Source organism: Heloderma suspectum, chromosome 11 (assembly GCF_057233095.1).
Source record: "Heloderma suspectum isolate Gila_16-S chromosome 11, 16-S_ref, whole genome shotgun sequence".
In the NCBI taxonomy this organism is placed as follows: domain Eukaryota; kingdom Metazoa; phylum Chordata; class Lepidosauria; order Squamata; family Helodermatidae; genus Heloderma; species Heloderma suspectum.
In genome coordinates this window covers 8,904,898-8,965,845 of record NC_139468.1, presented here as the reverse complement: position 1 = coordinate 8,965,845, position 60,948 = coordinate 8,904,898, and the positions used below count along the sequence as shown (strand labels likewise).

Below are 60,948 nucleotides of genomic sequence, written 5' to 3'. Positions count from 1 at the left end.
TGCCATAGACTTTAAGAGACAGGTTGGTTGTGTTGCTATCCTGAAAACATGGAAAATGGGGCTTAGGCTTCAACACTAAAGTATGAGAGTACATGCATGTAACCAGATGTTTAGGGTCAGGGTCTTGATTCTGGGTGAAAAGCAAAGCTGATGTAAGAGCTAAGATGTTCTCTAGGACTGACATTTCCCAGTCTAGATTTATAGGGTATGTAATCCCTGCACCACCACCCCCCAAATAAACAGGTGATGTGCAGGTATTAAAAGATCACACACACACATTTAAAAGCAAAAAGCATGTACATCACTTAAAGTAAATTTAAGGTTCTGCTTGAAGGGCTGAGCTGTACTGTACTTCAGAATGTTTTATTAGAAAATGAGACTCCCCGGCATGCTTATTAAGACTTGGTCAGAGAAATAGAGCAGTTATTTATTGCCTACATGTATAGTGTTTCTTCGACAGGACTGAATTTCTACATGATCCTGAAATTGACAGGCCCCAAGTCTCATGCGTAATTGATATAATTCATAGTTTGGCCCAATAGCTTGGGTACTGGATCTCATAATGCTGCCAGCGGGCCCTGAAAATTTAAATGTTCAATATTGTTCAGTTGGGAGATCCAAACTGGAAGGAAGAGTATTCTCAGGGTAACAAAGAGTGAGATTACATTGAAATAGAATTACTATCGTTCTGTGAACTTTCGTGACTTAAATAGGCAGCATAACCCTGTGCAGGAAGTAAGCAGAACACAGTAGGACCTACGCCTAGGCAAGCGTGCACAGGATTGCAGCCTGACTCGAGTGGACACGTTTTTCTTTGTGAGAGGCCGGAAAACGCGTAAGGTTCCAAGCCTACGCAGTTACCTGGGAGTAAGCCCCACCGTACACAGTGGGACTTGTTTCTTAAGAGCTGTACACAGCGGACCACTCCGGACTAGCCGCTCTCGTTCTGAACCTTCGCAATTTGACCTTATGTACAGCAATACTGAGGCATTTGCAGACATTCCAGCTGGGGAGCTTTCCTTGTAGGCAGCATACTGTTGCGGGAATTTCTCCTGTAACTCTTGAAACCTGTTGCACGCCCATCCTCGTGCATTTTTTTTAAAAACATCACGCTGCCGCTTTATGGTTCACTTTACCGAACTTCCGGGAACGAAGGAGAGATTGGGAGAGGGGGTGTCCCGTAAGCGAGGCAGCTGCGGCGTCAGTTGCTTTTTTAATTTATTTGTTTATAGCGTGAGCCCCAAATGCTGCTGCTGATGCAGCGCGTTTGCACGGGCTCCTTGCATGCGGGCAGGATCGGTGCGCGGTGCAACGCGCGGTTTAGCGCCGCCCGGGGCTCAGCGCCTCTCCGCTCCTCGCCAGGGCAGCGCTGCTGGGCCGGCGCGAGCCTCGATGTAAACATTCCACAAAAGGGCTCCCCAGAGGAGGGGCGGGGCCTCAGCCGCCGAGGTGGGCGGAGAGCTTTGCAGCAGGCGGGACGTTTTTCCCTCCCCGTCGGGCGACGGACGGCCGTTCCTGCCAAAGGCTAGCCGGTTCCTGTGCGTCTCCGACCAATGAGCGAGGCGCGGAGGCGGGCCTTGACTTCCCATACGGACGTTTTTACCCTTTTAGGCTTCTCTCTTCCCTCCTCCCTCCGCCTCCTTCCTAACCCTCCTTTCGCATCCCCTTCCTGGGAGCAGGCGCCCAATCGGGACGGCGGCAGCGGGCCAGCGCCGCGCGGCGATTGGCGGCGCGGGCGAGCGGCGGCGGCGCGGCCCAATCGCCGCGCGGGAGGTCTCCCCGGGGCAGGGGAGGGGCGGGATTTCCCAGGGAACAGAGAAGCGGGCAGTGCTCGGCGGCGGCGGCGGCCGTCCTGAGGCGGTTGGTCTGTGGACGTTACTCTCCTACCCCCTCAACCCCCTCCCCCCTCGAGCGGGGCCACGAGCTCCCTCACGCTCGGCGGCTCGGCTGGCCTTCCACTCCTTCCTTGCCTGCCGAGGTGCCCCACCGACCCCCCGCCGCCCTGAGGAGGAGGAGGAGAGGGCTGGCTCGCAACCGTCGGTCGCCGCCGCGACCAACGCTTCGTCTCTACGGCCCTGAGGGGAGGCGAACGCTTGAGGTGGAAGACGGAGAGGCGGCGGCGGCGGCACTGAGGTGAGGAGAGGCGGCGGCGCGCGCGCGCTGACACAACCCGTGGCGGGCGGCGGCGCGCGAGGGGGCGGGGCCTGGGCGTGTGTGTCGCGCGCGCTCGGGCGTTATGCGCGTGTGAGGAGAAAGGGGGGGGTGGATCGCTCGCCGCCAGCGCCGCCGCCGCCGAGGCGAAGGCGGCTTCTTCCCGCGCTGCCAATCCCGGCCGCTCTGGCTTCCAGGCCCCGCCCCTTCCCCCCCGTCGCCTCAGCCGGCTCTCCATGAAGGTCCCCTCTTCTGCCGCCTTCCCTCTCCTCCGCCCCCCCCTTTCTCCTCACGGTGTACTCTGGCCCCGCCCCTTTTTTCTTTCCCGGCTGGCCTGGGGGAGGAGGGGCGGGCGAGAAGAGGACCGTTCGGTGGGCGGGGCGTCTCCGGGCTCCGCCCCCTTCGGTAATGCTCGTGCGGCTGCTGCTGCCTCGCTCCTCCCTCCGGTTGTTTCCGCCAGGATGATGCGGTGCCGCCTCCTCCTCCTCCTCCTGTTTTTAGGGAGGGGGCGGGTCTTGTTTGCAGAGTATTGGGGGTCTTTCTCTCCCCCCCCCGCCACCTCTCCCGGTCTCGCACTACGACGATGATAGCAGCGAGCAACTTAGCTGCGCTCCTGCATAGCTGCAGTCCCGGCAGTCCCGATCCCGTGCGTGTTCCTCGCCGAAAAGGAAGCCCCCGCCCCCACCCCCACCCCCGGCTGAGTTCAGTGGGTCTTTAGCACTGATGGTTAAAGCGTGCATTAGTGAACGGGCGGCTTTGATGGGAGAGTTGGGCCCCCTTGTACTTGCGCGCGACTTGGGCAAGGCTGAGCCTGTGTGGGGTGGGCTCGGAAGGCCTGCGGAATGCGACGAGGGCTCACTCCAGCCCCAGTCGGCGTGCGTTTTAGGATCGTGGCCTTCGGCTTCCCGGGGAAATGCGCACAATTCTTATGCACGGTTAATTAAAACTTGGGAGTCGAGCCCCATTCAATTTCATGAGGCCCCTGAGGAAATAAGTGGGGTCAGGCTGGAAGTCTGCATTGTCCTCCATTGCCACAGCAATGCATACAGCAGAGGGAAGAATCTGTGCTGTACTCACCCCAGCTGCTTCAAGTCTGCTGTGATAGTCTCCTGTAGTCTCACTGGTAGGCAGCTTGTTTTCCCCCATCCCCTTCGTGTATTCTACTTGAGATTTCATTTTTTTCCTAAGCACTGGAGTCTCCTCCCCGCCCCCCCCCCCGCTACTGTGACCTGCTTTGGCTGCATCGTGGTCTCGTTGGAAGCATTTGTATGTCAGTGGTTCTTTTTTTCTTCAGCTTAAATGTCCCTGGGATGGAAGGGAGGAGAAAGCTTGAATGACTGAGTGAGGGTGGACAGATGGGTGGACGTCTCTGCTTGCTTCTTGCCAATGTGGACATAGAGCTCTGAGCATCTGGTTGGTGGGAGACTTGGCTAGCAGCAAGTCAGCCAGCCCAGGGAGGTCTCCCTTCCCTTTCACATGCCTGGGGGAAGTCGTGGCTGCCTGGGCACCACCTCTAGGCTAGCCAGGAGTTTGCTGAGAGCTACGGCAGTGGTAAAAGCCCCATGTGATATTATATGAGGTCATCAAGTTGAAGCTGGGTGATTACCAGGGGATGGTGACAAGAAACCTTGGTGGCCCCTTACAGTATCCTTGCTTGCACTGCAACCAATCACTTTGAATCCTGCCATAATCGCTGGCGCTTGCACTGATGCTTTCTGTCCTCAGATGCTCTGTGTGTGAACAGAGGCAGCAAGCGATGCTTGGCCAGACACTGGGGTACACTGAAATGGGCTTTACTGCTATTAAATCTGCTCTTGAGTGTGCTTTAAGTGGAATGATTCAGTGTGCAATTCTTGAGAGTGGCTGTTTAAATATAATGCTGTTTGTGGTGTGAAATTTGGAGGGCAGGCAGCTGGCAGGTGTTTTCCTCTGTTTATTTCCTATTTTAGGAATGCAAGGCTTGATTAGTCCCAATAGTCAGAAATAGACTAAGAAGTTTAGTTTGGATGATCATGCTAAAATGCTTATGCTGTATGCGACACTAGGTACTTTTAGAAGAATAGCAAAATATAAATACTAAAGTATTATTATTAATAAAAGGTGTTTTTACTGACTTCTTTGAGAAATCTGCTGAGCAGTTTTCATCAGGCCTTGTTCTCCATTGCTAGTTAAATGTCCTGTGCAACGTTGTGAATTTTTATTTAGGTATTCAGTTTGCTGTCATGGATACAAACATATCTTACTGTCTAAGATACAATTATATAAGAAGATCATACTTAGCCCCTTTAAAGTTTTGTTTTATTATTCCATGCTGCTTGGATACAAAACTGAAATGGCTTTGTGCTGCTGTCATATTGTGTTGGGATGCTTCCCACATCCTAAGACAAGAGCATCTAATCATTAGTAATTCTTAGTACAGTGTGTGTGTGTGTGTGTGAGTGAGAGAGAGAGGGGGGGGCGGGGCAATCTGCATAGGGCAGGGAAGGCTGATTTCAATTTCAGAGGAGCTCATGGGGGCTGCATTCCAGTGGTGGACCAGGCTGAAGGCAAAAGGGGTGGGGACAAAAATACAAAAAATGCCAGCATGTTGTAGCTTAAAGCTTAGGGGAGGCATTTCATCCTTTTAGAGTAGGGAAACAACTGCACAAAAGCTGGGAAACCACCAAATGATTGGTGGCTGGGGGAAAGGGTGTATGGCTGGGGGAAAGGGGGTGTGACCATCTGGGTACCATCTGAGGTTCCCTGCTGCTGGCAAACGGTCTGGCTATTAGATTTTCAGTCCAAACCTAAGGCAGTGTACTTAGAATTAATTCTCATTGAGTTTAGTGAGACTTGCTCCCTAGTAATTGGGTCTAGTATTGTAACCTTTGAGAAGTTGGGCAGAAGCTTCTCATGTTATATCTTGAGGTAGGTTCTGCATAGCCATTTGCTACAAAGAAGTTTCAAATCCCCAGTTCTGTAACACTCTTGAGTGTATGTGTGTATGTATTTACTCTGTGGTCTTACAAACTAATACAGCAACAGTAAAATCCAGTCTTAGAACTGCAAAAAATATTTTTAATAGGGGAGTGTTTTTATAGATAGTGTAAAATAGGGCCAATTGTAAAATTACCAGTGACATCTTATTATCAGTTAAAGGTGATTCATTAACATACTATGTTAATACTTCAAAAGAACCACAGGAAACAGGAAATGAAATTCTTACTGTATGTTGATGCTTCTGAATTCAGGTAAAACAAAACTGGAGAACATCCAAAATGATCCAGTTGAATAAAGTGATGAAGTTGGGCTGCATTCATAGAAGCATCGCTTCCAAATCCCGGGAAGTACTAGTTCCCCTCTACTCAGCACTGGTTAGGCCTCATCTGGAGTACTGTGTCCAGTTCTGGGCACCACACTTTAAGAAGGATGCAGACAAACTGGAGAGGGTTCAGAGGAGGGCAAAAAGATGATCAGGGGACTGGAAACAGAGCCCTATGAAGAGAGACTGAAAGAACTGGGCATGTTTAGCCTTGAGAAGAGAAGACTGAGGGGAGATATGATAGCACTCTTCAAGTACTTGAAAGGTTGTTACAGAGAAGAAGGCCAGGATCTCTTCTTGATCATCCCAGAGTGCAGGACACGGAAGAATGGGCTCAAGTTACAGGAAGCCAGATTCTGGCTGAACATCAGGAAAAACTTCCTGACTGTAAGAGCAATACGACAATGGAACCAATTACCTGGGGAGGTGGTGGGCTCTCCCACACTGGAGGCGTTCTAGACGAGGCTGGACAGCCATTTGTCAGGGATGCTCTGACTTGGATTCCTGCATTGAGCCGGGGGTTGGACTCGATGGCCTTGTAGGCCCCTTCCAACCCTACTATTCTATGATTCTATGATTCTGTGATTCTAAGTCTCAGGATGTCAGGACTTCTTTTGAGTAGAGTTGAATGTAAAAATGTTCATACAAGTGAATCAATATAAATGGATATCTGCCTCAGATACGAAGTTACTGATTCTTCATATAAGTTGCTTACATTCAGTCTTCTGAATATCTACAATTACAAATAGAGCTTAATGATAATTTATTCTTAAATCAGTATTGTCTGTACAATTAAAGTGCTTAGGTTTAAAATGAATGGGTTTTATTTCAGAAAAGCAGTATAGTATTCTATAGTTATAAATGCTTGAAACTTTACTTCATAAAATATTTGTATGGTGTCTCTTGCCCTTTGGGGGGTGCTTTTACTTTATCACAGGGAATCCGTTCCCACTGAGTTCAGTGGGACTTGCTCCCTAGTAGGTGTGTTTAGGATTGCAGCCTTTGAGATAAAGTAACTGCTGATTAATGCTCAGTCCGCAGGTGCTCTTTTGCTGAGAAGACCTGTGTCAAGAGCAAATATTCGTTGTGGGAACTCTGTTCCATAACAGCCGGTATCCTCTGTAAGAGTGTACAACTCCTTTTATATAAGGTTGCCCCCTCTATTTAAGACATGGTTCTTATTTTATTTATCTGTTAAATTTATATCTAACCTTTTCCTCCAAAGAGGCCAAGGCAGCATATATGATTCTCCTCCTCTCCATTTCATCCTCACAACAACCCTGTGAGGTAGGTTAAGCTGAGAGTCAGTGACTGGCCCAAAGTGACCTAATAAGCTTTATGGCCAAGTGTGGATTTGAACCCGGGTCTCCCCAGTCCAACACTGTCACCACTACACCATACTGGCTTTTACAGATCCCTGTCAGCCATGCAACACCCCAATCCTATCCATATTTTCTCAGAAATAAATCCCATGGACTTCAATGGGACTTAATCCTAGTTGAGTACACATAGGATTGCATCCTTAACTGGGATACTAATAACTGCAATTTTGGAGGAAAACTGCATTCAGGATTCAGTGGTAGTAGGTGTCATATAGGCTGGGGAAAAAAGTGAACAATGGTTTATCACTACTTACATGGATATCCTGCTTCCTGCCCTTCAAACAGGGATTCCAAAGTGGCATTTTATCCTTTGACTTGGTGTTGCCTTAAGCTTCCCCAGTGAGCTTCACAGCTGAACCTAAAATAACAAATGTGAGGCTACTACCAAAACCAACAATGTTTTTTCAAATTCTCTTCTATTCCCCCCCGGCCCTATGTAGTACAACTGGCTCTCTGTCCTGTTACCATATTGTAAGCTTCTTTCTTTCTCACCCCATGTTACAAAGTAATGTTAGAACATATAATATACTGTACTGAATATTATTGCTGTGGGGGGCTGGGGGGCTGCATTAATCTGTTAGCAGTGCAGCTTTGTTTTTCTTACGTAGTGTAGCTCTACTCTGACTTTTTTACATACAGCCCAACATTGTAGCTGCTACACTATACTAATGCCCCAGTGAGTTAATAAACTCCCCTAGTGAAAGGTTTGATACTTGTGCCTGTCAGCTTTTTAAGCAAGACAGCAGTGCCTCTTTAAAGTCATGGCATGTGCAGAGAACATGGGGGGTTCTGTTTGTCCTGGATTTAGGGGATGGTCAAAAGCAGCAGGGGTGTCTCACTGCTGTTGAAGACCCACTGCAAAAATGAGTAAGAGGTCTTTCACCTCCATGCAATCCTTTGCAGCTCTGGGAAATGATGCACTCTTTCACTTGCTTGGCACTTTGTTTTGGTACTACTTAGAAGCAGCAAGTATCTCTTGAGTGCTTCCCAGCAAAACAAGAGGCTGACCCCTTTCCTGCATCCTATGCATGTGCTGAGAGTACTCAAGGGAGAATATATATATATATATATAGCGCTGCTCCCTTCCTTCAGGGAGGTCAGGGCAGTGTATGCGATTCTTCCCTTGCTACTATTTTATCTTTGCAACAATGCTTTGACATAGATTGGGCTGAGGGATGGTGCCTGGTCCAAGGTCACCCAGTGTGTGGTTTGAACCCAGGTCTCTTGAGTCCTAGTCCAACATATGTTGCTATGAATGCTCTTGAAGAACAATCTTTCAGGCATGGCATGAAGCGCATTCTCTGGCAGATGAGAGTGGTCTCTCACTTCATGTTCATCTGCAAATACAGTCACCAAGAATAGAGTCCTGGTTGCCAATCTGTGAACCCTGATTATGTATCTCTTGAATGCAGGAAGGTCCCTTGATTACTCTGGGTCCTTATTTTTGGGTTAGTCTGGAGGGGGACATTACTCTTAGGGTAATGACATTTTAAAAATGGTTTGATGGGCCCCATAGAACATGCGGAGTCCTGGAATAAAGAACGTCATCTTGAATCTGGCAGTTGAACCAGCTTGCCGTTCAGGATTTATGAATAGTTTTCTGTCTTGATTACTGTTCCGATTTAATCCAGCACTGGAAAGCAGCAATGCACAGCTTTGGACTATGCATTAGTTTCCTCCAACAGACTGGAGTGTTTTCTTAGGCCCTCCTTTTCTTTCCAATCCATCCATGCTGTTCTTCCTAAGTTGCAGTTTGAAATCTAATGGAAAAAGTGTCTCCCCACCCCCTGGGCGGGTGAATCAGCTGCTGTGGGGGAATGGAAAGGTCTGCTTTTTGGTTGATGAAAAGATATGATTTGTGTTACTACCTGACATAGCGACATTGTTGAATGCTAATTACAGTTCCAGCTGCTGATATTACACCTCTCTCTAAGGTTGATGTGAATTGTGTTTTCTAAGGTTGATGTGATTTGTATTGAAAACAACGTTGGCTGTTCCTTTCTTTTTTTGTATCTTTGTGTCTTATCTTGGTGTTTAGATCTAACAAGTGGTGGAAGCTTGTGTATCCCTCCCTTCAAACACAGTTCTGTTTTTATTTTATTTTGCTTTAGCTATTCCAGTAATTCTGTAAATCTGTTCCATGTTTGGAATGTACTGTTTTTGGTGCATGTGTGGTGGAGGGAGATTTCTAGTCCTGGGATTCTGTTTGTGTATCCTTAGTGGTGAATCTCCCTGTGTCATCTTCTTCAGGAAAACTGATGAATTTTCAGAAAACAGAATTCATATGTTCATTTAGCATAGTGGAAGTTTAGCGTTTCACATATGTGGGCTAAAGTATCCTTTCTATTCTACAAATAGAAGTTTACAACCCAAAGCAGGTTGTGATATGTGATTTCATAGAGTTGATTTGAGGGTGTGATAGATTTAGAAAAAATACCTTACAGGGAATAGTGTAGTGGGCAATGCAGAGCATCCCAGCACTGGATAGTCCAGTCCTCACCAAGTTTTAGTCTGTATTTAGCTACTGGTCTTCATCTGCTGATTTGTACACCTTCCTGAAAAACAGATGGCATAGAGGAAGCTTAAAATATGCAAGCTGGTTTACCATATACTTGAAACAGTTGTCTACCACCTTGGAGCTCTGCACAGGAGAAAGGTGCATATTTTTAAAGAAAACCTGTACAATATAGTTATGTTGGGGTTGTTTTCCTTCCTGTTTTAAATAAAGGCTTTCATATTCTCTCAGCATATAATAAATGGTTTTTGTAGGGACATGTTTCAAAGAGTAAACAATAGAAACAGCTACTCAAGGATGTCTGTCAAATTTTATCTCAAGAATTGTGCAACCTGCATAGGGCTTGCTGTTCTGAAGGGTCTGAAAAGTGAAAAATGAAGTCTATGCAAGTTGGGGCCAATGAGTTGGTTTATACAGTCTCCTTGATTGAGTTCCACATGGCTCACTGTACAGACGTCAAAGATGTTGGCTCACAGAATCCAGAGTTTTTGCCAAAACACATAATGTGTGTTTTACCAGTTTGTATGGCCAGAGATTAAGTTTAAGGAACTGGAGAAATCAATATCTGTATTCCATTGAGCTGAGAAGCCAAGACATAGTTTTAGAATAGAAAGTCAGGTCATCACTTTGATCTGATTACAGGGCAGTGGCTCTTAACACAGAGTGTGCTGTAGGAATACCCGTGAAACATTTTAGCTGGCAATTTGGGGTAACTAGGATTCTTAAATACCAGTTGGTTTAGATGCATTGCTAAGTTGATTTACTGAAAAATGTGTTCTGTATAGAGATATGAAGGCAAAGAAAAAAAACCGTAGATTTTTTTTAAGCTTTCCTCATTCCATCCCCTCCCAAGGACATTCTTTTCAATTTTTCAAGAGGAGAAATTGGAAATGTTGGGGAATTCTGAAAACAAATGCCTATGAAATACTTTGACTTTTGGAATGAGTAAAAAGCCTTAACTCAGTATCCCAAATATGCTGCTAGTCCTTAATGTTGTGACTGGATGAGATACTATCCAAATATCTTTTGTTTACTATACAGCATGTGGTTTCTATCTTAGATAGCATGTGGTTTCTATCTTAGATAGCATAGGGTGCATCAATTAGCATCTTTTTCTCTCTTACCGTAGAACCGAATATTTTTGAAATTTGCTTGTACAAAACTAAGGCATTTATCATTTTGAGCCTGCAATCCTATTTTTACCTGGGAGTAAATTCCATTTAACAGAGTGAGCCTTATTTCTTAGTAAACATCATTATCATCTGTTCATTCATATGCTGCTTTTCTATGGTAAAACCATGCTTCAGTACCAGAGGCAGTGAGCCTATGTACACCAGTTGTTGGGGAACATGTGTGGGAGGATGCTGTTGCACTCATGCCCTGCTTGTGGTTTGCTGGTTGACAGCTGGTTGCCTGCTGTGTGAACAGAATGCTGGGACTAGATGGACCCTTGGCCTGATCCAGCATGGCTCTTCTTGTGTTCATATGGTTTACAGCAACATCCCCCCCAAAAAAATTTAACACACAAAAAAAATATATAGCAACATTTCCAAAGGTTTATCTAACAATTACAAATCATAACAAGATTTCAGTAGTCATATACATAAAAAAATCTCACAATAATTATACACTAGGTTTAACATAATTCAAACTAAGGTAAAACAGAGGAGAGGGCGGGAAATCTGTAAATCAGCAAAACAAGGTTGATCTGTAAATTTCACAAATAAGCCATATACTAGAGTATTATTGCTAAATAACTTAGAAATGATCTATTTTATGTTAAAGTATTAAATAAGAATAATTTTGATGATGTAAGTACTAACTATTTCATTTTCCCCAAAATTTCAGTCTTTTTCTTGGGGGGGGGGAGGAAGCAGGAAAGAAACAAACTTTTCCCATTGCTTCAGATTTCAAGAAATTTAAAACTGTAGTTCTGCATTGGATCTCAGTTCCTTTAAAGAGGTAGGTTTCAGAGATAGGAAATAATGGCACTCCAGTTTGACCTGTGTCTGCTGAAAATAAGCAAAGCTGTCCGGGTGCTATTGGTCCTAGGACTGGCTCCAGAAAAGAGTGAGCTTGAGCATTTTCTCAGGATCCCAAGACTCGCAAAGGGTCAAACACTCAGACAGCACCATTACTTGCACGTTGTATGGATCATCCAAGAAACCCAGAAGAGGTGTGAGAAAAACCTCAGTTTGCACATCCCAGCCCATCTGTTGAGGGGGTTTCCTGGAGTTGCTTCCCCTGAGGTTCCCCCCACCCCCTCAAGTCCTGGGCACACCACTGTTTGGTTCTTTTTGTTTGTTTGGGTCATCCAGTCCTTATAGCTGATGTTACATGTGTGTTGGGATTGTACTCCCATCATAGAGAGGTGGCTGAACAAGTGGAGCAACCTGGAATGTTCTTCTGAGCTGCAGATATCTGCCTTGCCAAATATGCCAAGACGTGTGTTGTTGTATTTCAGTGTTCCCATAGGACAGAGACCATGATGTGAGCCTCAAGGTCCCCTGTGTAGTAGGACAGTGGCGTTTATGGTAATAAGTACAAGGCTGAGCTATAACTTCTCTGTCTTTGGGGTAATGATGGATGTTATCTCAGTGGCTGTTCTGCATCTACTCAGTTCTGTTCAACTTAGGAAATAGGATCACAGACTGATATGTGTGTCTGTTAAATTTAGGGATTCAGGCTGTCAGGCTACTACTGCATGTTTGATTTTAAGAATAATTTTCAAGGGTACAGATTGTGTTAATTGTGATTGTCAGAAAAGTCAGATAGCATTTGGAAAATGAAAACTGCTAAGCTGCTGATATGATAAGACAGTGTCCTTCTTTTTGTTCCTGAAAGTCAGCTCTCAGGCTTTTGTTGTTGGCTGGCTGGTGTCATGTTTATGTCCACAGGAAAGTAAATCGATGGATTGCTTCAATCGTATGGATTCTCCTACATGTTAATATTTGAAATTATTTGACTGGTTTAAAAAAGCAAACACAAAAGCCCTTGGCCAATTGACAGCTCAAATATTGTCAAATGGTCAAGTATTTGAAGCATTAATTTATTTGAATAATAACAGTGAACAGAAAATAATGCTAATTACAAAAATCTGGTTTTATTTATTACATTTCTATCCCACCTTTCTTCCATTGTGGAATACAAGGTGGCTACAAGTGGTTCCCAGGTGGTCTCCCCTCCAAGCACTGACCAGACTCAGAACTGCTTAGCTTCAGCAAGGTGGCTGCCTCATGTGCCTTCAGACTATGTCCTGGAACCTATGCCCTGGGTTCTAAAAGACCCCAGATTCAAGTCACTCTAACGGAGCACTATCACTGGCTGTATGGAGGCCCCTCCTCCCCACAACAAATGGGATGGATTTGGTGGTAGCCCTGACTCCTCTGCACTTGTGGTCTATACCATGCCACTTTGGCAGTTCATTTGTGTTTGCTTCATGTTTCCTCCTGTGCAGAAATGCTTTGCAGCCAATGAGTTGTAGAAGAAGATAGGCAGATCCCCTCCAGATACTTTGAAATACAACTCTCAAAATCCTTTACCATAAGCCATGCTGCCTGGGGCTGATGGGAGTTTAGTTGAAAATATCTGGAGGGCACCAGGTTGCCTACCCGTGTCCTAAATGAATGGTGCTTGTGTGTGTATGACCCCTGCAGAACTGGGGAGTAAGAGGGCTTCTCTCCTGCCATTGTGATAGTATTAAAAAGAGAGACTGACATTTATTCAAAGGCTTTCTTGACAGTGGAATGTTTTGACCCCAGGCAAATATCAAAGGTGGTAAACTGTGGCATCCCATTTTCAGTAACATTAAAGCCATTAGGGCTGGGGGAAGTTAACCCCTCTCCCCAGTTCTGTTATTGTTGTACAATTAATGTATATAATACTTATTTTTAGAATGAAAGATGTATTACATGTAACTAAGCACATAAAATCATTCTGTTTCGTAATATTGATGAAGCTCTAAAGTATGCTCCCCTGTTTTAGTAAAGCAGTAATTACAAATGTACCTGGTAATAAAGAAAGAGCTGAAAGCTGCTGCTATCTCTAAGGTAGTTAAGGCTGCAATCATATATACACTTACCTGGGAGTAAGCTCTGTTGACATCATTGGGGCTTACTTCAGAGTAGACATGTATAGGACTGCACTGTAAGTGTATTTTTTTGCTAGAAGGGGATATGGGGGAGAATAAATCAGTGTAAAATGCAAACTATCAATATTCTGGTAAATTGAAGATTTTTGGGACTGGATTTTTGGGACTGCATCAGTGTTACTGTGCAGAAACAAGGAAAACTTTTTTTTAAGGGAAAGCTCAGAAAAGAATGCCTATAATTAAGAGGTGGTAATAAATTTGGGTAGTCAAATTTTGGACTCCAGTAATATATTGATGGGTATTCCAACTCTTCTTTGTTGTTTCCCCTTTGTTGGCGGCCAGCCTTCATGCATGAATAAAGGATTTGTGTTAACTCAGCCTTGACCTCCAGCCTCATTCCTTATTGAGCGGAGAACCTGACAATATCGACAATATCAACATCATCATAATCATGCACAAGCTGCAGTCCTGTGCACACTTAGCTGAGAGCAGTGGCGGCACAAGCTCTCCACCACCTGAGGCAGGAGAGCGCACCCACTGCTGCCTGCCATTGCTGCTGCTATGTCCATCTCCTCCCCCACCTGCCACCTTGTCTGTCTCCTCCCCCACCCACCGCCCCATCAGTCTCCCCCCGCCTACCACCCTGTCTGTCTCATCCACCACCCATTCCATATTTTTATTTATTTATTTATTTATTTATATCATTTCTATACCGCCCAATAGCCGAAGCTCTCTGGGCGGTTCTCATTCCCAGCCACCGTGCTTACTGCGTTTGTCTGTCTCCTGCCTCAGCACAGCACAGCTCACTCACTCCTTTGGCACCACATCTCCCATGCTATTGCCATTCTCTGAAGAGCCACATTGGTTGGAAAAGTGGCCTGCGTGACTCTTCAGAGAGACCCGGCCAGGCCCAAATCTGGTTCAAGGGGTCCTTCCTCAAAGCCAGGCATCGTGGGAGGGGTGTCCCTGGAGATCACCTGTACCATGCAGTCCTCACCCTGTTTCATGAGAGGGCCAGCCCAAACACCATTGAACTTAGTGGAGGTTGCGTCTGAGTAAGCATGCAAAGCCGGCATCAAGTGTCATATTTTTGTCTACAATTAGCTACCAGAGCTCATCTCCCCATTTAATTTATACCTTGCTCCATCCCTATAAATAATATGTTCTTGAACATGCTATTGTAAGAGATTTCTAGTTGGAATCAGTGTAATGGTAGTGATCATGCTATCATCGCTACTATTGCTGACTTTGGATCTTGAGAGACTTGCAACAGTGTAAATTGCAGGGGTCCACAAATTTGAGCCTGGCTGAGTATTCAGCCCTTTCCTGTACTTGCCACTGACACTTCCTTTCCCTCCCTTCCCAAGTCCCCTGTGCATGTTGAGGGAGGGAGGGGTGAGAAGGACTGTACTGAAGGCACTGGAACAGGCAGAAGCAGTGTAAATCTCTCCTGCTGCTTCTGTCTGTTCCAAAGCTCAGTATGTCAATGAGACCTTCTGTCCACTTCATGAGAGGGGGCAGGAGAATTTATTTTGCTTTAAAGAGGCAGAAGCTTCTGCTCACTCCAAAGCTCAGTGCAAAATAAGAGACCTCCCTGGAGTTCTCTGCATTTCACTGAGAATTTGGGTGGGGATCTGTTCTCTCTTGGGTATCCTGCCTTGCCAAAGGACCAGGGTACTTGTCCCTAGGAAACAAACACACAGAGGACTGATAAACTAGCTGTAAGAACTATTTTAAAATGCTGCTTTAAAAAGTATTTCGCTCTTCATTCTGAAAGGGGGGAGAAATGACTGTAATCTTTTTGAATGGTGTCTGTTACACCAGCTGTCTGACCTTGCCTAACCTTCAGGCAACTCAGTATGTGTTCTAGTGGACGTGGAAGGAGGGTGTTTGTGTCTGTGTCTTGGGGAACAATGCGTAGGAGCATCATTTAGACACTGTGCCAGTACTTTTGTACTACTGTAAATGGCCTAAATCAAATTAGTACCGTCTTCCAGCATGTATGTGTTTGCAGAGTTAATGTACCAAGTGGAGGTTATGCATTAGACTTAATAGTTTCCTGAGCTATTTGTGAGCTTAGATCATGAAGGTTAGGCCAGAGTTGTTCCAGCTGGATGTAGGGAGCCAGAGTGGGGGACAGGAATATGTAGCATGTCCCAAACTTCACTTTGTAGGTGTTGGGCTTCTAGGTTAAACACAGAGCATAGCATGCTTTAACATTATTGTCCTACTGAGAAACTCCTTATTTGAGCTAAACTCCCTCTACTACAAGGGTTCAAATTCTCAGTGGCCCTTTGTTAAAAAAGAAAATACCGGGGAGTGGGTGGGTTGCTGTATCCACATCCGAAGAAATGCCACTTGGCATTGGTGAAATGCTCAAGTGAATTGTGAGTACACCAAAGGATAACCAAAGTGGAGGAGTTTGCAGAGACTAGTGCAGCCTTCCCCAACCTGGTGCCCTCCAGATGTTTTGGACTACAACTCTCAGGATTCTTGATCATTGGCGATGCTGGCTAGGGCAGGTGGGAGTTGAAGTCCACAGCATCTGGAAGGCAGCAGTTTGGGGCTGGACTAGTACAAAACACCAGATCTTTTAGGAGAACCTGGTTTCATCAGAATTCAGTATTCTCTCCAAACCTCCCTAAGTAGTAGGTTCAGATAGTAGCATTCTTTTCATCCTTAGCAGCTTCAGTCAGAAGCTGTGTGAACCTCATAGCTTGATCAGACAGAGTAAGTGGAATGAAATTCTAGTGGAATAGATATCTGTATAAAAACACAGGGAAGTTATGTGTTCCACAACAGAGTGCATAGATATGTTGATGTATCTAACCAGTGTTATCTAATGGATTTAAGTAAAAAGCAAACAAATGCACATCACTGTCCACGTGGAGAATTAAGAAGTCTTGCAAATGCAAGTACTGAAGGCAGTTATGGAGAACTTCTTAAAAATAGGGGTGAATATTTTATTTCTGACAAATGCTTAATCACAGATTAATTACTTACATTGAGAAAGAAACTGAAGGACTGCTGTGGTTTCTATGACTCTGTCTGACTCTAAATTAAAAGTGTGCATGGCCAAATACAGCGTACATATATGTAGTTGTGGACCAATTTATTGTGGAAAGCAAGTTGTTTAGAGATGGTCTGTGATCGCTTTTTTCTGTGTTTGCCACTTTACTTGCAAGTGTTATGTGTGGCATTGACATGGTTGTGAGGAGCTCAGGAACATGAATGTGTCTCTTTCCAAAATGCCATGAAAGTATCAGGTAGTCCAGCCCTGCAGATAACACAACAAAAATTATAACCCATCATGTTTTACTTATCTGTCATTAGTGGCTTTAAAGACAAAAAAAATCCTTTCAGCTTTCATAAAAATGTATTTGCCTAGTCACCTGGAGCCAGTTCTTATTGTAAGTGAACAAGTGAGTGATTAGTGTAACCCAGTTGTCAAAAGTGCAAGCTGGTACATTCCTAGTTCAAATCTAAGCTCAGCCAGGAACTTGCATAGGTAGCTTTAGACAAGCCAATATTCTCTTTGCCTCAGACCCACATCTGCAGTATGGTGATGGTAATACTGGCCTAACTTATGGGACTGTTGTAAGGATCAACATAGTACTACACATGTAGTACTTTGGAATATGTTATACAAATGCTTATTATTCTTTACAAGCCTGCCTTAAACAGCCTAATCTCTCTACCAGTGACACCTGGGGTATGTTAAGGAGTAGAATTCAGGACTCTGGAGTGAAGTATTGTCTAACAATGCTATGACATTCAAAGCTCACATTATCAGAATAATTTCCAGAGGGTAGGAGTGTCAGTCTGTTGCAGCAAAATAGGAGACTATCAGAATAGTAATCATGAGATTGCTCCAGGTATCTGTTGCTACAGTCCACTTGGGCCGCTGTTCTGACCAGGATCCTTGCATGATTTTTAGGTTCACCTTACCATTCTCTCTTTTTTCCTGCTGTCTTCCTCAGGCTCAGGCTGAGTAATAATACATTCTTAATCCAGGGTTGTAAATAGCTGCTTAACCTGGTAACCTTTGGCAAGTAAGAATCTCTTTTGAAGCTACCAGCCAGGGAGAACTGTACAGAAATTGGTTCTCTGTTTCTTTTAGACTATGAATGACTAAGGTGGATGGGCTCTTAGTATGTAGTATGTGGATGTAGTATGGTTCTGTGCGCTCCTCTTTTTTGTACACATACTTGTCTTAAATTGTTTTGTTTTCACAACTCTGTGAGATAGATTAATGTTGCAAGCACAAGTACTGAAGGATGACATAGATTCCCCCTTGTAGGAAGCTTTTTTAAAAAAGGTTACAATGTGCTTCCTGCACTGAGCAGGGGGTTGGACTTGGTGGTCTTGTAGGCCCCTTCCAACCCTATGATTCTATGAATTAACTAGATTAGGCCAAGAAAGAGTGATCGGCCAAAGGCCACAAAATGGGCTTCAGAAACTGATCAAGGACTTGAAACTGGTCATTCCATTGTGGGGCTTTCAGGTTTGTGCAAGAAAAAATTACAATGTTTACATTATGCATTGTATGATTTTTATATACTGATACAGCGTTATTCATGAAATTGTCCATTTTTGTAAAGCTTGTTTTGATACATTCAAGGTAAAGCCAAAATGTAATCTCTTTATGTATTTGTAAATCTTCATTCTATCCACATTTTGTCCTCTAAACTGTTTCCTCAAATGGATAACCAGAACCTTTAGCTGTTGCCTTGTCTCCATGACATTGGGAGATAACTGACCATTAAGATAGGTGGGTAGTGATTGATTGCTTCTGTTTGTCCATTTCTTTTAACAGATTTTGTAGTGCTTTCCTGAGCATGAATTCAGAATGAAGCGGCGATTGGATGAACAGGAGTCACCTGGCTATGCGTCACAGCAGAGACGTATTGCCAGCAACGCAGAACCTTTTCAACACCAGCATCGCGTGCTTGCTCCAGCACCTCCTGTATATGAATCTGTTTCAGAGACCATGCAATCTGCTACTGGAATCCAGTACTCTGTAACTCCCAGCTACCAGGTAGAATTGCTCAATTGTTTAAATTGCCTCCTTCAAGGAATTTAATTGACCCACTTTCTCTGTGGACAAACAGCAGCATGACAGTCTAAGGCATGCTCCCTTTTTCCATATGTGAGAATAATCACCTTGCATTCAGAAGAAGGTACCATCATGAGGCTCATTTATTTATTTAAATAATTTATGGGCTGCCTTTCAGCTTACATGATCCCATCCCATGATAAAACAGCAAAAATTAATAAAATCAACAAACACCAGCAGTAAAACATTCCAGCCCAGACAGTACTAAAACCTAAAACACATTTGCAGATAAAAGCTAAGAACAATCCAATAAAACATACTCAGGGAAATGCTAGGGAAAACTGGTAAGTCTTCAGGGCCTTCCTAAACGTTTGCAATTATTTATTTTTATTTTATTATTTGCAGTTATTTTATTTACTACATTTATATACCACCAATAGCCAAAGCTCTCTAGGCGGTTCACAAAATATTAAAACCTTAAAACGCAAGATAAAACATAATATAAAAACCATTTACATGAAGAAACAATTTAAAACTATCAGCAATAAAAATCCCAGGACCAGTTAAAACTGTATCCTATGCTGTCAAATGCCTGGGAGTAGAGGAAAGAATCTGGCATCGAAAGGGTGACAATGTTCACAGCAGACAGACCTCATTGGGGAGTGGATCCATAATTAGGAGACCACCACCAAACAGGCCCTCTCCCTTGTTGACATCTTCTGAACCTCCTTTGGAGGAGGGCCTCAGATGACAATTGTAGTGTATGGGTAGCTTCACATAAATAATATATAATATTAGTACTGGGAGCGGCACTCCGACAGGTATTTCGGTACTGAGCTGTATGAGGCTTTATAGGTCAAAAACAGCATCTTGAATTGGGTTTATAAATGTACAGACAGCCAGTGAAAGTGGGCCAGAATTGGTGCTTTATGTTCAGACCTTCTGGTGCCCACAATTGAATCTGGTCACCACATTTTGCATAAGATGCAGCTTCCGAATTGTCTTCAAGGGCAACTCCACATAGAGCCCGTTGCAGTAACCTAACTTGGAAGTTACCAGAGCATAGACTACTGAAGCCAAGTTATCCCTGTCCAGGTAGGGGCATAGCTGGGCTACCAGCTGAAGCTGGTAGAAGGCACTCCATGCCACTGAGGCCACCTGAGCTTCCAGTGACAAAGTTGACTTCAGGCGAACCCCCAAGTTATGAACCTGCTCCTTCAGGGGGGAGTGCAACCCCATCCAGAACACATTGAACACTCCCCATCCCATCAGAAGAACCATCTACTAATGCATCTTGTTCTTGTCTGGATTGAGCTTCAGTTTATTAGCCCTCATCCAGTCCATTGTTGCAGCCAAGCACTGATCTGGCACATCCACAGCCTCACCTGGTATAGATGAAAAGGAGAAGTAGAGCTATATGTCATCAACATACTGATGACAACGTACTTCAAAACTCTTGATGACCCCACTGAGTGGTTTCATATAGATGTTAAATAGCATGAGGGACAGAACTGACCCCTGCGGAAGTGCCTGATGGACCCCACATGGCAACCCATTTCAGAGTGTAGGGACGCTGTTGAAAAGGCCCTCTCTTGTGTACTTGCCTACTTAACTGCACTTTGATAGTGCAATCCTGCACATGTTTGCTCAGAAGTAAGTCCCACTGTCACTTGTAAGTTGGCACCCGTAAGTTGGCACCCACGCTAATAAGGATGCAACTTGAGTAGGTGGCATGGTTCTAGCTATGCTGTTCCTGTGCCCAACTGTGGAGACACTGTAGAGTGACACAGCACAGACTGTGCACGTCAAACATGTCAGTTTTGTCATTTGCCTGCAGATGTGCAGGCAAGGCTTTTGCTTTCCCAGGGGAACACTTGGTAGCAAAGTTCTAGGCTGGCCCACCAAGGATGCTTCTGCTAATATTGTCATATAACATAGTTTTTACCACAGATGTTGCTTCTCCGGAATGCATTCAGAGTTATCATCCCCAAGTGACCTATTTGGAAATTCCCAAGGTCACATAAAGTTTAACCCCAGTGGCTTGTCTTTACTCTTCTTCCCAGGTGTCAACTGTGCCACAAAGCTCAAGCAGTCATGGGCCCCCTCTAGCCACTGTCCATAGTGGGCACCACCATCCCACCCCAGTCCAGCCTCATGGGAGCCAAGTGGTGCAGAGTCATGCTCACCCAACCCCCCCAGCAGCACCGGTGCAGGGGGGGCAGCAGTTCCAGAGGCTTAAGGTAAGGTCCAAAAGAGAACGGTTTGGTTTCTTTTAATTTTAAGATATTTCATGACTTGCTCTTCAGGATAGCACAGGCTGTCTTGGAGCAATGAGAATGTTTTTCTGTTGGCTCAAGTGGACACTTCTCCCTTCTACCCTCCCTCTCCCTGCTCAGCTTGGTTTTTAGCCATGTTCTTCCATGATACTGCTTATAACGATATTCCTCGGATTGAGAGCAGGAATGTGTTAGTCTTGCCTAAGATGTGATGTGCAGCTTTATATGCAAGTCTTCGCTAGAGGGTTTTGGAATAACGTCTGAACGTTTGTTTTTTTATCCTGCTGCAGAACTGTTCTTGAGCACAGACTCTTGACTAGTGTTACTAGATAAGTTGCCGTGGTGCAAACTGTGAAGAGTTGCAGAAACAAGATGCAAACCCTATTTCATTAATACCTTAGTAAAACAAATGAGCTTCGGTTCTGTCAGGGTTTTTCTCTCCTCTGTCTCATGGTGCTGTTTGTCAGAACTGTGTGCCTTGGCCTTCTCGGCTGTGGCTTTGGAAATGCAGGAATCTCCCTGTCTGGCTGATCGAAAGCTTCCCCTCCAACATGTACGTGTGTGTGTGTGTGTGTGTGTGTGTGTGTGTGTGTGTGAACCACAGCAGGGGTAGATGCAACCCAAAAGCATTTATGTCATTGACTGAGTTTTCAATGAACATACATCATAATCATATATACAGTCAGGGCCAGAAATACTGGAACAAGGATAACTATTTTGGCAGTTGGCCTCTGTACATCACCGCATTGAAGTTGGAAGGAAACACACCCAGATGGGAGCGAAGTCAGGACTGTCAGCTGTAATTCAAGGGGTTTGACAAAAGTGGGGCACTAACCATTCAGGAAGTACAGCCAGTGGCATACACACACACCCATTGTTGGTGGCCCATAAGTAATGGAGCAAATGGCTGACAAGCAGCTGCATGGCTAGGTGTGGCCGTTTCCTGGGTACCCTATGACCAGTCAAGCAGACAAAACGCCTGGAGGTGGTTCTGAGTGTTACATTTGCATTTGGTAGCTGTTCACTGGAACTCCCAACATGAGATTCAAAGAGGTGTCCATGCGAGTGAAGGAGGCCATCCTTAGGCTGAGGAAACAACATAAACCCATCAGAGAGACAGCAAAAACAGTGGGAGTGGCCAATACAACAGTTTGGAACATCCTGAAAAAGAAGGAATTAACCGGCAAGCTCAGCAACAGCAAAAGGCCAGGGAGACCATGGAAGACAACTAAAGTGGATGACTGTAGAATTCTGCTCATGGTGAAGAGGAACCCTTTCACAACATCTAGCCAGGTCAAGAACGCTCTTGCAGAGGTAAGCATTTCATTGTCAACATCTACAGTCAAGAGATGGCTTTATGAATGTAAATACAGAGGCTTCACAACAAGGTGCAAACCACTGGTAACGTTCAAGAACAGACCGGCCAGATTAGCCTTTGCCAGCAAACACCTAAAAAAACCAGCCCAGTTCTGGAATAAGATTCTTTGGACTGATGAGGCCAAGATGAACTTGTGCCAGAATGATGGGAAGAGAAAAGTATGGAGAAGGAAAGGAACAGCTCATGATCCAAAGCATACCACATCATCTGTCAAACATGGTGGAGGCAGTGTTATGGCATAGGCATGTATGGCTGCCAATGCAACCAGGTCACTGGTGTTTATTGATGACCTGACTGCTGGTAAAAGCAGCAGGATGAATTCCGAAGTGTATAGGGCTATACTTTCTGCTCAGATGCAGCCAAATGCTGCCAAACTGATAGGACGCCGTTTCATATTGCAGATGGATAATGACCCAAAACGTACAGCAAAAGCTACCCAAGAGTTTCTGAAGGCAAAGAAGTGGGATGTTCTTCAATGGCCAAGTCAGTCACCTGATCTCCACCCAACAGAGCATGCTTTTCACTTACTGAAGACAAGACTGAAGGCAGAAAAACCCACAAACAAGCAGCAGCTGAAGGCAGCTGCAGTAAAGGCCTGGCAAAGCATCTCGAGGGAGGAAACTGAGCATTTGGTCATGTCCATGGGTTCCAGACTTCAGGCAGTCATTGACTGCAAAGGATTTTCATCGAGGTATTAAAGGCGGTCCTTAAGTTTGAAATGAAGTTGGTTTGTTCCATTACTTATGAGCCACCAACAATGGGTGTGTGTGTATGCCACTGGCTGTTCTTCCTGAATGGTTAGCGCCCCACTTCTGTCAAATCCCTTGAATTACAGCTGAAAGTCCTGACTTTGCTCCCATCTGGGTGTGTTTCCTTTCAACTTCAATGTGGTGATGTACAGAGGCCAACTGCCAAAACAGTTATCCTTGTTCCAATATTTCTGGCCCTGACTGTACATTTTTTGAATTGTAGCAATCACAAAATTGTATCTTACATTGATTGGCTTGTCTTACTAACCAGCATGTATTTGCCCTCAGCAGCAGCTCTTGTTCCCCATTTTTCTCCCAAGCTGTGCAGAGGATTTGTGGAAAAGACAGATTTCTCATTTGCACTGACTCTTGAAGAATGTGAGAAACAGCAGGAAATTCCCACTTCTTTCCCAAGTCCTCCTCGCTTGTCAGGAAGCTCAGGGAGCAGGCAGATTCTTCTCTTTCTTACACTGAGATTTGTTTCAGGAGTCTCTCACACTTTCTAGTATTCTCCAAAGGTCAGCGCAAATGAGGGAAAAACCAGCCTCTTCCTTGATCCTTCTGACACACACTCATGGGAGAAGTAGAAATTTCTCTCATTTACACTGCAGTTTGGAGAATGCTAGAAAAAGGTTAAACTTCTCCAAACTGCAGCACAAATGAGAACTTGTAGGTGACTGCTGGGTGTTACTTGTCCCTGATGAGTAGTTTTGTGAACACCTGAATGTGTGTGCGTGACCTCTGAACATTTTTTATATGTCTTTGTATGTGGAAGATATTGCATGTGTGTTGATATATTCATACATTTGGGATGTTTCCTTGTTCTGTACTCACTTTCTGCTGCAGGATGTGTTGTTGTCAGTGTCAGGTTGCAAGGCACAGTAAGCATGTTTTTGTAAAGGGTCTCTTGACCCTTTAATCCCAATTAAAGGGTGACCTTGTTAATCCCAATCTTGTAAAATGGCTTTGTGGATGAAAAAGGTTTCAGCCCCCAAGCTACTGAAACCTCTTATCTTATTAAATACTTTTTGACACTCCTCTTAATACTTTCATATAGGAAAACAGAGTGAAGAATTCCAGCTAATATTTCCCTCCCATAGTGCAGCTATTTACAGCCACTTGGTTGCTATTAACAGTGTTGGAAGTGATGGATCACTGTTACGGAACTATATTTAAGGCACCATCTAATCATTTTTTAGAAATTCTTTGTGCAAATGCAAAAACAGGGAAGCTCTTGGAAGTGAAGGATGATTTCTTCTCAGATCGTTTGCAATAGTGTGTTTCAACAAAAATAACAGAATGTCCCAATCACTTGAGTAGCTGAATTGAGATCAGTTGTAAGATGTGTCGTGTAGGAAGTGTAGTGTACAGATGTAGGTCTATTCTTGGAAAACTGCTTCAATGACATGAATTGGGAGGCCACGTGAACAAGATATTTTGAAAGGTAATATTTAATGTTGCTGGGGGTTTTTAAAGGCACAGTTTTATCTTCATGGATACCGATACCAACATCCTCTATTTCCAGGGCTAGGAAAATCCCAGACAACTCATTGCTTAAGCACGGAAGGATTTGAGAGAGAGAGAGAGAGTGTGTGTGTGTATTCTTCAGCCTTGCCGGATTGGTGGTTCTTGGACTGGAAATATTTTCAAATAAATGCTGCTTCCTATTTAAGATGCAGCGTCATGAACAGTTACCACATTTAGGATCCAAGCTGAAATGTCTTATTTGAAAGTGGCATTTAAGCATGTTGTCCTTTGGCATAGAGAGCATGCTTGACATGGAATCCCCCCACCCCCCGCCAGCCTTAGAGATGAACAAAAGTTTCCATCAATGAACACAGGAAAAATGTTATGCACCCAGCTATAAGACTGAGGAAAGAACCTCCCTCCCACTGCTGTTGCTGCTGAAAAGGAAACTCAAAAGTAGTTTTTTAGCCAGGCTAAACAACAGCCTGACAAGTCTGCGGGGCAAAAAATAGTGCTTGTGATCCAGTGTGCATGCGCACAGCAATCTGCCTGCTGAGGCTAGTCCACCAGATGTTTGAACTGCCTGCATGGAAGCGCTTGATACACCACTATTCTGATGATGTGGAGGCAGGCACCCTAATCCCCTTATGATGTGTAGCTTTCTTGAGGAGGACAGCAGCAGTGAAATGCACAGCACAAAAGAGGCACATCTGTCGCAATTGAAATAAAGCAGGGCCATGTCCCTCCCTCTGCCCCTCTGTGTTCCTGTGCCATGGGCTGCAGCAGCACCAGTCACACTTGAGGTGCTAATAGCACTTGAGAAGGCTGTTGCATTGCCTGACTTCTGCAGGAGGGCTGTATACACCGTGCAGGATTGCTGTTTGGGGGACTAAACTGACTAGCTTCAAGACGACTTGCTGATAGTGATCTATTCTTCAGTAACTCAGGACGCCACCAGTGTGTGTTCATGTGTGAAAATGGAGATAAAACATTGCGGGGAAATATGTATCTAACTCATTTATTCTGGCCCTAGGTGGAAGATGCCCTGTCCTACCTTGACCAAGTAAAGCTGCAATTTGGTAGCCAGCCTCAAGTCTACAATGACTTCTTGGACATAATGAAGGAGTTTAAATCTCAAAGGTATAATGAGTTGTGTGGGATTTTATTAGTAAGGTCATTATGAAATTTGCTACCACAAAATGTAGTGATGACCACTAACTTGGATGGCTTTAAAAGGGGTTTAGACAAGTTCCTGGAGAAGTCTATCAATAACTACTAGGCTTGACAGCTATGAGCTACCTCCAGTACCTGAGGCAGTATGCCTATGTACACCAGTTAATGGGGAACATGGGTGGGAGGGTGCTGTTGCACTTGTGTCCTGCTTGTGGGTTCTTGGTTGACAGCTGGCTGGCCACTGTGTGAACAGAATGCTGGGCTAGGTGGACTCTTGGTCTGATCGAACATGGCTCTTCTTATGTTCTTAAATTTCTGATGAAACCACATTTGAACCTTTCCCCATTTTCTACCCTAAATTCAGCCCAGCCCAGTCCTGCCTGTCTGTTTCCTGCCCATCTGTCCTTGCTTCCCTAGTTATGTTCATAGCACAATTCCCTTTTTCGGACCCTGATCCAACATGATCCTCGTTAGCCTAAAAAAGGCACTGCTCTCACCAAAATCAAATTCTGCTCCTAGGTATGCCTTAACTCGAGTCCCAAACCATGGTCTGAAGCAGAGGTCCAGAACTGGATTGGGGTGGGTCCAAGTTGGCCCATACCAACACTGCCCCACAAACATGGCCCAGATGACGTCAGTGCGCATGGTCAGGCATCATCATGTCCCCCACACCCATTTTGCCTTTGTCCATGCTGAGAAAGACATAGAATTGTGCGCCTCTGTCAGCACAGAGAAAGGGCCTCAGTTGGCTCTGGGAGAAGTCCCTGGCTTTGTGTGACATTGCACTCTGCACAAAACCACTCAGCCAGTGCCAGAAAGAGTGGCTGCTCTTCCTGGTGCTAGCTGAGCCCCCCATCACTCACATCCCCACTGTTATCTCCAATCTCAGATGGACTGTGGATCTCAGATTGGAGATAACAGCAGGGAGGCAAAGCCCCTTGGCTGAGCCCCTGGGTTCATGAACTGTCCCCCTCAAGGCACCATGCAAAGCCTCTCAGCCGGTGTCTGTATTACCATTGTTCTCTCTGATCGGAGGTTCCTTTGTGCTGTTCCCAATTGGGAAGGAGAGTGGTGCACAGGAGGAATCCCTGTTATGTCCAGTCTCAGATCAGAGATAACAGGGGAAGCTCCATCCTCTGGAAGAGCCAATGGAGGCTCTGCGGGCCAGATGTGGAACCTCCTCAGGCTGGATTAGGCCTATGGGCTGGGGGTTCTGCATCCTTAGTCGGAAGAGCCGTAATATGGTCTCCTCTCGTCTAGACTACTGTAATGCGTTCTACTTGGGGTTACCCTTGAAGATGGTTCGGAAGCTGTAGCTGGTACAGAATGCGGCGGCTCGCCTGATTAAAGGCAGCTGGCGGCATGATCACATCACTCTGGTGCTGAAGGAGTTGCACTGGTTACCAGTTGTTTTCAGGGCCAAATTTAAGGTGTTGGTTTTGACCTTTAAAACCCTATATAGTTCCAGCCCAGCCTATCATAAGGAGCGCCTCCAGCAACACCAGACAGGCCAGTTAACAAGATCAGCCTCGGATGGCCTTCTCTCTGTCCTATCAGCTGGGACAGCTAGGCTGGTGAGGACAAGGGAGAGGGCCTTCTCTGTGGTGGCCCCCACTCTATGGAACTCCCTCCCTAGGGAACTCCGCCATGCCCCCTCTTTAATGAGCTTCTGCCACTCAATAAAAACGTGGTTGTTCAGGCAGGCATTTGGGGTGGGTTAGGGTATTTTTAGAAATATGTTTTAAAGTAGAATTTTATTGTTTTAAAACTGTTGTATTGCTGTACTTCGCCTAGAGTGGCCGGGTGACCAGCCAGATGGGCAATTAAGAAATTCAATCAATCAGTCAATCAATCAGTGGTAACCTTGCTAAAGCTAAGTCAGTCTAAGTATGTTTAGTGCCTTGATAAGAGACTGCCTGGGAACACAAAAAGAGAGGATCAGTTACAGTTGTAGAAAAAGACAGCTGCGCATGTGGATATGGCTCCCAATGGGTTCTGAAGAAGCTTGTTATCAAGGGAAATGTTTTCATGCTTCTTAAAAAAAAAAAACTACTTGGGGCAAATCAGCTAGTCTGCTTAGGTGTGCTGCAGAAGAACGTTTGTCATATGCAGTTTGTATTAAGAAGCTTCAAAACTTTCCTTGATAAAAGGGTTTTCTTGAAATGTGCAAGATATAAAAGTAACAACAAAACACTATATTGGCCTATGAGGGGAAAAAAGATGTTTTGATTGGTCCTAATAAAGGTATGGCCTATGGATTGTGGAAAAATAAATAAGCCAAGATCTACAGATGCACATGATGCACATTTTGCTTTGTAGTATTGGAGGTTTTTGCACTTGAAGAAGGATTGGTTGTTGAAAGGAAGGGGAAAGTAGTAGGTACTTCTTGGAGGCAAAGAGGGGGAACTAGCCACCATCATAGGAGAAGCTCGCTCTTTCCCCCTCCCAGCCATGAGCACTAGAAGCCTGAATTTTGGAAAACAGATTGTGAGGCCGATTGTGCTGTAGCCTAAATTTTGACCACCTTCTGCAAATGTGTGAGATGTCTGTGTTTGTTTTAGCACTTTTCTTTGCTCGAACAACATGTTACAGAATTTGCTGCCTCTTGTTTTTTGCTAGTGGCCATAAGGCATGTCTTTTAGTAATACCCTTTAAAAGTAGCGCTCTGATACGTTTGAAAAAGAGTAAAAAAACCTATAGAGGAGACCTGATCTCTCTCTTTTCCTTTTGTGTGTGTGTGTGTACAGCATCGACACTCCAGGAGTGATCAGCCGCGTGTCTCAGCTGTTCAAAGGCCACCCTGATTTGATCATGGGTTTCAACACCTTCCTGCCCCCTGGCTACAAAATTGAAGTGCAGACTAATGACATGGTGAATGTAACGACACCAGGGCAGGTTCACCAGATCCCGGCCCACGGCCTCCAGCCTCAGCCTCAGCCCCAGCCGCAGCATCCATCTCAGCCATCAGCACAGTCTGCCCCAACCCCAGCACAGCCAGCACCACAGCCACCACCTGCCAAGATCAGCAAGGTAAAAGCAAGGCGTGAAATAGGCAGGCCTTGGCGTAGAAGTAGGAATGCATGTGGCTTGATGGATTCTGGACAGAGCAGACCCTCTTAAGGGGTAAGGGGAAGTTGATTTGGGGTGCCATTGAGGATACAATTGCCTAAATGGAGACTCTCCATTTGTGCTGTGCAAGACCCAAATGAATGGGAGCTGTGCATGACACCAGTTTGGATTTTGCAACCCAGGCACCAAAATGTCTTGGGACTGGCTCTGCTTCTGGAGCTGTTTCGACTAAAGCATCTTCTCTCTTCTTCACGGCATATTGTAGTAGGTGTTGTGCAGATGATCTAGCTGTGTGAGTGGCTCATAAGGGAATGGCTCTGCCTTTGGGGAAGAAGCTGTACTAGGTGAACTGCTGGTTCTTTCCAGTTCTTATACCAAGCTCTGCAGGGTCTAAATCAGGGGTGAAAAACCTGTGGCCCTCCAAATGTTGGATTACAGCTCCCATCAATCCTGACCAGTGGCCATACTGCTAAGGTTCATGGTAGTCGGAGTCCAACAATATCTGGAGGGCCACAGTTTCTCCACCCCTAGTCTGAATCATCATAAGTGGCTTTTTAAGGACACATTGGGGGGAACCCAAAATGAAATGGTGCATGAAGGAAAGCACCATCTCAGGATTCTTTGGCTCCCAGCCACAGTTAGCAATAAAAGTACAATAAAAATGCAGTCAGCTACAGGGATCCAAAATCAAATACTTGGTCCAGAAAAGTCTGATAGGACAAGAAAGTTTTAAAACTTTTTCTGAAAGCCCCTTTAGAACTGGCCAGGCAAAACTCTTGAAGAAGGGAATGCATCATATGATAACGAAATGAAAAAAATGAATATTATGAAGCATCATTCCTCAGAGACCATCAGCCGATTTGGTGAGAATGCATGCTATTGCCAAGTATGCAAGTCTCCTTAGTGCAGATTAGAGTGGTCTAACAGTCTGTTAGGATATTTTCTTGTGTTTATAGGTAAATGTGTAAAGATGAAATGTGTTGTCCACCCACTTGGTTTTCCCCTTTCCTTCCCCCAAAATCACTGTTGACCATCTGAAGTTCAGCAAAATAATAGGAAGAACTTGTCATGCCTTAGGAGTGTTGCTATGTTGAAATGGGTTATGTGGGTACTGTTCTTATTGAAGCCTCTACTGGTTTAGAGTTTTAATCCTATGCATACTTACTAGAGAGCAAGTCCCATTGAACATAGTGGGATTTACTTCAGAGTAAACATCTTGGGATCATGCTGTAAAAATAACTTGTTGAATGAACAGAGCCCTGGTTCCTGCTTTTGGTGGGAACATATTCCATGACGGTCTGTAGTGTTCTGGCCCTTGATTGAGATGAGGAGCTGTGTAAATCAGTGTCTACTTCTTCTTTCTCAGCCATCCCAGCTACAGACGCATACACCGACCAGCCAGCAGACCCCCCCACTCCCCTATGCCTCCCCTCGTTCTCCACCAGTGCAGCCCCATACACCTGTGACAATCTCTCTTGGAACCACACCGTCCCTCCAGAATAATCAGCCAGTTGAGTTTAATCATGCCATCAACTATGTCAACAAGATTAAGAATCGTTTCCAGGGACAGCCAGACATTTACAAGGCTTTCTTGGAGATACTTCATACCTATCAGGTGAGTGGGCAACTGTACAAGTCTGAAGACATTTTGTTCCTGTTCTGCTGCATTTGGTTTGATAGTAAAGGGAAGAATGTCTTGTGGAGCAGAGAGGAAGAGGATGATTACTGGGCAGAAGTATATAATAAGTAGTAAATAAGCAGCTTGTTAACATTGCTAACTAAATTGCTTCTTGCTTCAATCTGCCTGCTGCAGTAGCAGAAAGTGCCTGTGGGGCAATTAAGCAGAGATGTTTGAAAATAATTTATGGGTGTGGGACATACAGAAAGCATAACACTTGTGGAACAGTCAGATGCTCCTCTCAAGTCTCTGGCCCTTGGTAGAGTCCTTCCAGGGACAGGTACCAAACTTCTTCAGCATCCTTTTTACCTTGTCACGTGATGCTTTTCTTCTGAGCATTCAAGCTAGGTGCCATGGTTTTTCTTTTAAAGAGCTAGGAGAGCAGAAGGTGTTGAGAAGAGCTGCTAAGAGCTCTTGTTTACTTTTCTTGGACATTCCCTTCTATCTCTTAACAGAAAGAGCAGCGGAATGCCAAGGAAGCAGGCGGTAATTACACACCAGCGTTGACTGAGCAGGAGGTCTATGCCCAGGTGGCCCGTCTCTTTAAGAACCAGGAGGACCTACTCTCCGAATTTGGGCAATTCCTACCAGACGCAAATAGCTCTGTTGTAAGTTTGTTCCCAATACTATTCCTTACAGGCCATGTCTAACAGAGTGTTCCTTCTCCTGTCCTGCTTGCTCCATATGGCACAGTGTAACTTGCATGATCCTGGGTTATGAGTTAATTAACTTGAGTGATGAAGTATAAATGCACCAGAATGGGGGCGGGGCGGGGGGTGGGGGGAGTATTCCTTTGAGTTTCTACAATGTCATGATCCTTTTTTTGTAGGGAAAGAACAGGTTTTCCAGAGCTACAGTCTAGAAAGGAAAAGACATAGGACAAAATGTTGCAGTGTGGAGTGCTCATGTTCAGCCATGTCCTCTTCCAGGATACACCATTCTATTTCTCCCCCCCACCCCCGCCCATGGTTGTCCTCCCATCCCACTCCCCAAAGTTGGCAGCATTCCATGCCCACTGAGCATGCTCAGTCATCATTGGGATTTTGGGGGCCCAGTCCATTAGGGCTTTTCCTAAATATTGTATGTTTGCAAATGTTGAGTCCCCCAACCCCGGTGATACCTCTCCTTTGTGTGTGGATGTTACTGTTTTGGATACATACGGCCCACAAGCAGAGAATTGAGATCAGTATATATGATGTATGTTTTAGGGAGTTGTAAGCCCATCCCCCCCCACACACACACACACGCTTTGAGGTTCCTGAACTCACAGCCTCTCATCCAGGTGATTACTATGAAATATATTTGCACATTCTTGTACCGCATGGGATACTGGGATCAGTAATGGGCTTGTATGTGGTTCTTTTATAATAAGCTCTTAAGCAAGACAACTGCAGAGAAAGTGGAGTCTGTGAGGAATGACCATGGAGGCACGGTCAAGAAGCCTCAGCTTAACAGCAAGCAGCAAAGGCCTAATCAGAATGGCTGTCAGATTCGACGGCATGCCACGGCTGGGACCACCCCTCCGGTGAAGGTAGGAATGCATCTCAGTTTCCATCAGTAGGCTTGTATCCAATGCTCCCTCCATGAATAACCAAATCATAAATGTTACAAATTGGTAACTAATTCCAGAGGAGTAACTATGTTGGTCTCTGGCACTTCAAAGGCTAAAGTGCATGTGGACTAGACTGCTGTGGACTAGAGCACCCCTCATTGGATGCATGAAGTGTTATTATTTCTTTCTTTAAATATTGATAACTTGCCTTTCTGGACCTGGTTGGGACTATCCTTAGTTGGCAGATTGTACACACCTGTTTGCAAACAGCAGGGAAAATAGGCCACAGAAAGAGGGTAGCAGAAGGTTTCTCACATTTCTACATAAAGCCCAAGTGTATACAAAATAAAAATGAAATGACCTATCCATGACAGCAGTCACAGATTGGGTCCACTTTTAGCTTAATGTACAAATTGGCTAATTTTAGCCTGAAACAGCATTTGCAAATCAGAGCCTGTTGGAGACATACTTAGTGCTTTTGAATCAAGGTCCTCTTCATATGTATACCTTGATGCAGGATTAGTGCATATGAAGGGTGGTGGAAAGCAGGTGGTGAGGTAAGCTGCTGATGTGTGGTGGTAGGTATGCCAGAAAAGCACCTGGGAAGGAGTGAGACTGGTTGAAGGTACCACAGCAGTTCCAGGTGAGAACTTAATCCTGTAATTTCCTGGTATTTCAGGCATGCAAGGAGAGTGGAGAGGCTGTGCTGCCCTACATGTAAGGAGGGAGGTGACTTTGGTGGGAACAACCAAGGCAGATGTCCCTGGGAGTCCTTGTATGGGGTCTACAAGAGGGAATGGAGGGTTTATGTGAGAATGCAAGCCTTGTCTCTCTTATAATACTTGGATGGGACACCAGCAAATAAGTGTTTCCAGGACAAGTTGATGACCCATTGCTGATGAATTAACTTGTTTCAAATGAAACTGGTTTTGTAATTCACTGTTGAATATTTAATATGGAAGATGTATGGGCTGTGAAGCCCAGGTTGCTGGGATTGTTTACCTAAATACATTGTGCCTTCTCAAACTAATGATGGCAGCCAAGGGAAAAGTTGGTAGCATGTATCCATTGGCTGGTGTTCTTAAAATTATACATCTTCAGTGGCAATTTGCTCCCTATCACAATGACAGCAGCATTATGTACTTGTTCCACTCCTGTTTACCTGTACAGTGGCTCAGCAAAATCAAAACATTCTGAGGTAGACTTCAGCCATGTATTTACCTTTCAGCACTGTTTTTTAAAAAACTTTCTTGTGGTTTGTGCTCTCTCTACAGAAAAAACCAAAGCTCCTTAATTTGAAAGACCCATCACTGGTAGAAGCCGGTAAACATGGAACAGAGTCTCTATTCTTTGATAAGGTGAGACAATATTATAAATGGATAGCTTTGGATAATTTATTTTGTATTGGCAATCAGTTTACAAAAAGAACCCACAACACTGACTCTCAATGAGACTAACGGTGCAGTCCTGTGTATATTTCCTTGGAAGTAAGTCCCATTTTGTTCAGCAAGGCTTACTCCCAGGTAAGCATGCATAGGTTTGCTGCCTTCAGCTGTTTTTTGCTTCCCAAATGTTATCTCTTAATCTTGGCATCTAATATAGGTGGTTTCTTAACCTCTACATGCAACCTTTGCATCATTGTGCAGATTTCCTCCTCTGCTAGCTGAGGAGGAAATTTGCTAGCCTCCTGTTGGAGTTGGGCTCTCTGGATCTTACCTTTTGGAACTACTGTATCACCGAGACCTGGGTTTGAGCTTCTTAGAGGATACAAATGCGATCAGATGCAAACAGAAATATCTATCAATTTATTTTTACAATAGCCTGATCAAGTGCTTATATCTGCATTTTCCTGACTTTTTTTTGCCATCTACTGATCCCGAATTGGAGTGATCTCTGCAAGATCACTACGAGGCAAGTTCTTTTAGATGAAAGAGTTGGCCATGGGCTGGACTAGGAGGCATCTCCCACTTTTTCCCTAAAGCCTATTTTTCTTCTGCCTCTTTAGTGAATGGTTGCAGGTTTCAAGTATGGTTGCTTCAGGCTAGTTCAGGTGAGTTTTTCCCTTGACTTTGCAAAGCAGCAGATCAGGAAGGCCCCGACTTGACTAGGCTAAGTTCACTCTGTACCTCACAGCTCAAGAAACTGAACCAAAGTGGTCCCATGTAGATAAAGCTCTGGAGTTTTGCAGTTAAGTCTGGCTTTGTTCTCAGTGGCTCCCATTGAGTTCTGTGGGAAAAGTAAATGGGCTGTTAGTTTACCCCCTACTTCAGTGTTTGTCCTGAGGCATTGCTTTTCCCATTTCCATATAAGTGAATGGCAGCTATTCATTTGCATGAGATAAAAGTTAGAGCTATACACTAAGTGAGCTGGTCTCCACCAATAGGTACCCCATGATGGTGATGCAATTTGTATCGGTGTCTTCTTCCTTCAGCTGACCTGGAGTGTATTCACCTTCCTACAGCCCGACTGTCATAATGACTGTCAGTCCACTAGCTTTAAATGATAGCTGGAGAGTATTGCACATTGGCACTATGCAAGAAAAGCCATTGCTTTTTTCTCAACTCTCTGCTAACTGTCTCTTCCCCCCCCCTTTCTGATTTGTTTTTCAAGGTCCGCAAGGCTCTGCGCAGCACAGAAGCATATGAGAACTTCCTCCGTTGCCTGGTTATTTTTAATCAGGAGGTGATATCCCGAGCTGAGCTTGTACAGCTAGTTTCTCCGTTTTTGGGGTGAGATAAGTAAATAGATCTTTTCGATGTCCACCTGCATGGTTTGTCCCATCTGTATTTCGACCTTTGACTAAGCAGATAATGAAGTTATTGGCTGCACTCAGATAACATGGTTTGGAGAACTGGAAATTCACACTGGTGAGAACAGGACTCATTTGCTTCTCCTCCTTTTTTCCCCTTCCTCCAAACGCAAGGGGAGGAGATGAGACACTTCTGTTTCTATTTAGTGGAAAACCATAGTTGCAGTGTTGTACCAGCACTACAAACTATGGTTTACTTAAACCAAGACTCCAAATCGGAATGAAATTGTGAAGATGCAACCACTGCTTATTTACAGACAAAAAGCCTTAAATGACTTGCTGTTAATCATGTTTAAATCTGTCAACTTTTTAAGCATCTCTCTGCAACCAGTGGCTTCTATGTAACATATTCCCTCTCCTCTTTTCCCCCCACCCCTTTTTTTTTGTTCAGGAAATTCCCAGAACTGTTCACTTGGTTCAAAAACTTTCTGGGCTACAAAGAGTCTGCACACATGGAGACCTTTCCTAAGGAACGGGCTACGGAGGGCATAGCAATGGAGATAGACTATGCTTCTTGTAAGAGGCTGGGCTCCAGCTACCGAGCTTTGCCAAAGAGTTACCAGCAGCCCAAGTGCACAGGTCGGACTCCATTGTGTAAGGAGGTAAGGCAACATGCCTCACACTGGAGGAAATGGATACTGGTGGGACAGATTGAGTCAGACTATTTGTCTGCTTGGCCCAATATTGTCTACTCTAGTTGGCAGTGCCTATCCCAGGTCCCAGGCAGAGCACTTTCCCATCATCTGGTACCTGGGGTGTGTGTGTGTGTGTGTGTGTGTGTGTGTGTGTGTATTTATTTATATTTTAAGTGGAGATGTCAGGGACTGAATAGTGGACCTTCATCATGCAAACCATGAAGCTGTTCTTCCTTCTGTGGGTGAAGTTCAGGGAAGCCATTAGAACAACAGTACCCTGAGGCTTAAATAGGCAGGAGGAAGATTTAAAGAAAAAGGAAGCAGAACAGCATGACTCTTGGTACCTGACAGACTAGAAGTGGTTCATGAGGAAGAATAAAATCTAGTCATGAAGTATCTGAGGTCTTCTTTTTCACACCCAGAATGTGAGGAGCCCCCAAACAGAGAATGTATACTAGTACTGCACATGATCCCTTAAGTAAGCCTGTCTCTCCAAGGGAATTATAGTGAGAAACATCTTGGAGAGACGCATCTCACAGTTATGAAATACGTGATAACAGGAGAAAACAAGAAACCGCCTTTGGCCTTCAGCTTGTCAAATTATGGGACTCACCTAGAAATGATGGGACCCAACTTAGAATGAAGGAAGAGCCTTTTCCTCCTCAGAAGAAGTTGGGCCTCAACCAACTTGTGGGCCCTGACTCATTTGTTGAAGATCAGTGCATTATTGGAAGTTCTACACTCAACAGTATGCCCAAAACATCTGATCAAAAATAGCTTTTCCCATAAGGGGGCGCTCTTATACAGCAAGCAGTTCTCTCAAAGCAGCATATGTTCCACTGTGAAAATCAAGCGTAAAGAATAGTTGGTGCAGCACTGATTCAACCATGTGTCTCCCTACCTCTGAACTGGCACTGTACCGAGTGCCATTTCTGCATGTTAGAACTGGCCCGAATTAGGATTTGGAAAGGATTTTGAAGCTTAGCATGGAGTCCAATAAAATACATCATCTTGAGGGGAGATGTCTACACATTACTTTAAGTAAGGCATTTGGGACCTTAATTTTTCGGCCTCCAAATCAGGTGATTGCATTGTGAATTTGAACAAAATTAGGCAATTAAAACTGAATTTTGAAAGAGGCTCCATTTTTCATGTGGCAAAAAAATAAATAGCTTGTATGTTGGTGTTTTGTCTGTGTTTTTCCACAGCGTATACATAAATTGGGTGTGCGTACGTGGCATTTTTAAGGTATATGCATGCATCATCCGCGCTTTAAATCAGGCTTCCACAATCTGGTACCCTCCCGCCAAGTTGGGGAAATCTGCTTTACGAATTTGCTCTGTGAAACTCCAAAGTTAATGCTAGTATGTACACAGCAACTGTGTCTGCCATGTAAAGTGTGGAGACACTCCGAGGTATCTTGAAATTATTTTGTCTTTGGAATGGTAGAGTATTTAATCCTCTTAAAATCTTAAGACATGTTTCCTAATAATTGTGTTAGACAAATATACAAATGGCTATTTCTTTGGTCTTACAGATAAAACTCGGACAGTGTATTCATTCTAGAACTAAACATGCCAACCAATAGAGCAAAAGTCCAGAAAAACTTCTTTTGTTGCTGTCCTTTCCTGTACATTTGTGGCTGTTCTCAAAAATCTCAAGAATGCGCTTTATATAACAGCCGGAATGATGGTTATCTGCTCATACATGAGATGCTTCTTTCTTTTCCACTCCTAAGGTTTTGAATGACACCTGGGTCTCCTTTCCATCATGGTCTGAAGATTCTACATTTGTGAGCTCCAAGAAGACTCAGTATGAAGAGCATATCTACCGGTGTGAAGATGAACGATTCGAGGTAACTACAACAGGATTTACTCTCTTGGGAAGCTTTGGGGTACTGGGAGTTGGTTAACCTGATGGCTACAGTGGCAAATGAAATGCTGCAACTCTGGATAACTTTGGTGTAATGTGATGGCTAAGAGCATGAGCTGCAGAAGGAAATGTCCCAGTTCAAATGTTGCCTCTGCCATGAAGTCACTAGGCAAGCCTCTCTCTTGGCCTCAAATTCCTTTCTATAATCTGGAGATGATAATGCTGCTCTGCCTCCCAAGGTTGTTGTCAGCATTAACTGTGACCCTATACTGGAAGTATTTTGAACACTGAGTGCTGTATAAATGCAAAGTGTTAGTAGTAATATCAGAATCCCATAGCCTAGGTCTTCACGACTTGTCCTCCCACACTTCTCAAAAAAACTGCTTGCTCTGATGTGCATCTCCTGAAAGTGAATTTCTTCAGTTTGTAAGTTTGATGCAATGCTTTGCTTCACCTAGGAGTTGGTTTTCCTCTTTCAGTAATGTCCTCCACCCACTGAAAAATTACATTTAAACATTGAATGGAACAGTCCTCCAGTCTGAACAAAACACTTCTTAAAAGTTTTGCTTGGTATTTATTGCTTTACCCTTTTAGTCTAAATTACCAGTGTTTTACACAAAGACATTGAAAAGCCCTTTATGCTAAATGTAAGAACTCCAGTTCTCTTGCCCGCATATACTAGATTTTTTTTTTAAAAAACTATAATTTTAGTTATAGCTATAAGCCACGGCGAATGAATTCTTTCCATTTCAGCTGGATGTTGTCTTGGAGACCAATCTAGCAACCATCAGAGTCCTAGAAACAATACAAAAGAAACTCTCCCGCTTATCAGCTGAGGAGCAAGCCAAATTCCGGCTGGACAATACCTTAGGTGGCTCCTCAGAAGTTATCCACCGCAAGGCTTTGCAGAGGATATATGCCGACAAGGCAGCTGACATTATCGATGGGCTTAGGAAGAATCCAGCTGTTGCAGTCCCAATTGTGTTGAAAAGGTAACTGGCACATTTGGGGGGCATCCCCTCTCCTCCTCGGTTCCCAAATGCTACTTACTCATTTTATCTATTTAGTTGGGGTATATATATATCCCAAGCTGTGAAGGGCTCAAAAGAATCACAACTGACACTGTGCATTGGGCCTGGAAATGAACCAGGAGCCCATGCAGCTGACAAAGCACTAGCATGATAGGTTCATACTGCTCTGTCCCAGCTACCAATCTTGCGACTGTATTCCGAACTAAATGCAGTTTCCAGGCCATTTTCAAGGACAAAACCACATTGCTTAGGGCCTAGTGGAGCCCAATGTTGGTGAGCTATTGCATCTTATATATATACACTTGTATCTCACCCTTCTTCCACTGAGCTCAGGGAAGAGATGGGGTACCCCATTTTTCCTAACAACTACCTTGTGTAGGATGTAGGTTAAGCACTCTCTCTGTCGCTCGCTCTGTGTGTGTGTGTCTGGCCCAAGGTCATGGGGAGCTTCATGGATAAGTGGGGCTTTGAATTCTAATCTCCCCAACCAAAGTCCAACCAGTAACCACACTGGCAATGAGTTCAATCTCTGATATGAATATTCAGTAAAGCTTCTGATGCAGGGGGGTGTGTGTGTGATGGTAATCTATGATTCTTGTCAAATGTTATTATTTTAATGCTCTTATCTAGCCGTGAATTACAACAGGTAGGGAGAATGTGGCGAAGCATCAGTAGCACAACTGTATTACCATGACCTTCCACTTCTGTTCTTCAAGCTACATGTGATAAAATCACAAATGTATCTTATTCCTTGAATTTTGAGATTCACCTGATTCATTTGAACAAAAATTTCCCCTGCGAAATGTGGGTGTTTTTATTGTCCTTGCTGCCATAGTACTTTCTGTCACCCTGTTGGCTTTCTTATTGATAAGGTTAAAAATGAAAGAAGAGGAGTGGAGAGAAGCCCAAAGAGGATTCAACAAAGTGTGGCGGGAACAGAATGAGAAATACTACTTGAAGTCTCTCGACCATCAAGGGATCAACTTCAAACAGAATGACACCAAGGTCTTAAGATCCAAGAGTCTTCTCAGCGAGATTGAGACTATTTATGATGAGGTCGGTTGGGGGCTTCTCCCTCTGTATTTGGCTGCACTGTACTCATTGTCTTCAACTTTATTTCATTTTGATTGGTTGCTGGTCAGAAGGATGCTGTGAATTGTTATAGGGCTCTAAAGTGTGATAAATTAAACCATGACTCGCTGGGGGCCAATTCTAATTGGTGGGGCTGTGCCCTTGTCCTTTTAAGGCTGTTGTGGTCCTGACGTGTTACTATAACACAGAATTAAAACAAGGTTAAAGTTGGCTTTTCCTTCTAACAATGAATATTTAATCAAAAAGCAGATGACCAACTCAATTTTTTTCAGTTAATATGCAGTCCTAATCTATTAAGGAAGCAATCCTATGGCCTCCTAGACAGGGTTTGGGGGGGGCCATAGAATAGTCTGGATTTCTAGATCCAGTCGGAGACAGCACTCCCACCTGAGAGCCAGAAATCTGAGTTCCTCTCCCCCTCACAGCCAGTGACCTTGGAGAGGAGGGCAAGGGGGCGGGCTGGTGAGAGGGGATGGGACTGGAGAGGCCAGTTTATACCATTTCCCCAGGCCTCCTCAGCCTCCTTCCCTCCTGCTCTGCAGACCCCCAGCTAGATGGGCAAAAGAGCCCTTCTGGCTAAAATGCAGAGCAGGAGGAGCCTGGAGGTGGCCTCCTCCACTCCTCCTGCTCTGCGTTGGATGGCTGTCCCCACAGACCATCCACACATGGTTGCACCCTAAGAGGTTTATATCTCTCAGTATCATTCCTAGTTGTTATAATCTGAGGTGGGTGCAAGAGATTCAGGAGTAGAAAAGAAATGGGTCCGCTGATGTTGGATAGTTACAGAGGAAACTGGTCCCTTGTTTTGTCTAGGACAGGGGTGGGCAACAGTGGTTCTCCTGATGGTTTGGCCTACAACTCCCATCATCCCTCACTACTTATTGTGTTGGCTATGGCTGATGGGAGTTGTAGGCCTAAACATGTAGAGGGCCACACATTTCCCACCCCTGGTCTAGGAGAAGGCAATTGTGGGCTTGAAAATGGTGAAAGTATAACCAGACTGGGAATCAAATTCTTGCTGGTCTGTTGCAAGCCATCCAAATCCACCAAGAATCTGGTGGTTTGGTGTATATTTCTGATTCAGCTGTCACTTAAAAGCCCTCATGATTGTAAGAATGTTTGACAGCATAAAGGAGATGCTGGCATCTAAGACAGTGATTGTCGGGAGTGCCCTTGCTGCCTTCTGCAATCCTCAAGTAGCCAGAATCAACACACAGATGATAGGGCTCTTTTCCAAAGCTTTATTTCCATTCAACCTAATGACGCTTACAGATGCTAATTGCCTGAGCCTAATGAGGGAAACTGGAGAGAGCTGCCTACCAGGGGTTTCTAGCCTTAGGGAATCAGTTGGTCTCCCTTTGGAGGGAAAGGGCGGGAAGCCTCTGAACTTAAGGGCTAGGAGGAGAGAGTCCACCCCTTTCCCGTGGGGCATCGGGGCGCAGCTGTTGACGTGGCGCCAAGCAGGCTGAGCACCTCCTCTCGGCGCCCTCCATCTCCCACTTGTCCCTGCGCTGGCGCCTCACATCCCAAAGCTCCAGTTGTCCCTCCCTCTCCCTGCCAGGGTCACTGCCACTCTCAGGAATGTGAGCAAGGAGGGGCTCTCCCTCCAGTGGCGCCTCTGAACAGAGCGTGGGTTCCTCTCCCACAGTTTCTATTTCTTCCTCAGAATCAGAACTGCTTTGAGGCTCTGTGGGCTCCGATCCAACCCTGACATCGATGTTCAAACTGGCTTTTGCTCTTGTGCCAGAATGAGCATTTACAGCGTAGGTCTATCCTGGAAGAAAAGAAGTGAACAAGTGAACCACTATCTTGGTGGTTGCATCAAAAGTCCATTCATGGCCGCACTTCAGAGAAGCCTGAATTAAGAGATAGGTGTCCATGCTGGACAGAGAAAAGCTATCCATCCTTTATGGTCTCGTCTTTTGGTTTTCCCCTTTGTATAAGCCTTTACTCCACACCCTTCCTTGCTTGCAGAGAGAACTCAAATGTTCTCAAATCAGATTATCGGAAAGGCTGCCTTCTCCCATATATACACACACACACACACACACCCCTACCTTAAAATCCTCTTCAGAGGCCATGCTGTGTGTGTGTCTGCCAAATGAAGCGAGGTGTATGGCTCCCAGGGCAAGAGCCTTCTCAGACGTGGCACCCCAGCTTTGGAGTAGCTTCCACAGAGAGGCTTGCCAGAACCTATTGTTATGGTTACTTTGCCACCAGGTGAAGATCTTTTTATTCACCCAAGCTTTTTAAACAAACAAAACCTTGGCTCTTACTCTGTAGGCTGTATTTTATTTTATACATTGAGCTGCTAATTGAATATTTCACTAGAAAAGGTAATGTTTTAATGCTGCATTTCAGGGTGTTTTTTGTTTTAAAAATTACTGTATTTTACTTTTTGTTTTGTAACCCTTCCAGGAACCATGTGTTGAGTGGGCGGCCATATAAATCTAGTAGTAGTAATTACATTGAAAAAACACACACATTTGAGAGCAGCTTCATACAAAACAATCCTTTACATAATACTTGTACAGAACTTTGTGCCTAACTTAGCCTATCTACGGTAGAGAATTTCCTCCTCACCTCCACAGGCAGCCCTTTTTAAGCGATGAGAGAAGAGGCGCATGTGGGGTTGGGTTTCACACTCTTTGCCTCTTGATTTTCAGAGGCAAGAACAGACTTCTGAAGATAATGCTGGTCCTCACCTATCGCTGGCATATGAGGACAAGCAGATCCTGGATGATGCGTCCTCTCTCATCATCCACCATGTGAAGCGGCAGACAGGCATCCAGAAAGAGGACAAGTACAAAATCAAGCAAATCATGTATCACTTCATCCCAGACCTGCTCTTTGCTCAGCGCGGGGAGCTCTCTGATGTGGAAGAGGAGGAGGAGGAAGAAATGGACGTGGATGAAGGCTCCGGGGCTGTGAAGAAACACAACGGTGTTGGTGGCAGCCCTCCCAAAGCCAAGCTGCTGTTCAGCAATACAGCAGCCCAGAAGCTGCGTAGTATGGATGAGGTCTACAACCTGTTTTACGTCAACAACAACTGGTACATCTTCCTCCGTCTTCACCAGATCCTGTGCTTGCGGTTGCTGCGAATATATACCCAGGCTGAGAGGCAGATAGAAGAGGAGAATCGGGAAAGGGAATGGGAGCGGGAAGTGCTGGGTGTAAAGCGAGACAAGAGTGACAGCCCTGCCATCCAGTTGCGGTTGAAGGAGCCCAGTAAGTGCATATTTGGCTGGCGGAGTGGTGTGGGGAGGGAGAGGAGGGCAGCATTGGGTAACGTACATTACGGTCTACAAACTATATGCAGTGGGGTTACTACCTGTTGTGAGACCCTTCCTCCTTCCTGTTCTGTCTTTGCTTCCTTTGCTACAGCCATGAAACCCCTTTTATTGATGATGGCCAGTAGCTTAGGTGGCTTTAAAAGGGGGTGTTGGGCAAATTCACAGAAGTCAGGTGACTATTTGCCACAATAGCTAAATGGAACCTCCAGATTCAGTAGCAGTATAGCTCTAAATACTAGAACTGAGGAGCAAAGAAGAGGAAAGGGTTGGAGTTGGTTTGTTCTTTGTGCCTTTCCAGAAACCTCTGGCGGGCCACTGCTGGAAACAGAATGTTAGACTAGATAAACCTTTTTCTCCGGTGCAGCTTAGCTGTTCTTTGGATCCAGCTCCCATTCTCATGTTCTGTTTATGCCCTGTTGCCTGTATGTCTCCACTGCCAGCGAATGATGTATCTTCCAAGCCTGAAGGTTCTTTATGACAAAGATGTAAACAATAAATTCCTGTTACTAGCAGCCAAATGGGTTAATGCTAACAACCCAGAGAATAAGAGTGGCTCAGAGTTCAGGCCACTGGCAACAGCTTTGCATTTTTGACCTTGAGTGTTAAGTCACTAGAGGCATATTGTGCTGTGCCTGGTAAAAGACACAGACAAGAATAAAAGCTTAGACAGTTACTGAATAAAACCACATTTTTAAAACAATTAAAAATGCAAATTGCAGCAGTTGCATCAAAAGCTTCAAGATACAAAATTAGATAACTTGTTGCTAGCAAATAATAGATGTCTTCTTAAGAGAACAGAGAGAAATAGGCTTCTGCACCTACCCAGCAGGAAGCAAAATATGGGATTTTAAGCACAGACCTGTGGCCAACAGTGGACAGGAGTTCCTGAATTTTGGGATGTTAAATGATTAGCTAAGCCGGGGATGAGGAACATGTAACCCTCCAGATGTTGTTGGACTGCAACACCCATGAGCCCTAAGCAGCATAGCTAATGATGAGGGCTGGTAGGAATTGCAGTCCAACAATATCTGGAGAACCATATATTCCCCATCCCTGAGCATTCCTGAATTCTAAACATTTTGAGTTTGAGGCAATTGCCTCCATTTTCTAAAGAAAACACCTCTATGAACCCTTCGTGTGTGCTGGTTCTTGATGTGCATGTTCCCCATCTCTGAAAATATTTGAATGCTCAAGAAGTTCATAAGGTGGAACTAGGGTCCGCTGATCGAGCTGTACTTGGATTAAGCACTGCTGTGCCATGAACCCAAACAGGTTTCTTCCGTGCTCAGCTTGCACTTTCTTACCTTATACCAAGGGCATATATTGGACTCTTTCCCAGAGTATCTGGCTCTCTAGCTTTCTGGGACTCAACACTAAAGCTGCATGCAGCATTCCTAGGGTGAAATACTTCCATAAAGCTAAAAGCAATGAGCTGAAAGTTGAAAATGGTTGGGTCAATGGGTCAGTGAGAAAAAAGAAAAGGAGTTTAACGTTTTTGTGCCTAACATGTCTAACTTCTGGACAGAGGAAACATAGGTAGTGATTAAGACACAGGTAATCTCTCCTTTCTACTAACTATACCGAAGTCAGTGTAGAATAAAAGCACATGTTGGGGGGGGGGGGTGTTACTATCTTGTTCCAGGCTTTTAAAAAAAAAAAAACTTGTAATAAATATACGCCCTTGGTATAAGGTAAGAAAGTGCAAGCTGAGCACGGAAGCAACCTGTTTGGGTAATAAAGTATTTAAGTTCTATACTTATTTTCTGACCTCCTGCCTGCCCAAATGGATTGATCTCCTCAGGCAGTCAAGCCATATTTGCACGCATGTGTGTATATATAAATTTAATTTATGCTCTACTGCTAAAGCCAGTTCCATCAATTTTTATCATCTTGTAGCACAATCCTATATATGTTGACTTAGAAGTAAGTCCTATTAAGTTCAGTGGACGTTGCTCCCTGGTAAGTGGCTATAGGGCTGCCGCCTTAAGCGGCTTGGATTGGCCATCACATATTTCTTCTTGTCCCTGTCTACACAGGTCTCTTGATTTTAAAAGCTCTTTAAACGTTTGTAGCTTTTGATCTCTCATTTTAACAGATCAATATGATACTGCCCCAGTAGCAGCATTTAAGAGCCAGATAAGAGAAAGCAACAGGCCTCTAGAATGGGTCCATTCCCTTCTTAGTGTTGGTGTTGTATTTCATGGTGTGCTTCCTTCCTACCCCATTTTAGTGGACATCGATGTGGAAGATTATTATCCTGCTTTCCTAGACATGGTGCGGAATTTGCTGGATGGTAACATGGACTCTTCCCAGTATGAAGATTCTCTTCGTGAGATGTTTACCATTCACGCCTACATTGCCTTTACCATGGACAAGCTGATTCAGAGTATTGTTCGACAGGTGATCCTACCACTGTATTTTTTGGTGGGGGGGGGCAGGGGGGTGATGGAGAAAGCCATGTATGCCCTCCCCATGAAAATGAAGAAAAACCAAAAATCTGAGTTTAATTTGACTGAAATACTGGAGAGTAGAGGCAATAATTGCTTTTAACCAAAGTTTAAGATAAGAAAAGAGAATTATTATTGGGGAATTCATATAATAAGGTATTTCACACGGGGAGGAGCACTTAACAGTGTTCTATTCTGCCTTCATTCTGAGAGGATAGAGTTTGTTTTATTTAGGGTGCAATCCTATGGATTGCACCCTATTAGATGGAAGCCTTCAAGCTCAGAGGATTCCAAAAATTCAACGTCCTACTGGGCTATTGCCAGCAGGGCAGGAGGAAGACACAGTGGTGTTTTGTCCTCCCATTCCTCCTCCTCCTCCAAATAATACCCCAGCTAGATGGACCTCTGAGCCCATCTAACTCACTTACTGGCAGTGGATGAGAATGTACGACGGAGAGGCCACAGGATAATTCGGTTCTCAGCCTCTCCTTGCCCACTGTCACATAGCCATTTTGTCCTCCCCGACACCATTGGAGGTTGCTTTTTTGTGACCTAGAAAGCAGGCACCGTGGTTTTTTTCTGGAACAGCTGCAAGAGGATAGGGGGAGTGATTGGACGTCAGAGTCCCCCTCCCAAGGTCATAGGAGCATCGGGAGGGGGACACCAAAATATCCTATGGTCCCTGGGACGCTATCCCAGGGCCTTCAGATTAGTCTCTTAAAGCGTTTACATGCTGCTCTTCACCTGGAAAGTTTCCAGACCAGCTTCCAGATGAATAAAACAAGACAGTGCCTCCCCTCAGGCTTACGAACAAAGAAACAACACTCAAGGAAAAAGAGATGGGGTTGGAAAAGGAAAGCAAGAAAACTTTGGTACTAGTTCTTAATATTACACAGATCTTCTAACAGTCAGCTGTAATCAGCTGTAAGTTGTTGATCGTCTTATCATGAAGAGGTGGAATGGAAACAACTCAAAGAGAGGAGGAGCCAAAAAAGGCTGGTTTCGCAACTGATTCGATGGGTGGCCCAGCTTCCTGTCTCTCCCTATGCTATAGCCTGATGGAATGACTGCTGGATGGCAGGGGAAAGTTGCAGGAAGACTACATGTCATGATTTTCCTGAATGTTCAGCTCAGCTCCACCACTGCAACATCAGAATGTTCGCCTGACTTTACTTTGTTCCAGTTCTTTAGAATTCATACTTGCCTTTTCCAGAAATTCCTTCTTAAGCTTTATTAAACATGCTCAAAACCTTTTATTTTCAATTCTCGTCTTAATGGTTCTAAAGAAATCTGTGAGAGATGGTATGTGTACATAGGAAATAATAGCAAATTATTTTTTGTTCCTTTTCAGCAAGGTCACCTCATTTCAAAATGTGCTTCCACCTTTTTTCAGATTTAATTTATTGTAATGGATAGATATGTTACAATACACTCTGAAAACTGTGAAATGTATACGCTTGGAAGCTTTAATTGTACTAGCTGTTAACGCAGCCTAGATGTTGAGACATTTGTAAACTGCTTGCCCAGTGTCTCATGATAAGTATTGTCCACCCGCCCCCCAGGGGCAGCCAGGTGAACCTTCAGAAATGTAGCCACTTTAAAAGCCACACAAAGGCTCAATTCATGCACACTTTTGCCATTGTATGGATGGGATCCTTTCTCTGATTAGAATTCTGGGATGGTTTTGTTGGAATCTTGCAAGTTTGCTGAAAGAGGGAGATCTACCATTATTAACCTGTTGTCTTCAGCAGTTACAACTTATTTATTAAGAGCCTTCCCTCATTTGCTCCACCAGCCACCGACCTTGCCTGACTAGGCAAAAGTGGTTGCTGCTGAAGGAAACAATAAACGGCCTCACTGAAGACAGACACACCTGCTGAGGAGGAGAAGTTGATGGATAGCAGGAACTCCTCCTCGTCCTCCTCTTTGCTGTCAAGCCTGCCAGTTTCCAACTCCTCTCCTCCACCCCACTCCATGCCCTGCTAGACTGTTCAGGACGTTGGTGGATGGAACCTTCCATCATTGCTCAGAATTCTAAAAAAGCAAAGGAAGAGTTGCAGCCACATACTGCCTTTGGCCTGGTTCATATATAGTTTTCCCAATAAGTAGCCTTATAAGACTACGTTCAGAATGGGGCATGTGAGAGAAAACAGGCACAGTTGGGCTGTGTTATAGAAACCCAGTGTCTACCTGTTCAGCTTCATGCGCTATCTGCTGGGGGAGTGGGGAAAGAGAAGCGAAGCACAGTGAGTTTGGCTAATGTCTACATTTGTTGCCTATTGGCATTGCTGTTGGATGGCATGGCATTCATAAGCTTGTGGGTTCCTGGTCAGCAGCTGGTTGGCCACTGTGTGAACAGAATGCTGGACGAGATGGACCCTGGGTCTGATCCAGCATGGCTCTTCTTAAGCCGTAATTACTTCTCACTCTGGCTTAGTTAGGGTAAAGAAATTTTGAACCTGGTCATTTGGGTTTACAAAGGCATTTTAATGTTCCCCCCTCCTTCTTTAAAAATCACCAGCTTCAGCACATAGTGAGCGACGAAATCTGCGTGCAGGTGACAGAACTGTACCTGTCTGAAAACAACAACGGAGCTACTGGAGGCCTGCTGTCCTCACAGTCATCTCGGTCCCTCGTGGAGACAGCGTACCAGCGCAAAGCTGAGCAGCTCATGCAAGACGAGAACTGCTTTAAGGTAAAAAGAGGGATGTGGAGCCTTCATGGAATTAGGAAAGGAGATCCTGATGAGCTTTAGAGGGGACAGAAGTCTAGGGACTACTCTGGAAAGGGAAGGGGTTGATCTTTTTTGTTACTGACCAAGGACACACATACATTTCCAAGGTACATTAACTTTTATTGAGCAGTTCGCTAAGAGTTTTACTTGCCTTGTATGATGGCACCAAGTGACTAGTGTTAAGGCCATAACCTGCCAGTTCCAGTGCAATGTAAATAAATCAAGAAGATAGAAGATACCATAGGCATTTTATTGATGCAGCAGTGGCTGCATACAAATCCCCCTTAGAGCAACTAGAAATGAAACAACAAATAGGTAAACCGGCACGCTCCATCAAACCAAGGCCTGCATAAAATGAGCATTGGCTTTGATTTTATTATTTCTCAGCCTGGTGTCTTTACTAGAAAAAAAAAATTTTACTAGTGGAAATTTATCTGGATGCTTTTTCAAATGATTTATATTCCACGTGATTCAAATTGGTAGTAATGGCGTGTGGTCAAATCCCAATTATCTACTGCTCTCCCTATTTTGAGGAAGCAGAGAAAGAGGGAGGCTGCATCATTTGTGGGCTAGCACTGGCCTCCTTTTCCTAGAACCTTCTCCGCTAGTGTCTTCTCTGAGCAACTTCTTCCTTGTTTCTCAGGTGCGAGCAGACAGCAAGGGTCTACAAATTGTGGGAGGACTTAGTAGCCAGTGATGATTTCTACTAGCCAGTGGAAATATACTATAAATGCCTCTGAGCCCATACAGAATGCTTTTTTTTTTCACTGAGCAGGTGCCGCCTCCCACCCCACTGTCCTCATGAAAGTGAAGGGCTTGCAACACAGAACGCATGGCTTCCCACCGGCCTGAGTTCTTGTGTTTCTCCTTTCAGAAATGATACGCTGTTGACACCTCTCTTACGTTCTTTACATAACTAAAGAATACAGTTTTATCCTTTCCTCTCCCCAAATCGAATCCTTGTGGGGGTTTTTTACACTTATCCAACATACCTTACCCCCCACACACACGCATACACAAACACACACACAAACACACCCCTACCTCCCTCTCCCTTACCTTGCACACAGGGGTTCTATTCTTTTCGCACACACTCCTACATAGGACTTCATTTGTGTCCCAAATCCATTTCACTGCCAGGACCAAAGGCTCGTAAATTCAATATTTCTTTCCAGGGAGTCTGCTCTAGGTTTCCCTTGCTTCCTTGCAGCAAATCTTTCTTCCCTGATTTTTTAATCAGTGCCTGCAGGTGGGATAGAGCAGCTGGAGCAAGTTGGTGTGAAACTTTTTTTTCCTTTTCTGGAACAGAAGTGGGAAAGAGAGACCAGTGAAAAGGGCAACTCTTAATTTGCAGATGGGACACACACTGCTGTAGCAGACACATGTGGGAACAGGCAGATTGGAGAAGGGGGAAAGACTCCTGAGGTGGAGAGCACCAGAAAAGGACATTCATGGAACACATTTTTAAATGGTGCAGCCAGCTCCTGCTGTATTAGAGGACTGTGAAGGGTGGGTCAGGAGTAGCTACTCCACAGCAGAGGTGGGTCGGATAGTAACCAGCCCAAAAGGCGAAATGCTGGTAGGTCTGCTTCCCTCACCCCCACCTTTTTGTGGGGGGAGCAGCTTCTTGGAGGCTTCCCACCAAAAGTAAATTTATGGTCACTATGTAAATCTGAATTATTGACGAAGGCTTTTCAAGCCAGTTTTCTGCTGATCTGAACCTTCTTTGCTCTCCAGGAAGCTGGCTTTATATTGCTGTGCCAAGTTCAAACTAGATAGTGTGTCATAGGCTTTGGGCACCTAGCAGAAATACTGGGGAAGGTTTGCATTGCTTGCTAAATCTCTGTATTCTGTCGTGCAGTTGATGTTCATTCAGAGCAGAGGCCACGTTCAGCTGACCATTGAGCTCCTCGACACGGAAGAGGAGAACTCTGATGATCCTGTTGAGGCAGAGGTAAGAGAGGGCTGTTCTTGGAGCCCTTGATTAGCAGTTTTAAACATTCTTCAAGGCACTTCTCAGGTGACCCTATGTGCATTTTTAATACAGTAGGCCTTGGTTGTTGTCCTAAAGAAGACACACTTCTTCGTGCATGCTACTATATTAAATCTGTTGTTTTCCTTCAGATTATGAATACCTCAATCTGAATAGGCACAACGCTTGAATCCAAGTCATGGCTGTGTATTGGATTCTAACTTTTAACTGGTTTGGCATTTTCAGCTCAGTAGTGAGCACTAGACAACTATTTTTTTTTAATAATGAGGCTGAGATCTCTGGCCACTTTAGGTACCAAATTCCAGATTTTGTGCTGTGAAAAGTTTACGTGCAGTACAAAAATCAAAGAGAGGAGGTGAACCACAAGTAGCTGCCAAGAATGAGTTTGCGCTTCCCAACACTTTCTCATGAAGTCTTCATCAGGGATAATGTTTGCATGCTGTTCTTTAGGTTTTTTTGTTTTTTTTTTAAACACAACCTAAATACTTGGGCAGAATTTTTTTTTCAACACAACATGATCCTTCAGTATCAAGGCTACTCATAGAAGTTACTGCTGTGTACTGCCAGAGATCGCTGCCAAAGCCAACGGGGTCTGATCCTACCAGTAAAGTTATTTCACTTTGTAGTTCTTATGCTTCTGGCTCAGGGTGAGTAATGAGTCTTTTCAACAATACAGAGTAAAAAGCAAGATACAGAGGGCTTTTTAAAATTGTCCTTCATATGAAATTGCTGCTTCCAATGTGCCCGATAGGGAAGAGGATTGTGAAATTTTGGAAAATGGAGCTGAACTTTAAAAGTGTGGTCCTGAAAATTTCAGATGCGTTTGCAGTGATTAAAAGTCCATAAAGACATAGCTTTCCAGAAGCAGCAGACTGCCACTTATAAATATTGTAAAGGTTGTGCCATTAAAACAGCTTTAATGTTAAGCAGATTTCTTTTTAAACTTTGTTCGTAATGACAAGGGCAGAGAGAATATTTCGGATTCCTACTTGTTTGGCAGCAAAAAAAATTAAGTGCCTGGGTGACCAGGCATTGTGGGTTATTCTATCTCTGCTTTAAAGTCCAAGTTACACACATCTCTGCTGCTCTTCTTTAAAATAAATAAATGGACTGGAATTTCCCTACTCCACTTTTGCAAACACAGAGCCTAGTGTAACCATTGGAATAGGGAAGGGAAGCTTGCAGTGGTTGTATATATGTTCGTTCTTGAGCTGGTACAGGAGTGCTTCTTTTCATTTAAAGGGAGCTCATTAATCCCTGTCTTTATTCTGTGTCCCATTTCAGCGTTGGACTGACTATGTGGATCGGTACGTCAACTCTGATTCTACCTCTCCCGAACTGCGGGAACAGTTGGCCCAAAAGCCCGTGTTTCTGCCAAGGTGAGTGGACTGAGATCATGCATCGTTTTTTGCTGTAAGTGATAACTAGCCATTTTGAAACATGCCTTGCCTCTGGAGATAATGGCCCCATTGCATGGGACCACTATAGGAACTGCTAATTAGAGAGCCCATTGTGGCAGGATTGTGCTGCTGTTAATGGTCTGCAAGTTCCTAGTAGGCTCCTGCTCCCCTGTGTCTTGAGATGCCAAAAAAGCCTACAGAAAAAGGAAAGATAGCCACTTGGAGTGGCAGCTAGTGTGGGCTTGGGCAAACTAGCTTTGGCTTCATGTGAATGCACTAGATGCAAAGTGCTTTTGACACCAATAACTTGATTCCACAGCTACTGCTATAAAGGCCTGGCTTTTTGTAAGAAACTTTGAAGCCTTCAGTTAGTAGTGGCTAAGGGCTGAGTCACCCAGCAAAATGGCCATAATTGATTATTTATTTTGAAAACTTCTACCCTGCCCTTCCCATGCATTTGCATTGCTCAGGGTGGCTTACAGGAATTACAGCACAACACAATCCCATAAAAGAAAGCAGCATAAAAATAGAAACAGGCTCAGCAGATAAAATGTTCTAAAATGAGGGTATACCACATAAAAACCACCTGCCCAGCAAGACAGGAAATGTTTAACCCGTCATTGAAAACCTGTAGGAGAGGGGGCCAAACAGATCTCCTGTGATAAGGTATTCCACAGTCGGTGTGTGGGGTCACTGAAAAGGCCCTTTCTCTCGTCCTGACCAGTCATGCCTTAGCCATGGATGGGATGCAAAGAAAGGCCCTCTCCAGTAGATCTTAGGAAACAGGTGGAGATGGTCCTTCAGGTATCCCAGATTTGAGCCATTTAGAGCTTTAAAGGCAATTGCCAACACTTTGAATTGTGACCGGAAACAAACCAGTGCAGTTGTTGCAGAATAGGTGTAATATGTTCCCACCAGCATCCATTCTAGCCCAGCTGAAATTTCCCAAGTCTCTTCAAAGGTAGCCAGTTATAGAGTGCATTGCAGTCATCCAACCAGGATGTAACTAAGGCATGTGTTACCGTGGCCAGGTCTGATCTTCTCAGGATTGTCTGCATCCTCTCCCACTTGTTTGTGGAAGACTGCAGAGACCGATCCACCCAGGGTTCAGCACAAGCAGAGAGTGGGAAGGAGAGATTCACAAGGGCTGGCTCACTTAATGCTTGTCACGCGCCAAGGAGGAGAAGAGAAACTACCATTGCACACATTGTCCCAGCTTCAGCCAACTGATAGATGTAGTCATAAGCTTTTGTGTCTTCTCCCTGAATCAATAAAAAAGAACATAAGAAGAGCCATGCTGGATCAGATCAAGGGTCCATCTAGCATTCTATCTGCACAGTGGCCAACCAGCTGCCCACAAGAATACCAGAAAGCTCATTTGTGGCCAGGACAAGGATGGTATATGTTATAGCAGTTCTTCCTCAGTGCAGGGTACGCATCAAGTTAGACAGTCCCTGAGAAACCTCTCCTTCCCTCTCAACCTGTTCTCAGCTCTGGTGGAAGGGGCTCTGTGCCCTTCTACAGCATTTCACAACAAGCCGAGAAGGATGCAGGCAGCCATGGCACTTGTAACGTATGAATCGACCCTTACGCTCTTATCGTCATTCAGCACGAGCAGTGTGATGGATTTTGAGGAGCAGGCCCCACGAGCCACGCCATCCAGCCCGATGAGGGAGGCAGGCGCTAATCCCAGCAGGGGCTCTCTGCTTTACAGGAACCTGAGGCGGATCCGCAAGTGTCAGCGGGGTCGGGAGCAGCAGGAGAAGGACGGGAAGGAGGGGATCAGCAAGAAGCCCTTGGAGAATGTGGAGAGCTTGGACAAGCTGGAGTGCAAATTCAAGCTAAACTCCTATAAGATGGTATACGTGATCAAATCGGAGGATTACATGTACAGGAGGACAGCTCTGCTACGTGCCCATCAGGTAAGGCTGAGAAATGGAGATGGGATGAGCAGCTGATCTTCTCCCCAAGGGAAAGCTGCAGACTGCCAGAATGTTGGACGGTTTTGATCTCAACTCCCCTGACGTTCTGTCCTTGTATCACTGGCCTGCACATGGAGAATGCCCTGGTGGATTAGGCCTGTGTCCGTTGGGGGAAAGGTGGGAGCCTCTGGATGTTGTGGTCCAGGCGTTGCTTGGGCCAAGAACACTGAACACTCTGCTGCCCCATCAGCTCCCACTCTGTAAAACTATAGACCACTGTGTGCCCCTCCATTGGTCCTTGCATGAGTTAATGGATCATAACTAATGTGACTGCACAGATAGAACTTCCACTGTGCCTCAAAACACAGCACTTTTTATGGGTGTCAGCTGCTCACAAAACCATCTGCCAGCTAACGATGATAAAGAACTGGAGTGAAATACAGTTATTCCATGAGGGCACATGATGCAGTGCAGCAACCTTGCTGAAGCCAAGTGGCTCTGGGTCTGTTCAGTGCCTGAATAGGGGAAAGTCTGAAAATCCTATGTAGGCTTCCCTGAGTTTCATGGAGGAAAGGGGGTATACATGTCATATATTTCCACATGTGACCCCTCATTGTGTGAGTGTGTGTTTGATGCTGGTGACTGTAGCCCTCTCTCCCTCTCTGCCCCCTGTAGTCCCATGAAAGAGTGAGCAAGAGGCTGCACCAGCGATTCCAGGCCTGGGTGGACAAATGGACCAAGGAACATGTGACCCGTGAAATGGCAGCTGAAACAAGCAAGTGGCTAATGGGCGAAGGGTTGGAAGGCTTGGTGCCTTGCACCACTACCTGCGATACAGAGGACCTGCACTTTGTGAGCATTAACAAGTACCGCGTCAAATATGGCACAATATTCAAGACGCCCTAAACTCCAGTGGGGAGATGAAAATGTAAGAGTGTTTAGGGGTGCACATTCGTGTGTGTGTGTGTACATCAAGAAAAACAAGGAAGATGCGTCCCTCCCCCCCTACCCCCTCACTGTGTATCTCCGTAACAACGGCCACTTCTTGACTAATTCATAACTGGTACATCCTGTCGCCCCAGTGGGGTTGCTTTTGAAACATAAATCCTGAGGAACTGAAGCTGGAACTGTTGCCAAGGGGCTGAGATTGCCATACATGCACCATGGCGTGAGGGACGTGGGGGTGTCTGAGTAGCTGTAGAGAAACCCACCTTGCCTATACACACCAGCGTTCTCCAATGATATGGGCATCAAGGACATCCGGGTGCTTGATGAGATTTGGTGCATTTAACCCCCTTCCCCCAAAAGAGTCTTATGACCAGAATATCCTAGGAATCCCAGAAATGCCTGGTCACCTGAATCAACAGGACTGGCCAGCAGACTTTCTGGAATCTTCCATGAGCTCACTGGCCTCAATAGTCCAGATGTCAGAAACATGGATCTGCCCCCTCAAGTCTTCTCCTCTTTACCGGTTTCATCCCTGTGACCTGGACTCCTGACTTGCAGAAACCAATTAAGATCAGTCTGTCCTTTCTAGTGCCAGTGGAACTATTGTTTTATTTTATTTTATTTTTGGACCTGCTTGTTTACTAGTCTCTCTTAGTGCCATGCACCAGCTTTTCACATAAACACTCTCTTCCCCCACACTCACAACAACACACACACACACAGTACCTATACAAACATGTGCTCTCACAATAGCAGCAACCAATTTTAAACTGGTTTTTCCCTTCTTTTTTTGTAAATAAATGTACATATTTGTCAATTTTTTTGTTTTTTATTAAAGAAAAAGTATGCTTGATGTGCTAGTATAACTGTACTAGCTTCTTGTGTACCTTAGTACCAGGTGGCTTCAGGTTTTAGTACCTACAGACAAGAGCAGCAGATACGTTTTATTACACTTTCTACCAAAGGGAGTTATCATTGTAGTGCTTTGTGTGGAAACTTGTTTCTCCTTTTTGTAAAAAAAAAAAAAAAAAAACCCACAAAAATTATTAATAATACATCTTGGTTCTTACTAGAGAAAGATGTGTGCTTGCCAGTTCCCTCACCCTGTTCTGAGAGGTGCATTGCTACAAATTAGGCAGGGGGACATGTGACCCAACTATATTCTTGGCTTCACTATGGATATGAAAAAGTGTGTGTGTGTGGTGTGTGAGAGAGAGAGAGAGTGAGAGAGTGTGTGTGTGTGTGTGTGTGTGTGAGAGAGAGAGAGCACGCGCAAATGAGTGTATTGTGGTTTAACATAACTATTTCAGGCAGCCTGTTTGATATATGAATATATATTATATAAATTTTTATTTCTTTTCTTCTTCTTTGGTGGGTAGCTTTTTTATCCACCTTGTCTTCCAGCTCAGAGAATCAGCACTTTTGGGAAGTGTTGCTGAGCTATCTATTTTGGTTGTCTGTGCTTTTATGTGCGTTTCTTCTCAGTATTGAAGAAAATATCCTAATGCCAAACCAGTATTTGACAGAGCTGCTTTACCCTTTGTGTGTGAGTGTATGTGAGACAGAGAGAGAGAGAGAGACTGACTGACTGACTGCAGAAGCAGGGGCCACAAAAAGTTAAGAGGGTTGGTTTTTGTGATTTCTCTAGTGACATACAAGCAGGGATATCTTTTTTTTGAAAGAATGCTCAGTGATGGCAGACATGTAAACAGACTATATGGGGATCCCCTTTTGAAAGAAAGTACTACGGTTGAGTGGCAATGAACTTAGCAATGCGTGTGCCCTTCTCCAAGGGGGCATTGTTCCCTTGCGCAAAGTAGCAAAGCCAAGAGACTTATAAAAATATGGCTTGCTGGTTTTTAATTTCTCCCCAGGCCTGTTAACTTAAATCCATCCAGGCAAATAGCTGTCCCCCCCCCCCTCTCAGAACAGAGTTGTCATGGTCCAAGGCAAAGAGATGAAGAGGAGAAAAAACTAATCTCTCCTGTAGCTTGAGAGAGCAGAATGGAGGTGGTAGGATGGACCTTTACTTGAAGGTGGGTATGTACAGGGGAGATACAGCTATGGCGGTGGTAACAGTGAGCAGGAGCCCAACCGGGGAGTACTTACAGTATGCCAGCAATAAGCTAACTTAATCCCTTGTCTCCTTCCCTTGCCCTGTTAAAAGAGGGATTGGGGACAGGATGACAGTGCTATCATGTCCTGTTCCATTTTGCTTGTGTGCTTCCCTGCTCCTCACTCTCAACATCCCCTCAGATGTTTTATCTTCTGTGTATCTTTGAAGATCAGTTTAGACTATTTTTACCAAGTTGGAAAACAGTGGCTGCAGTTGCTTTGTTGAGCATCTTTGCCCAACTGTTGTTTTAAGCAGGATGAGGATACCCGGGTAGACTTGCTGCCCAATGTGCCTGGGGGAAAGAAAAATCATGCCCAACAATAAAACAAAGGAGGCCACCTCCCTCCTGTAGCAGGGTTTCATAACGGAGCTTTTCTCTCTCTCCTCCCCCACCCCCCAGTCCTGATGTCTGACATCTGAGCTCCAAGCTCTACTCCCGGCCTGTACAAATAGCAAAAGGGTTTCCTTCTTATTTTAAATTGCTTTTTGTATTCTGTAATGTGATCCTTTTTGCCACCTATTCATGTGATGATTTCTATACAGATGTTGTAAACTTGACTGTAGTGCAGTATTTCCATTAAAACATCAGGGCTACTTGTGTCGTCCTTCCTGATCGCACTCGGTCAGCCGAAAGGATGGGTGCTGTCCTGAGGGGTGAGGTTGTGAAACATTGGGGGGATCTTGATAATCGTACATTTGCCTCTGGTGTGTGAAACTTCTGCAAACAGGGCAGTTCTCTGCAATGCACCAGTGTAACTGAACAAAAACCTTGGTTTTCCATCTGTCAGGATTTTAATTCCTATTGTCCTAAATAGTACACATTTATTTGCATAATTGATTGTGACTTTACTATATTTTGTGGGAGGCTGTCTCCTTCACAGTTGGGGTATTGCCTGCTTGACAGTCTCATTCAGATCCCTTACTGCCTTTTGAGTCTTTAGCAGATTGTTTTTCTGTGCAGTCACGAGAACTAGAAAGTGGAGTTCCTTTTCTAAGTAAAACTAAATGAAGATCCGTATGGATGCCCCACGTCCTCTCCTGGAAAACAGAATCTATAACTGGAGGTGTAAAGTGGCATGCAGAGTACAGATGGACTGATGGGGGAAGTCAACAAAATTCTGTTGTGCATCAGTCCTGGAAACTGCTGACGAGTTCTTTTTTATTTTGGCTAGAACTTCTCTCTTTAACCTCTGATTTTGCTGAATGTGTATGGTAAAGGCTTCCTGATCCAACTCCATGACTCGAGGCCGGGCTGTGTGCACACCAGTCCTCCCGAGGTTCCCCTGCAGAATTCACAGGTGTTCCAGATGTGCTGCATAATGGTGCCAGTAGAGGAAATAGTTTCATTCAGTTTGACCCAATAAAGTGCAAAAAACATGGCAGTGGGCAGTTCTTACTCAGCCACCTCGGCTCATGGCAATATGGGTGAAATTCCGCAGAGACTGGATCTTCCACATTTTAGGCCTACTTCCCCTGTAACATACATACATACATACGTACATACATACATCTTGCAAAATCAGTGTAGATATTAATTCCAATGAAACATTATTCATCAATAGTCCCCTAACTTGAGGGATCCTACAGTCGCAAATACTGAAATTAGTAGGACTTGCGGAATTAAGCAGTTACAATATCATGGGGCTGCTAGACCAAACCCAAAGGCCATAAAATGCTAATCGTTATCCAGTCTGAATTGAAAATCTGGTTGATTTTCTTGCCAGACTGGGCGAAAGGGCTTCATCTATCATTTTGTCTTCATTAATGGCCAGCCAGATGCCTCTAGGAAGTTTCTTGATGGAGCATGATAGAAATGGCTGTCTGTAGTATCTGGTTATCACTTGACACTCCTTTTTAGCTAGCAGGCATTTATCTTCCCTGAAGTAGTTTGATTATATTTTCATAGCTATCTAAACTAGTGACTATTAGTCCTTTGCACAGATGTAAACGATGGCATGCAAGCACAAAGTTGGGAGATATTCACTGTTGTACGTTCTCTCATTGTCAGCAGAGGGCACCCAAAAGCTAGAAAAGAAGGAGCAAGGATGATGCTGTGCAGGCTTTTGGCATCCCACTGGGCTGTTACCAAGATGGACTTTCCATCCCAGGCACTCGCCTTGAGTGGTTTTATGATCATAAGTGTATGAGTGTGTTTTAAGTTAATGCTGCTGCTATTTTGTTGGGGAATATTCCATGGAATATACTTGGGAAAACTGGACAATGTGAAAATTGCAACGTCAATAGTCAGAGTTTTGGCCTTCCTTGCGCTTTCTTACTTCCAGCATGAACATTTGGGTGCAGGCACCCATATTGGGCTGTTCTGACCCCAACTTTAAGCAGAATTGTGACACAGGAGGAGGAGGAAAAATCTGCTGGGTCGAGAAGTGCAAGTCAAAGAGGTGCTCTGCTCAGACTTAAGCCCTGACAATGAGCCAGTCTGTCAGCCAGAAGCCCTCCAAACTGGGACCCCAAGAGATGGCATCCTTTGTGATATTTTCCCTGAGGAGCTAGCCCCTTTTATACTAGAGGCCTCACACTCCCCAATGGTTGCTTGTCAGAGCAAGCAACACACAAGGCTGGAGCGCTTGGCTTCAGGCCAGCAGACTATGAATGGTGGAGAGACTTAAAGGCATAAAGGGGTGGGGTGTAGGAGGGGATAGCCAGGTCAAAGAGGGATAAAGGCCTCAGGTATATTCCAGGCCTTGCAAGGGACAGGGCCACAGAACCTCCTTCATCCCAAGGGCTGAATATTTGGGGGCGGGGGGTGTTGCAGTGGTGAGCGAGGCTGAAGACAAAAGTCATGGGGTCAAAATATTGGTAAAGCCAGCATACTTTCTCTGCAAGCTGTTACTACCCGAAATTGAGCATTTTCAACCTTTCAGAAGGGGGGAAACTGCACAAAAGCTGGGAAACTACCAGGTGACTGGTGGTTGGGGAAAAGTGGGTGGGGCCATCTGGGAAACCCCAGGAGTGGGGGATTGAGACCCCCAGCTTCATTCGACATAGGTGGAGGTTATCTGGTTGGAGCTATCCAAGGTACTGCACTTCTAGCCTGGCCCTGCCTGCTTACCTCGCTCGACAAAGCTACCTTCAGGAATCTGTGGCTCTTGTTCTTGGTCAGGGCAGCTCAACCTGCCTGATCAAGGGTACGTTACCACCAGTTACTTTGACAAGTACTGAAGTCCTCGAACTCAAGAGAGTTCTTATGCAGCATGGTACTATGAGCATCTTTCTGACCTATTACATTGGGTACAGAACATTCTTGCATCTAAACTTTAATAATCACCAACTGAGATGTTGATTCACTGAAGATCCATTTCCAGCATGGCTGATGATCTGCCACGTGCTTCTGCTCTTACTCTTACTCCACCCCCACCCCCATCTGCTACCGATGACATAGTACCCAGTCAATTTAGAAATATGCTGTGGATGTTATGCTAATGAAGTGTGCATAAAACATGCAAATTAGGTGTGGGTTTCTGGTCCGTGGTGTATTTCCAAGTACTCTCCCCACACCCAGCCACTAGCTTGGGACATCAGTGTTTTTGGAGTCTGTTAACAGCAACAAATCAAAGGACTGGGAAACTCATTAGATTCCAAGCCAGTTGAATGCCAGAGAATCTGCAAGTTCTCACACTTTTCTCTAGGCATAAAGCTGAGCTCATTGGTTGATAAAGGGGCTGCAGTGATGGTTGCTTTTAACAGAGACATGATGGACTGCCAAAAAGGGATTGAAATGGTTGCTACATGATTTAATTCCATGTGAAAGCAAGGACTCCCATATCCTTCAACTTACCAACCCGTGTGTGTGCAGTGTATGACAGGAGACCAAGACACTCGTTCTCCTTGCTTTTCAATTGGATCAGATTGTTTCCTTTTGGAAGGATTTCCAAATCCATCATCCACATTTCTTTTTTATTCTATTCTTTTTTACACTGTTTTGTACCCCCCCCATTTGTTTTTTCTTTTTCTTAGTGCACGAGATTAATACAAGTTCTGGCTAAGTGGCCCCCTAATTAAGTCAGCATCCTAATGGCATGCTTGAGGCAACCAACCCCCCTCCCCATAATTGCTCAGTCCAATGTATTCATAAAATTAACATACTCCAAATGAATTCAAACTTAATTTAACAGGCCACTGCATCTGTTGTGAGTGTTTTGCATGAAACATTGTTTGGAATTCGTCAAGAAGAGCTTCCCTTTTCATAAAGGATAGGGGGTCAAAAGTAGATGAAGCAGCAGTTTGGCCTAACAAGAGAAAATGTCAAACCACTTAGACATTTATTTTGAGGTGCAGATTTTAGGCAGCATTGAAATCCTTGGCCAGTTAAATATATGTTTTGTGTCTGGAGACATGTTAGGACGTTAGGTGACAAAGAGGTGACTCCTGTGATTCTAGATTTTAAAATAATTAAGCCACATTAATTTTAGTAGCGCTGACATCTAATTAAATCTTTGATTAATCAAACGTTCTTCCATACACCCTCTCCCCTCCATACACACTGAGAAAACAGCATGTGTAAGAGAAAGCTGTGGTAGACTTACTTCTTGACATGCTAGCTTCCTCAGAGTGGGGGGGGTTAGGATATTTTGTATGGAGAACTATTCCGTCATGGGATCCCCACATCCATAGTGGCACACTCCCAGAAAACAGGCTTAACTCCTCATCTCCTGTTTGCAAGAACCAGGTGGCGGAGATTACACACAGCTGTATGGTCAGTAATCCATGAAAGTAGTGAGTGGATCTTTCTGTCCAGCTTGAGAGTGGAAAAGTCGCAGCAGAAAAGCCTGTTGCATTACAGTTCTGTGGACGGCGGCAC

General features: G+C 44.6%; 1 protein-coding gene across 2 annotated transcripts; it reads left to right on the top strand.

Annotated features, from left to right (window-relative positions):
- Positions 1–1,783: 1,783 nt before the first annotated feature.
- Positions 1,784–55,022, top strand: SIN3A (SIN3 transcription regulator family member A). Of its 2 annotated transcripts, none has more exons than XM_084816767.1 (21): positions 1,784–2,133; positions 18,256–18,477; positions 20,559–20,735; positions 25,399–25,505; positions 28,286–28,568; positions 29,974–30,222; positions 30,741–30,893; positions 31,658–31,816; positions 33,112–33,195; positions 34,448–34,566; positions 35,038–35,248; positions 37,020–37,136; positions 37,907–38,145; positions 39,057–39,240; positions 41,943–42,504; positions 44,800–44,969; positions 47,538–47,711; positions 49,612–49,704; positions 51,028–51,122; positions 52,858–53,065; positions 53,741–55,022. In XM_084816767.1, exons 2-21 carry the CDS (start codon positions 18,289–18,291, stop codon positions 53,969–53,971), a joined length of 3,804 nt encoding a protein of 1,267 aa, XP_084672893.1. In that variant the 5' UTR covers positions 1,784–2,133; positions 18,256–18,288; the 3' UTR covers positions 53,972–55,022. The 2 variants fall into 2 exon arrangements, with proteins under 2 accessions (XP_084672893.1, XP_084672892.1); XM_084816766.1 differs by having other exon boundaries at positions 1,787–2,133; positions 52,840–53,065.
- Positions 55,023–60,948: the final 5,926 nt, after the last annotated feature.

Coding starts and splice junctions, on each gene's coding strand:
- SIN3A (XM_084816766.1), top strand. CDS start 18,289: ATGAAGCGGCGATTGGATGAACAGGAGTCACCTGGCTATGCGTCACAG. Junction 47,712..49,611: donor AAGACGAGAACTGCTTTAAG/GTAAAAAGAGGG, acceptor TCTGTCGTGCAG/TTGATGTTCATTCAGAGCAG. Junction 51,123..52,839: donor AAGCCCGTGTTTCTGCCAAG/GTGAGTGGACTG, acceptor TAATCCCAGCAG/GGGCTCTCTGCTTTACAGGA.